Consider the following 65,450-nt stretch of genomic DNA (forward strand, 5'->3'; position numbering starts at 1 on the left):
AAAAAAAATGACGTGTACTTTATTTGTCATAGTGCAGTATCAAGACAATAAAGTCATTAGGGGGAAAAAAAGGGAGGTTAGGGGGACAACCGTGGAAAAATCATAGTATGTAGTTTCGGAAATTTTTTGTAAGCTGGCCTTTTGTCCATGTTCATGCACAATCCATGAAACCTGGTGTCGGAAGATCTCCTCCTCTTAGTTGTTCCCTAGTCCTCCTGACTTCCCAACTTTGCTAAAACAACTCCTCTGAATGTGTTCCAAGATTAACCCTCTCCAGTTCCAACCATTTTATTTATTGAATAACTTTATTTTATTTTTTTTTAAGATTTTATTTATTTATCTGACAGAGAGAGACACAGCAAGAGAGGGAACACAAGCAGGGGGAGTGGGAGAGGGAGAAGCAGGCCTCCCGATGCAGGGCTCGATCCCAGGACCCCGGGATCATGACCTGAGCCAAAGGCAGACGCTTAACAACTGAGCCACCCAGGCGCCCCTTATTGAATAACTTTAAATAACTCATGAATAATGCTACATGTATGTCAAGAGCCAGCTATGTAGCTTGAGAATTCCTTCCCCCCATGAGTGTAAAATATTTTCATATTATGAATTGTGTCAACCACAATCATTGGCATTGAAAATAGAAGCAGAGCTGGAAAGGATCTTAGCAATTATCTCTTTTCTAGTTCTCAAACTTGACTGCATATTTGGAATCACCAGGGGGGACTTTTTAAAATCCTAATATCCTGGGGCGCCTGGGTGACTCAGTCAGTTAAGCATCCAACTCTTGATTTCTGCTCAGGTCATGATCTCAGGATCATGAGATCAAGCCCCACATTGGGCTCCCTGCTGGGTGAGGAGCCTACTTAAGATTCTCTCTTTCCCTCTCCCTCTGCCCCTCCCCCCTTCTTGTTCTCTCACTCTCTCTCAAAAAGAAAAGAAAAATCCTGATGTCCAGAGCACACCCCAAAATGGTTGCATTAAAATCTCTGGGGGTAGGACTCAAAAAATTAGTGTTTTTAAATCTCTGCAGTACTGTAACCAAGATTTAGAACCATTGCTCTATTTTAGAAAATAGATGTTCTCGAGGTAGAGTGACTTCCTTAAGATGACATAGCTAAATAGTAGCAGAACCACCAGCACTGTGCTTTCTTTAGAGCTGGTACTAAAGGACTGAATTCTATGCTGGGTATGATCCAAAGCAGTGGTCCCAATCTTGGCTGCCTAATAGAGGCACATGGAAGCCTGCTAAAATATAAATTCCTGCCCCCAACCCCAACAGAGATTCTGATTTAAATTTTTATGAAGCTTGCCAGGGGATTCTAATGTGTAGCTAGGGTTGAGAACTACTACTGTAAAATTTTAGCATATAGCATATGCTATCTTTCTTAACCACAGACCACAAAGTAGGAGGATGTGTCTCCTTCATGTCTAAGGGGCTTTATGAGAATGAAGTCATACCAGTAACTTCTTAATGTCCAGAAGGAAAATGTAGAATAGACACAATACATTAAAACTACCCTAAAATTACAGGAATTCCTCTCTGAAGAATGAGATTACCAACAACATGCTTCATTGTTTAAAGCTTTAATACCAGAAGAAAATACAACATTGATCATGTGAAAATTAATCCAAGGCATAGCATAAGGGAATTTGTGAAACAAATATTATTTTAAATATGAGATGTTCAAAGGTAACGGTAAAAGACAGATATGTTCCTAGGAACCTTGAGTGATTCAGTGTGATGAGGACTTATTAAAGAGTGAGGATGTGGAGATGCCCAGACTGGGGTTCAACCAAGGGAAGGGTATTAGGTATCTATTGCCACATAACAAATTACCCTAAAAATTAGCAGTTTAAGACAACAAACATTTATTACCTTCCAGTTTCTGTGGGTAAGGAACTTGGGAGCAACTTAGGGGACTGGTTCTTTTTTTTTTTTTAAATTTTTTTATTGTTATGTTAATCCCCATACATTACATCATTAGTTTTCGATATAGTGTTCCATGATTCATTGTTTGTGCATAACACCCAGTGCTCCATGCAGAACGTGCCCTCCTCAATACCCATCACCAGGCTAACCCATCCTCCCAACCCCCTCCCCTCTAGAACCCTCAGTTTGTTTTTCAGAGTCCATTGTCTCTCATGGTTCTTCTAGGGGACTGGTTCTTATTCAGGGTCTTTCATGAGATTGAGGTCATGATGTTAGCTGGGCTACAGGCATCTGAAGGCTTGACTGAGGCTGAAGGATCTGTTTCCAAAAAGGCTTATACAGTGGACAAGTCGATGCTGGCGACTGGTCGGATGCCTCCGTTCCTTGCTAGATGAACTTCTTCAAAGGGCTTCTTGTATGCCCTTACAACATGACAGCTGCCTTGCTCCAGAGTGAGTGATCCAAGAGTGGGCAAGGAGGGAGCCTCATGCCATTTATTTATTTGTTTGTTTATTATTTTAATTCCAGAGTAGTTAACATACAGTGTTGTATTAGTTTCAAGTGTACAATATAGCAATTCAACAATTCCATATATTTCTCAGTGCTCATCATAAGTGTACTCTTTTTTTTTTCTTTAAAGTAAGCTCTACGGCCACTGTGGGTCTTAAACTCACAACCCCAAGATCAAGAGTCACATGCTCAGGGCGCCTGGCTGTCTCAGTCGGTAGAGCATGTGACTCTTGATCTCAGGATCGTGAGTTCATGCCCCACGTTGGAGGGTAGTTTACTTAAAAAAAAAAAAATACATGCTCTACCAACTGAGCCAGCTAGGTGTCCTGATAAGTGTATTCTTAATCCCTTCACCTATTTCACCCATCACCCCAACCACCTCCCCTCTGATAATGATCAGTTTGTTCTCTATAGGTAAGAGTCTCTTTTTTGGTTTCTCTTTTTTTCCTTTGTTCATTTGTTTTGTTTCTTAAATCTCACATATGAGTGAAATCATAAGGTATTTGTCCTTCTCTGACTGGTTTATTTCACTTAGCATAATACCCTCTAGATCCATCCATGTCATTGCAAATGACAAGATTTCATTCTCCTTTATGGCTGAAAAATATTCCATTGTATATATATATACCACCTCTTCTTCATCCATTCATCTATCAATGGATACTTGGGCTGCTTCCATAATTTGGCTATTGTAAATACTGTTGCTATAAACATAGGGCTGCATATATTCCTTCAAATTAGCTTTTGTATTCTTTGGGTAAATACCCAGGAGTGTGATTACTGGATCATAGGGTGGTTCTATTTTTAACTTTTTGAGAAACCTCCATACTGTCTTCCACAGTGGCTGCACCAGTTTGCATTCCCACCCGTAATGCACGAAGGTTCCTTCTCTACATCCTCGCCAATACTTGTTGTTTCTTGACCTTTTAATTTGAGCCATTCTGACAGGTGTGAGGTAATATCTCATTGTGGTTTTGATTTGCATTTCCCTGATGATGAGTGATATTGAGCATCTTTTAGCTACATGCCTTTAATGATGTAGTCTCAGAAGTCATGTATTATTACTTCCACCTGTATTTATTAGAAGGAAGACAGTCAAGGCCACACTCAAGGGGAGAAGAATTAGACTCCACTTATTGAAGAATGTGTCAAAGAGTTCGTGGACATATTTTAAATCATCACATAAGGCAAGGGAGAAAAGACAAAGACCTGAGAGTAGGCTTGTTGGTAGACCTAAGGTAAACTTCATTTCCTGTAAGAAGGTGATGATAAGCAACACAAACCCTTCATCCTTTGACAACCGCCAAGAGGTCCAGGAATAGGCCTTTGGAACCGGCTAGAACAGCCTCTGGCAGGAAACAACAACTTCTAGAATCCTACTTCCTCAGTTGCTACAGTTGTTTGTCCTTGCAACTGACTCTGTTGTGTGAGGGGCCTTTTTTGTGAGGCTTCTTGTTCACATACATATGTTAAGAACCAAATCATAATCCTCCTGTTGCTCCTGAAAGTAGTAAGGTTAATTACTAAATGTCAATAAATGTTTTTTGCTTTTTCTGATATCAGCTTTTCCACGCACAAAAATAATATGTGAACATAGCTTTGATATTAAAAACAATCAGTTTATTAAAGTTTCCGACTAAAAGACTAGTTCTCAGCTTTTTTTACATTCAACTTACTAATCATATTACTGTATTTATTAATTTACCAAATTTTAATAATCACTCTTGGGGGATCTTTAATGTTTCTTTCTTCCCATTGCCAATATACTTGATTAGACTCTCTTTAGTATGTGAAACAGCACTTAAAATTTTAATGTATTCTACTTTTTTTTACATGTTTCAATTGCATAACAAACCTTCCCAAGTACTTAAGTAATATTTACAAATCTAATAGATTAAATTTGTAAATATGTTGATAAACTTAAGTTTTCCTGAATTTTCTAATATTACTTATAAATTTCATAAGATTTCAAGCTACAATCATAAATTTAATAACTAAAAAACACACTTTGAATATGTATCACAGAACTGATAGGTTATTTTAATAGGCCAAATTCTCTTAAATGTAATAAACACTTAAAATACTGAATACATATAGGTTATTCTTTTTTTTTAAGATTTTTATTTATTTATTTGAGAAAGAGAGGGAGAGAACACAGAGAGAGAGTGAGAAGGAAAAGCCAACTCCCCGCTGAGCAGAGAGCCCGATGTAAGGCTCAATCCCAGAACCTTGGGATCATGCCCTGAGCTGAGGCAGATCCTTAGTCGACTGAGCCACCCAGGGGCCCCTGTATAGATTATTCCTAAACACAAAAATGTTAATGCTACAGTTTTGATTCTCTTAAGTTTTTTTCTAAACTCTAACTTTTCCTTGGATTAAAAGATGTTTACCCACTAAGGAACTATAACTGTTTCCTTAAGCACTCAGCACCTTGATGTTTTCATTCAAGTACTTATGACATCCCCCAAGAATGTTGGGTTACCTCCCCAGGTGATGTTTGGGCTTGTCTTCTAGTTCCCAGTGAAAAGGCCCATGCCTCAGCCCGCGATGCTTGTACACAACCCTCAAGGGACACAATGAGCTCTCTTTATAGCTGATACATTAATGCTCTCCGTACTGGGTGGTCTCACAGTTCAGCTCCTTGTAATCTGATTCTTGAGTCTGCCAGTGAAAACCCAGAACCCCTTCCCCAAATCTAAATGATTAGGTTTTGAATATATTTGGCTCCTGAAGACGCTGGATACTCTCTCCTCCAGCTCTAAACACTTGAGTGAACCCTGTAGTCTTTTTATATCCTTACTATCACTAAAAAACAACATTCAGCTGAGTAACTTTGAAGATCTAATTGGCTTTGTTAAGTGATTCATGAATCATGGCAGCATCCCATCTAGCAAGTAGAAGGGAGCTCTGAGGAGTTGAACAAAATGGAAGGTTTTTATAGGAAGGAAGATGAGGCAAGGAAGTTATTAACCAAAAAAAAAAAAAAAAGGATTGTTCCAGGCAAGGTCACCTTCCCTTAGGGGAAGAACAAGGGGTCTTATCATCTTATCATGCAGATGACCTCCTCTTCCTTTGGGAGATGAAAAGGGCCATGTGACAGATGACCTCCTTGGTGCTGCAATGAGGTTAGATATTAAGCCCTGATTCAGTGTCTGGGCTTAAGGGACTCCATTTGGGGGCTGTGGTTTTCTTTTTAACACTACCTAGTAAAGTCATAGTACTATAGGTTACTAAAATAACATGCTACTGCAGAAGGGATTGTGGGGGCAAAAATGGAAGCAGGAGGGAGAGTTAGGAAAGTTTTTCAGTGGCCCAGGCAAGACAGGACAGTGGCTGGGACCAGAGTGATACTGGTGGAAATGGACGTATGTGGACAGATCAGGATTATGTTCTAGAGGTAACACTGGCAGGACTTAGTGATGAATTGTAACTGTTGGGAAGAAAGAAAGGAATCAGGGAGAACATCTAGATATTTGCCTGAGCAACCAGGTGGTTGGTGCTACACCAAGCTAAAGAAGACTTGAGTGGGAAGTTTCAAGAGAAACTTCAATGATTTTCTTTTAGACATGTTAAGGTTGAAATGCTATTGATGTGGGAAACAAAGGCCAAAGAAAAATTTCCGTACTACTTACAGTCCATTGACAAGTCCCTGAAACAGGCAGAGTGACATTCCTCTAGGGACTCAACCACCTCGATGTTAATACTTTGCTAAGGGCAAAAGGCAATCTTAGCCTGACCCTGAGGGTCCTGTAGGTCTTCTTTAAGATATAAAAATTCCTTTGGAGGGGTGCCTGGGTGGCTCAGTCAGTGAAGCGTCTGCTTTCGGCTCAGATCATGATCCCAGGGTCCTGGGTTTGAGCCCCATGTCTGGCTCTCTGCTCAGCGGGAAGTCTGCTTCTCCCTCTCCCTCTGCCTGCCACTCCCCCTGCTTGTGCTCTCTCTGTCAAATAAATAAATAAAATCTTAAAAAAAAAAAGAATTATTAAAAAAAATTCCCTTTGGAAACTTCCGTTATCTCTACCCCCAAGATACATGTTGGCCATCATCCCCCAAGCATATGACCTACGGATATACATCTAAAGGGTCTCGTGACCGAGTTTTTACTAAACAGTAACAAATGACATTTTCCTAACAATAGCTAGTCTCCACTCCCTGCCCTTGTTTCCGAAATACCTTGGAGGCTTGTGCTCTCCCTAACTCCCACACAATTTGAAAGTATATAATCAGTCACCTGTCACAACCCCAGTGCAGCTCCTTCTGCCCACGGGTCCCGTCCCCGGGCTTTAATAAAACCACCTTTTTGCATGAAAGAAGTCTCAAGAATTCTTTCTTGGTCATCTCTTCCGGATCCCACTACTTCACACCACATCACTATGATACTGTGATTTATAATAAGATTTTTTTTTTTTTTTAAAGATTTTATTTATTTATTTGAGACAGAGAGAATGAGATAGAGAGAGCACATGAGAGGGGGGAGGGTCAGAGGGAGAAGCAGGCTCCCTGCCGAGCAGGGAGCCCGATGCGGGACTCGATCCAGGGACTCCAGGATCATGACCTGAGCCGAAGGCAGTCGCTTAACCAACTGAGCCACCCAGGCGCCCTATAATAAGATATTTATCTTTGGTCTTGTCCCTGTTTCAGGAAGAGCTCCTAAAACCCTGGGAATTTCCTAAGTGAGGAGCACGATTAAGGTGTCCTTCGTTAAGTTAATGAAGTGAATTTCAGACTGTACCTAAAGATGGGGGCTGGTTGCTAGTAGAGCCGACCTTGTAAAGGATTGGAACTTTGTGTCCCACCCACTGACCTCTGGGGAGGGGAGAGGGGAATGGCCAGTGATTTAATCAATCATGCCTATATAATAAAGCCTCTATAAAACCCCCCTCAAAAACGGATGGGGTTTGGAGAGCTTCCCTGTTGGTGAACCTGTGGCGATGTGGAGAGAGGGCATGGAAGCTGTATGTCCTTTCCTCTACCTGGCCCTGTGCATCTCTTCCATCTGGCTGTTCTTGAGTTAGTTCTTTCTTTTCAGGATAAACTGGTAATCTAGTAAGTAAAATGTTTTCTTGAGTTCTGGGAGCTGCTCTAGCAAATGAATGGAACTTGAAGAGGGGGTCATTGGAGCATCTATAGCAGGTATATCAGAAGTACAGATGAATGACAACAGGGACTCATGACTGTCTGGTCGGAAGTGGAGTGGGGGGCAGTTTCGTAGGACCGAGGCCTTACCCTGTGGAGTGACACTACCTACTTGGAGATAGTATCAGAATTCAGTTGAATTGAACGACACCGAGCTGGTGTTGGGGAATTGCTTAGTGATGTGGGGAAAACCCCTCCACACACACATGGGATTGGGTCCTAGAATCGTCAGGTGCCCTTTAGATAATCAGGGCTGGAAAAAAGTCTGGGCTGGAATTACAAATTTGCAAGTCATCAGCATATAGAGGGTAGCCTGAAACCGAGTGGATAAAGTCCCCTAGAAAGTGAGAGTTAAGAGCCCAGGAGGGAGCCATGCCGGCCTCCACCCATCCCATGGGGGCAGTATTATCTCGAGAAAGAATTTTTGTGAGCCAAGCATTGGTGGTTTCACAGACGGGATGGAGTTTGTGGAGCCGCGGGTTGGGGGAGGTGGGGGGAGAAGTGGGTGGGGAGTGAGCTCCAGAACCGAGACAGAACGCAGGGGTGTTTTTTTCATCAGACAGTCCAACACTTCGCCTTTATTTCCAGAAGAAAAGATAAGACTTGGGTTATCTACCACTAGGTATATTTGCTGCCTGGATCTAAGAGAAAGACCCATACTCCCCCTTTATCGTTTCTATAGAAACGAAGCCACAACTTTATGACTATGGTAGACATTATCTTCAAGTAAGCAGGAATAGGTCTTTTCATTATCAAAGCTTTGAATACATGCAATTCTTTATGCCAAGATTTGTGACAAATGGCATTGCCTTTAAAAAATTGGACTTTTTAAATAAAATATGTTGGTTCCAAATAAGCTAATAGTCAAATATCTGCTCACTCTTATTGTGATGGTTAAATTTTATGTGTCAACTTGTCTAGGCTACTGTTGGTTGGCTGACCAAACACTAGTTGAGTGAAGATATTTTGTAGATGTGATTAACATCTACAATCAGTTGTCTTTAAGTAAAGGAGATTACTCTCCATCATGTGTGTGGGTCTTAGCCAATCAGTTGAAGGCATTAAGACCAAACACTGAGCTTTCCTGGAGCAGGAATTCTGCCTTAAGACTATAACAGAGCAGTCTTGCCTGAGTTTCTAGCCTGCTAGCCTGCCCTACACGTTTAGGACTTAGGACTACAACATCAACTTCTGAGTTTCCAGCCTGCCCTACGGATTTCAGATTTGCCAAATCCTACGATTACATGGGCCAACTTCTTAAAATAAAAATTTTAAATGTATGTATGTATGTACATACACATACAGATAAGCATACACACATATACATACACATAGACCTTACTGGTTCTGTTTTTCTAGAGAACCCTGATCAATAGAGTTACTTATTCACATATTTCATGTAGGCAAAAATTAAGAAGAAAATTATATTTAACAAACAAGAAGTATCCTTGGTGCTCCTCTAAGTCCGTGTACTGCCCCCTGGTACATCACAGGTGCTTCATAAATCTTTGACAAATGGATGAAGGAGGAATAGAGGAAGGAATTTCCATCTGCAAACTGAACTTTCTGGAGTTTCTGCTTGGCAATAGGGAGGCAAGTCCTCTAGAGCCACTGGCCTTGCTGCTGGTAAAGATCATTCTCTGCACCTCTTGGAGGGTTCACCATGTGCCATTCAGAAAAGAAAAGGGCTGATGAGTTCTGCATAGAAACTGAGGGAAGAGATTTCCAAAACCGGAACTATTTCCAGAGACAATATGCCATTGGTAAGAAATTATTTCCAACTGCGAAATGCATCTGTGTAAAAGAAACGCATGTAAAAACCTGCATACTCTTTTGTTAGTAAAACTGAATTCAGCTAGATAGATAATCTTTCCCGTATTATTACAAAGCGAGTTTCACATTAATTAGCAAGCTCTCCCAACAGAATGAAAGGCAGCTGATTTTCTAAATCACTTGCTTACTAATACGTGATTGCAATTTAATAGACCACTATGAATAGCTTATTTTTAGGACATATGTTTTGCATGCCATTATTTTCACAAAGAACTGTTTTGTCATATAAATTGTTTTTCATGTCACTGACAGATTTGTATATAAGTAGTAAATAAGAAATACCTTCATAGAATCATAGGCCTAAATGTAAAAGCAAAAACCATAAAAGTTTTTGAAAAGTCATAGGAAAATATCTTCTTGACCTTGTAGTAAGCAAAGATTTCTTTAAACAGGACCCAAAAAGCATTAACCAGAAAGTGGTAAATTGCACTTCATCAAAATTAAATGCTTCTGCTCACCAAAAGACACTTTAAGAAAATGAAAAGGCAAGGGGGCTGTGAGTGGCTCAGTTGGTTAAGCGTCCAACTCTTGATCTCAGTTCAGGTCTTGCTCTCAGGATCCTTAGTTCAAGCCCCACGTTGGGCTCCACGCTGGGCATAGAGCCTACTTAGAAAAAAAAAAAAATGAAAAGGCAAACCACAAACTATGATTGGATTTGTCATATACCATGAATGACAAAGTACATGGATCTACAGGATAAAAAGAGCTACTACAAATCAATAACAAAATGACAGAAAACCTCATATTTTAAATGGGACTTGAAAAGACACTTCACAAAAGAAGATACAGATGGCCTTAAATAAGCACATGAAAAGATACTCTGCATCATCGGTCATCAGGAAATGCAAATTAAAAGCACAATGAGGGGTGCCTGGATGGCTCAGTCGGTTAAGCCGGTTAAGGGTTAAGCCGTTGCCTTTGGCTAAGGTCATGATCCGGGAGCTTCAGGAGGATGGAGCCCCACATCAGGCTCCCTACTCAGCAGGGAGTCTGCTTCTCCTTCTGCCCCTCCCCCCATCTCATGCTCTGTCTCTCCCTCTCTCTCTCTCAAATCTTTAAAAAAAATTTAAAAGCACAATAAGCTACTACTCTAAATCAATAACATGGTTTAAATGAAAAGATTAGCATTAATAATAGTGATAACTAGGATATGGAGCAACCGGAATTCTCATATTTCGTTAATGGGGGTGTAAAAGGGGGTGTGATACATTTGGAAAACCGTTTTGACACTTAGAAATTTTCCATACTCTTACTCCTAGATATTCCATTCCTGGGTAGACATTCAGCTGAAATGAAAACATAGGTTTACACAAAGACTTATATGGGACTTTATTCACAGCAGCCAAAAACTGGAAACTAACTTCCATCAACAAGTGAGTAGACAAATTGTGGTATATTCACACAATGTTACGTTACCCGGCAATAAAGAAGGAACAAACTAATGATACATGCGACAATGTGAATGAATCTCAAAATCAGTATGTTGAGTGAACAAAGCAGATGTGAACAAGTACGTATTGTATCGTTCTCTTGATAGCAAGTTCTAGGACAGACAAAACTTCTGTAGTGAAGAAATCAAATGGTGGGCAGCAGGGGCTGGAGGTGTAAGAGTTGGAGGTAGATCTCACTGGAAAGGGACATGAAGGAACTTTCTGGGGAGACAGAAACGTTCCAAATCTTGATTGAGGATATGGGTACATAGGTGTATTCTTTGGTCAAAACTCAACAGAACTGTGCACTTAAGATCTTTGCATTTAAAAAAAAAGACCTTTGCAGTTTACTGCCTGTACATTATGCCTCAGTAGAAATTTCTTCTTTATGGGTACCATACATTGTTGCTTCCATGTTTTCCCTACTCATAAGAACATTTCCAGAATCTTACAGTTAAGATTATAGAATGTAAGATTTTTTTTAAAAAGATTTTATTCATTTACTTGAGAGAGAGAGCAAGCGAGAGAGAGCCCAAGTGACGTGGGGAGTGGCAGGCAGAGGGAGAGCAGGGCCAAGCAGGGAGCCCAAAGCAGGGCTTGATCCCAGAACCTCTGGGATCATGACTCGAGCCAAAGGCAGATGCTTCACCGGCTGAGCCACGCAGGCACCCCTAGAATGTAAGATTTCTGTGGGCTGTACCAGCATGGAGAGTAGCAGGCACGAGGTCATAAGAGCAAACAGCATTCTTTGCAGTTCACCTCTACTCAAGGTGAGTCTCACCAGCCCCACACGTCATGACATCTTATGCCTGAGTTCTATCGTGACAACTGTGCAGCTCTCAATAATCTGCTGTGGGGCTCTGGGACCAGGTGGCCGTGGTCCCCTCTCAAAATGTTGTTGGCTCTGTGGCCCCCAAGCCTCTCCAGTGACCTCTCTACATCCCCCCTCCCTGGGCAATCCCAACACACCACCGGCAGTGCATGGGTGCCCTCCATTACTTAAGAAAAGACTCCTACTAGGATGCCTGGGTGGCTCAGTCGTGAAGCGTCTGCCTTCGGCTCAGGTCATGATCCCAGGGTCCTGGGATCGAGCCCCGCATCCGGCTCCCTGCTCGGCGGGAAGCCTGCTTCTCCTTCTCCCACTCCCCCTGCTTGTGTTCCCTCTCTCGCTGTGTCTCTCTCTGTCAAATAATAAATAAAATCTTAAAAAAAAAAAAAAGACTCCTACTTTCAGTCCCCTCTCCCTAGAACTGTGGTATTTATCATTTATGTCCATGAACTGGGATGGGTGGACAATTCAAGAGCATGCAAGAAGCTCTTCTTACAATGGTTTCTCTATCCTTACTGGGCTCTGAACTGTGATGTCTTCACCTATGCCCGATCCACTTTGAACTCTTTGGCCCTGCTGTCAGAGGGAAACTTCAAGGAGTTTGAACCTCAGCTGCTTCCGCCTTGGCTGGGACCTTAAATAAACCATCTGGCTCTCAGCATCCCGTGTTCTACCCCTGCAGATTCCAAACCCTGACCCAGGCAGGGGGCCATCACCCTGTTATCCCCCACCACTCTGGGTGGAAGTTGAGAAATGATGTGTACCAAGTAGGAATATGCTAATATTTGGGAACAGTGTAAAGTACTTGAAGTTTAGCAGGTTTATATTATCTCAAATTTATAAATCACTTTTTCATATTTTGTAAAAACAGTTGAAAAAATTCCCACCTTACATAACACTTTGGGAAGGCAGGCTCATACTGGATTTTTGATACACTGATCTTTTTTTCCTCAATTTGGTGTTTTGAGGTATATTTCTGAATGGAAATCGTCTTTAAACTGCTGTAATTCTACCTACTCAAGCTTATGGGATAAAAATGCATTTTCATAAATACCAGACCAAATCAGGAAGATGACAAATTCTTCTCTTATCTGAGAAAAGTATTTTCTTCCAGATACATTTATTGACCCTGAACCCACTTATTGTCTAAAAATAAAGAGGCCCGATTTTGGTCTTCTACCCATCTGAGTGCAGGAACTAACTTTAGTTTATAGCCAACCCCCAAGTAGCACATCTTCATTGACCGAAATCAAAAGAATGGTTTCTGCAAAATTAAGTATGCATCACACCTGAAAACACTGATGTCAAAGAGAAACTAAGACACTCTAAAGCAAGTCTTTTGTCCCAGGCTGAAATGCAACGGACCGAAGTTCAATTTAGAAGGCCGGAACTATAACGTATTATTTTTCACCCTCGCCACTGCGCCGTCGAAATGGAAGATGTGGCTAATCAGTTACGGCAGCTGAGGTGGGACACTGTGTAGCGTGTAATCTCTGAAGCTTAAAAGAAAATCCGTTTACAAAAATTCAGAGATACATCAAAATGACAGGGGGAATAAAAGTGCCTTCATTTTCAATTAACACCAGCCACACCAGCCAGAGTTTTAGAAAGCTGTAATATCCTCACTCCCCTTTTCTCTCCCTCTTCTAACATCTTCCAAGTTGATCATAAACATGTCGTGGTAACAGAATTGATGGGATATTTACAAAACAGATGTTTTCAAGGGATGCTAATAATATATTTAAGCCCAAGATCTACCTTTCCAAAGGGACATAAATTACAAGTGACAGAATACAAGGTACACAAGAATGCATTAACCTATGTAGCACAGAGCCGACAAAATCATGGGAGATGTCATCTAGTTGGTTGAATACCCACTGTATGATAGAAAGGTCCCAAATTTCTCCTGAAGAATTAGTATTCTTTCACTCTGTCAAATTATGGACTACCTGTATAGAAGATGACTCAAAAAGAGAAGCATAATACATCACCATGTTCAGAACCAACAGGGGAAGAAACGAGAATATTCAGGATACTATCTTCTTATGAATGACTAAATGAAAGCAGGATCAGAGATGTGTGTGTACAGGTGTGGGTGTGTGTGTGTGTGTGTGTGTGTGTGTACGCATACACACCCATCTTCATAACGACAAAGTGATTTTTCTTGACTTCATTACGAATGAAATATGCTTGCGTCTTCCAGCGTGGAGCGCCTTCACAAGGGAACTTTCTTTGCTTCTCTGCCTGGACATATGCTTCTCAGACCAAATACAGATTTTTGTCCTCTAACTTCACGCGGTGCATAATAGTAAGGCTATCCGCACCGCTCTGGGTAGCCTAGCCTCAGCTTTGCGACCACCGCTCCCTCAGCCAGTGAGTTCTCAGGCAGGGCTGACTCTGCACTGCTAGGGACATTTGGCAATGTCTGGAGATATTCTGGATTGACACAACCGGGGGATGGATGCTATTAGCATTTAGTTGTTAGAGGCTGTAGATGCTGCTAAATTTCCTCCGATGCATAGTCCCCGCCCCGCAACAAAGAATGATCCCGTCCAAAATGTCAACAGTGCTGAGATTGAGAAACCCTGCTCTAGAGTTGGTGTAACCAGTTGGGTATAACTCGGTCTACTGTGTGATGGGCTCACTGTGAAGCAGTTTTATTTTGGGATTTCAGATGCAGAGGGTTGAATTAATCAAATTCCCCAGTTTATGGCACATTTTAATCATTGAACTCTACAAGGCCTTCTTTTATTTATTTTCTATATCCATTCCCCCTTCTAATGTATTTGATGTGTATCTTTTTATTTGTATATGACCTTATATAGCATTTAGGAGTGTGTTTGTGTACATGTATTTTATGTTACACCTACGGCCTTGGGATCTAGACCCAGAACATTCTCTTTCTGACTTTTGTTTTCTCACAGCACTGTTTTTAAGATCTACCCATGTTGCTGTGTGCAAATCCAGTGTGTTCCTTCTGTTAACACATATTCCAGAATATACTCTCATCACAGTTTACTAATAACCGCCCGCCCACACCACCAGTGGTGGCATTTCCAATGCTCCACTACTGTAAGTATCATAATAAATATCCTTGAAAATGTTCCTCATGTATCTATGTGAGCATTTCCCAAAGACATATATCCAGGAGAGATTACTCAGTGCTATTTCAGATATTATCACAGTTGATCTTCCAAGAGATGATGTGAGACAGGCATCATTGTTTTCCATGGTACGGATGGGGAAACCAAAGCTTCAAGGGATTATATAATTTGCCCAAGGTTACCCAGCAGAGCTAGCATTCAAATGTCTATATTTTCTGAAGTTCACACCTTACTTTCTCCTTAGAAACTTCTAGATGCAAAAGAGAATGAAGCCCAGAACAGGCACTGACAGAAGGGAGACATGGAGGGATTTGTGTAAGTCTGCACTCACATTCTAGAGTCTTCTGCCTTTCCCCAGATGAAGTATCTTCCTCTCCAGCCTTTTATTATTCCCCAGGATTTTCAGTAGCAAATCTCAGAAGGGCAAGTGGACTGATCACAGGGAGGATAATGAGGACTGATGGTCTGAGGCTCAAACCCAAAGGAGACTTTACAGAGAAACTCCAAATTTTTCCTGGCATGTGAATGTCTTCACCATTCATTCTTCCATTCATTATCTTTTTTCTTTTCTTTTTTTTTTGTGGGGATGGGCAGAGGGAGAGAGAAAAATCTTCTTCTTCTTTTTTTTTTTTTTTAAGGGAGACAGAGCAGGGGGGATGGGCAGAGGGATAGGGAGAGCGAGAGAATCCCAAGCAGGCCCGTTGCCCAGCGCAGAGCCCGACATGGGGCTTGATCTCATGACCCTGAGATCATGCCCTGAGCCAAAATCAAGAGTTGGATGCTTAACCAACTAAGCCACCCAGGCGCCCCTCTTTCATTTTCAATATTAATTGATCAGCTACTATGTGCCAAGCAAAACCTATCATTTGGGGGACGGTGTTCTTATCTGTGACTCTCACATTACAACCAGAGAGTGCCCTTGCTTGGACTGCTGTCTGAGCCATCACATACATGGTCCTCAGGGAAATGCCAGACGGCCATGAAACACAGAGGGGAGGGTTGGCAGCAGGGCTGGGACTGGCTTCTGTCCATGAGACCCCACTGCACAGGAGCTTGTCAGAGACCTCCCCCAACCTCAGATGGTCAGACCTTGGTCCGTAGGGCCCCCTTGCAGCACCCCACACACACCAAGGACGGCAGGGTGGCTAGGGTTCCTCCACTCGACAGCATAACTGCCTGGTCCCAAAATAATACCTCAAGGGAATATGGAACTAAAGCTTAAAAAGTCATTGGAAGATGGAGGGAAGGTTGCTAACCATCATTATTTTCACATATCTTCCAGCTGAATCATGTTTAGAGGTTTTAAAATTGGATGTGACTGTGACTCTTTGGACCCAGGTAGGCATAGGTGGAGGAGAAGGCTAGTGGAAACAGCCCCAGCCTGGGGTCCAGATGCGCAGGCCTGGGTCCAAGTGTTATTGATCCTCTGAGCAACTGTGAGCAGCCTAGCTTCTCTGTGTCTCACCAACCTCCCCTGGGAAAGAGGTGAGGGTTAAGATTATGCTCTAGTGCGCCTTAAGGGTCAGTGAGAGTCCCTCAAGGGTCCCTTGGGATGAGAGGGTAGGTAATGGGAGCTCCAGCACCTGCCTGCTTTGTCCAGTTTTATACATTGACTTTGCATATAAGAATTCCTCTTTTCACAACAAAGAGGTGCAACACTAAAGAAAGATCTTGAAAATGATTGCTCATGATGACTTTAAAAAACTCTGCTCAGTGCTAGACATTCTCTGCTGCTGTGACTCATTTCACTTCCCTTGCCTCTAAAGCTCTGCCTTCCCGTAACTTTCCCTTCTCCTATAAAACAAAAAAATTGAAGGAGGAATCATGTTAGAGTAGACAGGACCAACTTCTCCACTAGGCACAATAAGTCCAGGTCCCACAATATGTTTAGAGGCCCATGAAAATTATTTTAATTTTAATTTCTTTTAAAGTCAGAAGAGGGAGCGCCTGGGTGGCTCAGTTGGTTGAGCGACTGCCTTCGGCTCAGGTCATGATCCTGGAGTCCCGGGATCAAGTCCCGCATCAGGCTCCCTGCTCAGTGGGGAGTCAGCTTCTCCCTCTGACCCTACCCCTCTCATGCACTCTCAATCTCTCTCTCTCTCAAATAAATAAATAAAATCTTAAAAAAAATAAAGTCAGAAGAGGGGCACCTGGCTGGCTCCGTCAGTAGAGCATGCGACTCTTGATCTCAGGGTTGTTGAGTTCAAGCCCCATGTTGGGCATGGAGCCCACTTAAAAAAAATCAGGGGTCACTGGGTGGCTCAGTCATTTAAGCGTCCAACTCTTGATTTCAGCTCAGGTCATGATCTCAGGGTGGTGAGATCGAGCCCCATGTCAGCCTCCATGCTGGGTGTGGAGCCTGCTTAAGATCCTGTCTCCCTTTCCCTCTGCCCAGCTCCCCTCAAAAAAAATTTTTTTTTAAAAACCAAAAATTAAAATTAAAAAAAATCGGAAGAAAAAATATAGTAATGTATATATAATAATTAATCCAGCCTGGATTATATTTGTCTTTGTGTCAAAATAGTGGTAAAATATAATTTTTAATATATTTTTGTGTGTGTGGAGGATGGGATCATCATCATCAGCCCTGGTACTAGGAAATACACAGTTGTTGGGAGACAGGCAGATCTGGTTCAGATTCCTGCTTTTTTCTTATTAACTGCATGTTATTCACGTCTGTGTCTCAGTCTCTTAGTCAGCTAAGTGGGACTACAGATCCCTCCAGGAGTTGCGGGAAGTGAGCATGTGAATGAAGCTGTGGCCCAGCTCATGCTAAACGATGGCGGCTCTCCTCCCCCACCCTCTCCACACAAGCTCCCAGCCAGATGGCATCAGCAGACATTCAGGGGACACTTTGTCCAGATTTGCAACTTGACCTTGCCTCTAAGTTTCTAAAAATCTCCTCCCTGCTTTGTTCTCTCTGTGCGAGGGATTAAACAGAAATCATATCATGGTCTTATAATTACCTGGAGCTTCTCTGTGGAAAAATCCCAATTTTGACTGAAATAAACTGAGGTAAATGAAGAAGTCACAGCCTGGACCTCACCCTTTCTCATTTTTATCCCCAAGAATGGAGAAGTAGCCAGACCTGACAACAGAAATAGAAAATAACAGAATGTATGGCTTGATTGACATAAAAGCTCTGTCCCTGGAAAGGTGCAAATCAATCCAGTTTTCATAGATTGAATCATGGTTACCTTTCAAAAACACAAAAACTTTTACACTTACAGATGATTATTTGCTGTTTGAATTAAAAAATAAGAATATAACACTAGCAAAACCATTCCAAGTTAAGAGCATACTAAAAATAAAGCAGAATTGATAGGATGCTTTAAAGCTCTGGAGATAGTATGAAGAACTGTGTCAGAAAGTGAACTAAATTCCTTTTAGAAACTGTGCAGTTTTGTGTGTGTGTGTGGAGAGAGAGAGAGAGAAATAAATAGACACACACACATGCGCACACACATAACCAGTTAAAAGGAAATTAGGGTACAGGAGTGACCCAGGAGCCCACCCCCATTTGGGTCACTTGGACTAAAACATGGTTGGGATCATGGTTTATGTAAAAAGGATGCTTCTACCCGTTCTCCCAGTGAAAGGGTCCTCAGCTGAACTCAGCTTCCCAGAGGCCCATTGAAGTTCCCATGGACTCCAAAAGCCTTGGGTCCTCGGTAGCTAGCACTTCCAGTTAAGTCCTGCAAAGATCTGGCAATCAAATCTAGACTTCCCAGTGCCAACCTTTGGATTACGCCACCCTTGACATGGTCGCTCTCACGCTCTCCTGTAAGAATGAAAACTCACAAGGGGCAGGGTAATTCTACTAGAACATGGACCTCTGATGCATATATACAGCAAAAAGCCCTGACTTGAACACTCCTTTCAGTGGAATATTAGGAGGATGGGGGGTCCATGCCTCTCATCTCTTGCCAACCCTGGTTTTATGTCTACCCTTTCCCTATAGGGCCTACTTCTTACTTCATACTATGTAACATATAATTTATCCCAAATCTTGATGGATGACCCATAGGCAGCCAAAGAAGCCACCTGTATGACAGATGAACATGTCTGGGTGGCAGGGCTGTGGGCAACGGCTATTTTCTTTCTACTATTCTGACTGCTAATTTTCTACCTTATCCTTAGAGTGGAGTCATGGAGGACAGTTATCTCCAAGGAACTTGAAACCACCCAAATGGTAGCCCCTCAAAAGAAACAAATCTACTTGGTGACTTGGTCTGGAATTAACCACCGCTTCCTTGAAGACGTAATCTATGCGATGCCGACTTTAAGGGAAATCTAATCTCACTTCTCAATTTATCACCTTAAATGTGGCCAAAAGAGAAGCTAGTCCATGTCTCTTTGCTTTAGGGGATGACAGTCTCTGTTACAAAGAGTCTTTCTTAGATAATGTCTCGTTGCATCTTTACAAGGTAGCTTTCCCTCCAGGACTTTCAGGGAAAGCTATTCTTGTGAGAAATAATAAATCAAGCTAAATAAAATATGGCCTAAAAACGGATTTACACTTCCATTTATGAGAATGGATGGTGGCAGTAGATGAATCAAAGTCACCTCATTTAATTCATTGTCGTAACAAGGATGGTTATCTAGCTTCCCAGCGTACAAGAAATAAAAGAAGCAAAATAGGAGATGGACGCAGAGACAAGGTTCAGAGATATAGACTGTTAGGCTGGCAGGGGTGAGCAGACAGAAAGAAATGCCTGCCGGGCCCAGAGAGGGTAAAAAAAAAAAAAAAAAGAGGTATCAAGAGATATTTTTAAAGTAGATATAACATTTTCAGAATATTGTGAGGTACTATTGGACCACACAAATTTAAAAAAGCTGAGTTTTTTCACTTTATGAAGAGCACCGCACACATAGTAGGCACATTACAGATGTTTGTTGTATGAATATTGAACGTATAAATAACACAGATCCCTGACAGGAATGCAGTGACCAGATTTGGTGACCAGATTTTGCTGTTGCCAGGAGAAATTATATTTTCTTTTTGGCAAGTAATTTAGAAAAATATATCAGGCCTTAAAAATGCTCATAATTTGGGGTTTAGCAATTATGGTCTTAGGAATCTGATCTAAAAAAATAGTCTTTTTTTTTTTTTTGAGATTTTATTTATTTGAGAGAGAAACAGATAGTGACAGAGACAGCAAGAGTGAGCAGAAGCGGGGAGGAGAGGGAGAAGCAGGCTCCTGCCGAGCAGGGAGCCGGATGTGGGGCTCGATCCCAGGACCCTGAGATCATGACCTGAGCCGAAGGCAGACGCTTAACCAACTAAGCCACCCAGGCGCTCCTAAAAAAATAGTCTTAAAGTCACAAAAAGCCTTAGTGTAAAAATATTTCCAGTTGATAGGCTATTAGCAGTAACATTGTAAAAAATCAAATTTCCAACAAAGAAGGATGGTTGAATAAACTCAATGGAATATTGCACAACCAGTAACATGATGTTCAGGACATCTAGTAAAAATATAAGAAAATGCTCTAAATTCTTTACATTTATCAATCTATCTATACACATACATATACATATGCATGTGCATGTATATATGTGTACAAAAGCATATATATGGCATGATTATAATTTGGAGTGAGAAGAATAACTGTTCTTTCCTATACCAACTGTACCACAGAGTAATCAAACAGTTGTTGAAATTAAGTTTCTCTTTATAGAAGTATTGCAGCTAAGGGGCACCTGGGAGGCTCAGTCGGTTAAGTGTCTGCCTTCCGCTCAGGTCATGATCCCAGGGTCCTGGGATCGAGTCCCACATCGGGCTCCCTGCTCAGCAGGGAGCTTGCTTCTCCCTCTCCCTCTCCCTCTCCCTCTGCCTCTCCCCCTGCTTGTGTTCCCTCTCTCGCTGTGTCTCTGTCTGTCAGATAAATAAATAAAATCTTAAAAAAAAAGAAGTATGCCATATAAGAAATGAAGATTGGATGAAAGAATTAGAATAAAACTGAATGAGCCATCTTTGTTGAATAACAAATTATCCCAGAACATGGAGGCTTAAAACAACACAGTTTCCGCAACTCAAGAATTCAGGAGAGGCTGAGCTAGGGGTTCTGGCTCAGGACTTTCCAGGGGGTAGAATCAAGATGCCAGCTGGGGCCACAGCCATCTGAAGACCTGACTTCCAAGCTCACTCATGGGGCTACTGGCAGAAGGCCTCAGTTCCTTTCCACATGGTCCACATGACATGGCGGCTGGCTTTGCTCAAAGTAAGTGACCCAAGGAAAAGGGGCATACCATTACTTCGCTCATGTTCTGTTGGTCATTCAGACCAACCTGATACAATGCAGAGGGACATCACACAGGGGCAGGGATGCAAGGAGGCAGGGAATGCTGGGGGCTGTTCTAGAGGCTGGCTACCACAGACATCATTTTCCAACTGCCACTGAATGAATGGATCTATACTATAACCATCAATGGCTGCTGCTGTCACAAGTGGGACAATCAGACCTGAAGTGCCACTCGATGTAAGTAACAATAGCAGCTATGAAGTAGTCTTGCCAAAAAATTTGAACTTGAATCTGATTAAGCCTCTGGTTGTCTCTACAAGTGTAAAGGAACTAGAGGGGACAAAGAACACGTTAAACAATACCATGCAAATGCAATTAGCAAAATCCAGCCTGTGAGCAATTTTACAAGACAAAGAACTAATTTCTTAAAAAAATAAATTGCAAGGGTGCCTGGGTGGCTCAGTTGGTTAAGGGACTGCCTTCGGCTCAGGTCATGATCCTGGAGTCCCTGGATCGAGTCCTGCATCGGGCTCCCTGCTCGGCAGGGAGTCTGCTTCTCCCTCTGACCCTCCCCCCTCTCATGTGCTCTCTCTCTCATTCTCTCTCTCTCAAATAAATAAATAAATAAATAAAATCTTTAAAAAAAGGAAAAAAATAAATTGCAAGAGGATAAAAAAAAGGAGGAAGAAAACCTACAGATTAAAGACTAAAGGACAGATCAACAATTACAATGCTTAAATATTATTTCTATTTTGATCTGAACAAATAAATTGTGAAAAAGAAGACTAAGTATATAAATATAAAGGAAAAACTTTAAAGTAGACAAATACAAAATACAACATTCTGAAATAATGCATTTTCAGGGGGAAGAGAATCATATACACCCAATATCTTAAGAAAACATTATAATAAAAACACTCATTTATCCATGCAGTTAACAAATGCTTATTGAGTACCTAACATGACCAAGGCATACATTAATTACCCTGGACCAAAATAAAAAAGGGTATATTATGCTTAATATCCAGTGTTCAAAAATGCAGAAAATGAAAATTGGTATAAGAAGATTGAGCCTAATAATCCGAAATTTGACTTGGGCAGAAGACATCAAATACATTCTCATATCTTCCTTTCACTGATTAATTTTATATCAGATTTTAAAAATTAAAAAAAATTTTTTTAAGTAAGCTCTACGCCCAACATGGGGCTTGAAACATGACCCCAAGATCAAGAGTCACATGCTCTACTGATTGAACCAGCCAGGTGCCCCTAATTTTATACCATATGTTTTATTTTTTGATATATATATTAAGATTTTATTCATTTATCTGACAGAGAGACAGCAAGAGAGGGAACACAAGCAGGGGGAGTGGGAGAGGGAGAAGCAGGCTTCCCACTGAGCAGGGGGCCCGATGCGGGACTCAATCCCAGGACCCCGGGATCATGACCTGAGCCGAAGGCAGACGCTTAACGACTGAGCCACCCAGGCGCCCCTATACCAGATGTTTTAAAACACTTCACCATTTTACAATAATGGTTAACAGGTCTGCCTTAACCATTAGAGCTTTTAGTGGCAAAGTGGTTCTATCTCCCTTCTTTTGGTGTGATTAGATATTCTTGTTCCCATAGCACTTTTTTTCATGGCAGTTTTTAGACCAAGATATGATTCACACATCATTGAATCCATCCATTTAAAGTGTACAACTTAGCAGTTCTGTGAGCGACCGTGGCTAAAATTTCAGTGATTGCGTAAATTCTTCTTATATACATATATAAATATGTACATACATAAAATAAATATCTGTTGACCAATTGGAATATTTCAGTTTGGCTCTCAAGTTATACCTAATTCATTATTTTGTACAAGTCTGGTTTTCTGCCATATGGTTGACATTTAAGTGCCAGACATCACTCCATTTCTTGAATTATTTAGACGTAATAGCTCTTATTACCTATTACCTGTTTATACTTTATTTTGTCCAACATTTAAAAAAAATTTATTTTAAAGATTTATTTATTTATTTAAGTAATCTCTACACCGAACATGGGGCTTGAACCCAAGACCCTGAGATCAAAAGTCGCATGCTCCACCAACTGAGACAGCCAGGCGCCCTGCCCAACATTTTTAAATGCTTCTATTTGTAAAGGTACTTTTACATATGATATCTGAATTTACTTCATAATAATTTCAGAGCTGTATAAGAAGTGGGGAAAAGTATGGATAAAACAAGATTGGCTATGAATCAATAATGGTTGAAGCTGATGAAGCATACCTGGGGGCTCAACATTCTACTGGGTCAACATTTGTATATGTTCAACATTTCCTGTAATAAAAAGTTTAAAAATAAACATATTGTATACATTCCTTTCATAAACTTAAGCCAATTTTTTTTAAAATGCCATATTTATAGATTTCATTTTGGAAAAAAAAATCATTACACCCTCCTTTCCTGTTATAAAACATGAAATACATTTCTTTGGACAAATTTTCTCTTTGTTTTTTGTTCAAGAGGTACCATAAAAAATATATGTATTTGTCTGTTTTACATTTTGGTTTTGGAGTCCATGTGGAAGGATCTCCCTATTGTGTCGATGCGAAGGAAAATTACAGAAGCATGTAGCAATGCCTAAGTTAAACCACTTAATTTAACACACCTTAGAGCAGACTCCATGTTGACAAATTGGCCACAGAAGAGCCAACTATGAAAAATGGTGCTGCAGTCCGAGGGGCCCAGGGATATATTGTTGGTCAACCTGGCCATCTTGCAGCCCGTTAGGAGCAATGGGCCCGGGGTGCATGTGATGGTTTCCAACCTGACTGGAGGCAAGTCTCCAGCAAAAGCACATGATTGATTGGGGCGCCTGGGTGGCTCAGTTGGTTAAGCGACTGCCTTCGGCTCAGGTCATGATCCTGGAGTCCTGGGATCGAGTTCCGCATCGGGCTCCCTGCTCAGCGGGGAGTCTGCTTCTCCCTCTGACCCTCCCCCCTCTCATGTGCTCTCTCTCTCATTCTCTCTCTCAAATAAATAAATAAAATCTTTAAAAAAAAAAAAAAAGCACATGATTGATTGCCACTGATTACTAGGTATTACCTGTGTAATGCTGTCTTAAAAAATTCCATATTTTAAGGTAACTAAAATATGCTCAGATGCTCTTTGGTTGACTTGATCGAAATACACAACTCAGTCATCCACATGAAAACATAATTTGTATCACATTGCTCTCTTTGCATATCCTGCTAGCAAGCTAATTTTGTAGTGCATCACAGAAAAAGACACTAGATTTGGTTCACTTAGAAAATCTGGGAAACAGGAAAATATCCTTGGGAAAAGAATATCCTTTTTTTAAAAAAAGATTTTACTTATTTATGAGAGAGAGAGAGAAATTGAGGGGGGAGGCGCAGAGGGAGAGGGAGACAGAATCTCAAGCAGACTCCCCACTGAGTGTGGAGCCCGATGAGGGGGCTTTATCTTATGACCCTGAGATCATGACCTGAGCCAAAACCAAGAATCAGGCACTTAACCGACTGTGCCACCCAGGTGCCCCAAAGAATATCCTTCTTAAGATTATTGCTTACAATGAGACATTGAAGATAAAATAATCAGTTTAGAAGGACTGAACACTCTACTGGAAGAATAATTTCTCAAAAATATATACTGTGAAGTGCCCAAGGAAAGCATACAGAAGTTTCTATGAAGGCAACTAGGCTGAAAAGTAAATGGCATGTTCTAAAGTGTTCTTTTTGCACCTGCCAAAGCCCGGATCTTTATGAGGTAGCAGTTTACACAGTAATCCAGGAAATCAAAATGAAATAACTGTCATTTCTAAGTCTTCAAAAAACTCATTACTGGCACTTTGAAACTACTGTGTGCCTTTCGGAAAATAGAGTAAAAAGAGGATTCTGTTTCAGAGTAGATCCCTGACTGCTCTCTCAAGCCTTAAATCTCCAACATTAGCCAGCAGCCTCACAAACATATTTAATGTCTCAATTTCGGTATCTCTAAAAAAGACATTTTAACAGATGGTGGAAAAGGAAATAGGGCAAGAATCAAAGGAGATGGCTCCAAAAGGAAGCTTAGAGAAACTAAGCTAATGCATGGAAACTTCGTACGTATTAAAAGAAGTGCTGGTCAGCCGGCCGGTGGATGAAACAGAATAAAGTGTGGGCATCACTGTGGATTGATTTTCCTTAAGTAAGCATAAAAGAAAAATGGCTCCTCCCAGAGACCCAGGCTTCTGCTGGGTTCTAGAAGCTGGTCCCATCAAGCTGAAGGGGAGGAGCCAGCCCTCAGGCCCAGTGCTCAGGGTTGAAGGGAAAACAATCAGAAAATGAAAAGATCTTACAAGGGAGGTATGGACTGGAAAGGCCTGAAGAGGAAGGCAAAGCCCACGGTCAAACCAAGGTGTTCGGAATCGATTCTATTGATTTTTATTTCCTGTCTGAGGCAGTTCCTGGAGAGACTCATGGTGGGCCGAGGAGCTGAGAGGAGGAACTTTCCATGGCAGGAGTAGGAGTAGGACCTCAGGCAACAACTACTATTCTAGTGATGTATACATTTTCAGGCTAAAGCACTTCACCCGTTGTCTGCGTCAGCCACCGAATGCCCAGTGCTATTTTAATCACACATGAGCTGCATGGACAAGGATACAGAGAGAAGCTAAACAAATCCCTTCACACTCACAAAACAGGCACTCAGGAAGTGCAACTCTGTAGGAAGTGTGGCTTTGCACTTTCCACTGTGCCTCAAGCCCCTTCCTCCACAGCCTGGGGCCCTGGCGGCGGGGGGGGGGGGGGGGCTGGTGGGGGGGGCAGAGATGGTGACAGCTGGGCTCAGGGGGGCAAGCTGGAAAATACGGCAACACAGCCACAAAAGATGGCATTTTCACATTAACTCTTACAGGCTGGCAGGGCCTGTCAGTCAATACCTGCGAAAAAGAAGTCCAAGGGGCAGCAAGGGCTTTTGTGTTCTGGTGTCTCATTTGCAGGCAGAAAATAAACTCTGCTCAGGGCGCCTGGCCAGCTCAGCCGGTGGAGCGTGGGGCGGACTCTTGATCTCGGGGGTCATGAGTTCGGGCCCCATGTTGGGTGTAGAGATTAGTAAAAAACAAAGAAACTTAAAAGAAAAGAAAAATGATGCTAAGAACAAAACTGCCATGTAGTATCTGAGAGTGGTAAAGGGCCATAATATTACTACGGTTTTGAAAAACATTTTACAATACTTGCTTTTTAATGTGTTGCATATTGCTTAGCTTCCCTATTTGAATTTCCCAAAGGAATACTTCTCCTTGGATTTAATGTAAGCCATATTGTAGCAAAGAAAAGAATGGCATATTTGATTTATATAATGCACATACATAAAAATGTATGAAAAGAAGTATCTTTGGTGTGAGGGTGGAAATCATTTTCCCTGGGATCTCTTGTACTTTTAAATATTTTATTTATTTATTTTTAAAGTAATCTCTACACCCAAGGTGGGGCTTGAACTCACGACCCCGAGATCAAGGGTCACATGCTCCACCGACTGAGCCCACCGGTCACCCCCTCTTGTATTTTTACATGGAATGCAGACTGATGAGAAACTCTCCGCAATTCCCACCCCCATATGGACATGTGTGGATATGAACAAAAACAAGAAACCATGACCTCATAAAGCACTAGTATGTCCTGGATAAAATAGGAGATGGTGAGGGTCTATTGCTGAGGGTCTACAGAAAAGGGCAGAAGTCAAAAAAAATCACTCCCTACAAAAATGGTCAAGAGGGTTTCGAAATCATGCCTTGCCTTTTGCTTCATTATAAAGAACCCAAGAACTCAAATATTCAGAGTCATGAGAACATAAAGCTAGTAAATGTATTTTGAAAATAGCAACTATCCCACTGTTTGCCTTTTGCTTACCAAACAGGATTTCACACTATCGAATATCCTCTCTCTGAGGATATTGAGGGATTTTATGGAATCTAAAAGGCAATGGTAATCAAGTAAGGAAAAAGGATGTGGTGCCGGGCATCGCTCTCAAGTAATAAATGGGTCCACACACAGCACTTAATGCTGTTAGCACGGGGTGATATTGATACCAAAACAGCAAGTACAAGCTCACTACATGTTGACCATTATATTAACTTTTGGTGGTTTCAGATAGTTTATGTGGGTATTATTAGAATCGGAAATCTCCTTCCTACATAATTACTTTTAAATTCCTTTAGAATGCAGGAAAAGCACTATTTCTCTAGAACCAGGGGCAGCAAAGTACAGCCCACAGGACAAATCCTACCCACCAACCCAGCCCTGCCTATTTTTTAATATATTGTCTATGGCAGCTTTCACACCATAATGGCAGAGGTTGGGTTGCAGCAGACTGCATGGCGCACAAAGCCTACATTATTTATTATCTGGCCCTTTACCAATCAGTGCACTAGACATTTAATTATTTATCCTCATTGTCCCTATGGCACAGTAAATAGCAGATAGGTACATTTTCAATATCTAGTGTGTTGTTTTCCTGAATGTAATTGATGCGATTTACATTAGGTTTTGGTAGGTTCTCCTCAAATATGGCTGCCAAAGAGTCTTCCCCTCACTGTGTTGTATTCTTCTCTCTCCATCAAGACACGGAGTTTGTTTTCTCCCCCCTTGAATATGGGGTAGCCCTGTGACTTGCTTCAATAGCACAGTATGACAAAAATGCCAGGAGGCTTTTGCTTTGCTCTCCATGCCCTAAGTCACCATGTTGAAAGTCTGTCTCCTCTGCTAAAGAGAGGGGCCCTGCCAGTCCCCGACACAGCAGGTGCTCCAGCCAAGGTGCCAGTCGTGAGTGCAGCCATCTTGGATGTTCCCACCCCAGATGAGCTCCCTGCTGAATGCAACCACAGGAGGGCTGCAGCCTCATGGAGCACAATTGCCTGGCTCAGCCTAGGCAACCAACAAGGCAGTAAGAAGGAATTGGCTTAAACTATCAAGCTTTGTCATTATGCAGCAATAAATGAACTCAACTTAAGGTTTTGATGTCCCATTTAGTATTTCAAAACTTTCTTTAAGATATTTAAAAACAGTTCTAAAACAAGCCAACCCCATCACCTTCTTTCATAACTTAACAGCAAGAAACACATTCTGTTCAGATGACAGTGTGAGCAGGCTGGATGAGAAACGCTTCTACTAAACTATAGGTAAGACATGGAGAATTGTTTAAGAAAGAGCAAAATCATCTGGCAACAGCATAAGACACAAAATACAATCATACTCTAAACCCTGGAAAGACCTTTTTAAATCTACCAACTCAGTGCCAGGGGTTTCAGAATCTCATCTTGGAAGAAAGCATTTCCCCCCCTTCTGCTTGTCTTATTAAACAGAACACAGGTCAGGAGAAAGAAAGACTTCATGGAAACAGAAAACATAGTTGTTGAATTCCCGTCTGCCGATGAGAGGTGATTGTGACTGACTGGTGGTAAAAAGATTCAAGTTGATCACGACTCCCAGAAAAAAAGGGAAGCCGGTTAAGGAGGGGAAGGAGTGAGAGAAGAAATGGATACGGACATGAAAATAAAAGTCCCCTTGGTGTCACAGAAACCTGGAGCAGGGGATTAGATTCCCCATGAGGGTGGAAAAGGGGCTCAGGCAAATTGAATTTAAATCTCAGAGGACAGAGTGGTTTCCACTAACCCTTGAAACACGTGTGCCTCAAAGAGGAGACGAGAAAAAAAACCACTCCAAAATGATTATGGCAAGCAGCTACGGTGGTGGGACAAGGGATGATTTTTCCCCCCCCTTTAATTGTGCTTTGACGTGTCGGTGCCTTTTAGTTTTTAACTCGGTGTTATTTAGGAGGTCGAACATGTTAGTATCCTGGTTTTAAAAGAAATGGAGGTGGGTTGGTTGAATAATACCTTAACATTTTTAGAAAATGATTTTTTAAGACTAAGTAATTAGAAAAAAATAAAACACAAAAGTAAATATATTAGAAAACAAAAATATATCATTATTTATAAATCCAAGAGCAAATTTCTTAAAAAGGCGTAGCAGTGATGACCTTTAACAATTATAATCAATAAAAAAGAAAATGCCTCCTAAAGACATTCTGAGTGTTAAAATGGACCTTAACAGCCACTGAAAAGTAACTCTGAAAATGTACAAACTAGGCAGACACAGTTGTCACATATTTGAAAATCCAGAGCAGGTGTGATCAAGTGGCAAACTTGATCTGTAAGGGAGCTGATAATACATAGTTTTTAGGCTTTGTGGGCCATACAGGCTCTGTTGTGACCACTCAATTTCTACTGGCCTGTGGGAACCACTGAATTCAAGAATTAAATGTAAAAATCAGGAAAAGACAATGAAGAGTTCCTTAATAACTGTGGGAGAGAGCTTTCTGGAAGTATTTTCACACATAACCAGTGAGAGTGTACATCACAGTAACTCGTCTGGGAAGCAATTTGCAAATGTATCAAGAACTTGAAACACGTTTATACATGTCGATACCTGTGCAGGAGGGAGCGCTTGCTGCCAGGCTGCTGCTGGGACCAGGGCTTTAGAGAAGGGCCTTCTGAGGCAGGGGCGCCTCCCAGGAGGCTGCTTCTGGAAAGACTGAGAGAAGGAATAGGCTGCCATAGCGTCCGGGACAGAAAAGCAAGCCAGTCAGGATGAAGTCCGGTCTCCCCTGTTCTCTAGCGCCCTCCCCTGGCAGAAACGGGAAGCCAGCCGGCACAGGAGATGAGGTTTGCCCCGTCGGAGTCCCATTTTCAGAAAAAGAGAGCCCAGCAGAGAGCTGTGGCCTTGGGGCTGCCAGATAATCAATGAAAAACTGGCAACACCTGAAACCTCCTTATAAAATTTCCCTCAAGTGCACAAAATACGCTGGCTATTTCCAAAACCAGAGCCTTGATTCCAAAAATCTTCAAGAACAGAACTAAAAAACCAGCATCAGATGTTCCCTTTATTATTTTATTATTATTTCTAAGTCAGCTCTATGGCTTACGTGGGGCTTGAACTCACAAACCCGAGATCAAGAGTCGCATGCTCTACGGACTGAGCCAGCTGGGCATTCCCAGATGTTCTTTTCATTTTTTTAAACTTATTTTTATTTTTTCCAGATGTTCTTTTTAGAGTGATTTCTGGGGGGGGGGGGGGGTGTGCCTGGGTGGCTCAGTCAGTTGGGCATCTGCCTTCGGCTCAGGTAATGATCCCAGAACCCTGGGATCGAGTCCCTCATCGTCAGGCTCTCTGCTCAGTGGGGAGCCTGCTTCTCCTCCCCTCTCCTCCCTGCTCAATCTCTCTCTCTCTCTTTCTCTCAAATAAATAAATAAAAATCTTTAGAGTGATTTCTGGGAGCATGCAGGAGTTTACTTCATTATTATTATCTTGTTACTCATTTTAATCATGATTTTGTGATCGGCCTGGTTTGGAAGTTTGAGGACAAAGATGTAGTTTTTCAATAGTTTTATTTCTCCTCATTTTTCTTTTCTTTAAGATTTTCTTTCTTTCTTTCTTTCTTTTTATTTATTTATTTATTTATTTGAGAGAGAGTGAGAGAGCACAAGCAGGGGGAGTGGCAGAGGGAGAGGGAGAAGCAGGTTCCTTGCTGAGCAGGGAGCCCAATGCGGGGCTCTCCTCACTTTTCTTTCTTTCTTTTTTTTTTTTTTTAAGATTTTATTTATTTATTTGACAGAGAGAGACACAGTGAGAGAGGGAACACAAGCAGGGGAAGTGGGAGAGGGAGAAGCAGGCTTCCCGCCGAGCAGGGAGCCCGATGGCAGGGCTCGATCCCAGGACCCTGGGACCACGACCTGAGCCGAAGGCAGACGCTTAAAGACTGAGCCACCCAGGCGCTCTCTCCTCATTTTTCTATACAAAACGCACGATAGGGTATTACTTCTGCTAACCAGCAATTCTTATCGGCAGTTATAAAAATTTTAAACTAAGAGCAGCTGCGTAACAGAGCACCTATAATGTAACCTGACATAAATCGAAAAACTTCAGGCAGCTCTCAGATATGGTTACACACTGAAAGCAATAGGGTGATGTTGACATCATCCTCTTATGATCAGCTGGTGTGGACTGAACCCAAAGGATAAAGGGCACACACAATTTGTTGAGAAGAACATTTATTATGAGGACGGGCTTCTTGTGTACTAATTCACTTTTGACAGGGGATGTGTAAAATCTAAGAACATTCATTTACTGCTTAAACAACAAGAATGATTTTCTCTCGTTTACAGAGACAATATTTTTTGACCTACCTTGATCCTGCCATGGTATGTTTACCATCTCATGTCTTGGCATGTTAACATGCAGGTTTTTAGACTTGACCTCGTAACTGAGAAAACCCAAAAGAGAACCGGCTTGCCTTATTGAATAATGAACCTGGGACCCCTCAGAAATTGTCTAATATGGTGCATTTGCCCTACTCAATACAATATTTGAAATATTCCTTGGGTGACCAATCAACTCCTTTCCACAGTGTCATTAATAGTTGCCCTGGAAATCAATCAGTGAAAGAGCAGCAGGCCATCACCTCCTACCCTGCTTTTTACCACTGTGAAGTTATTTATTTCTGATTTCTATGAGACCACCAAATAATCCCCAATAGTGCATAAAGACACAGGGCACGGGGAGAGTGGGCAATGTGAGATGAGGTAACACGGAGAATGTTGCAGAGATTTCAAGTTCTCATCCAATTTTTCTTCTTTCTAGCTCCCAGTGTTATAAATCTGTCCCACAAGACAACGGCCCTGAAACTGAATACCCAGGAACTCTTATAAAGCCAGCTCCCTGTCCAACAGGGTAACTCTAGACTCCAGAAAATGTGAAAAAGCATGTGTCTGACCACCCAGCAATTCTGGGTATATGACCTACAGAAAGACTGGCATTTGAATAAGGACCTATGTACAAGTGCTGTTCTTTGCAGCACTATTAGTAGAAGGGGAACTTGGAAGCAATCTGACTGTCCAACAATGGTAAAGAAATTAAAACAAGGTATTATTTCCACGTGGTAGTCTTATACAGCAGTTAATAAAATTAAACTAAATGTGTATATGTGTAAAAACACAAATTGATGTAGTTATATATATATGCATGTTTCTATTACACATACATGCGCATGTGTAAATATGCATCTCTATATATGTCAGGAACATGATGACGAGTACAAGAGCAAGAAATTCCATGTGCACAACATGAGTCCACACTACACCAGACTCAGGGTATTACCCCCTCTGGGAGAAGGGCTGGGGATTGAGATCCAGGTAATGATAAAGGGAATTTTAGCCAAATACAAAATGTTTTCTTTCTTTTTAAAACAGTGGCTGGAAACAAATCTTACCAAATAACAATAGTTGTTAATTTTATGATAAAAACATATTTTATATTCTCTTTAGTTTCTGCAAACTAAATTTCTTACAAAATAAAACCCATGTAGTATTAGCTGCAAAATCCCAAAGGTATGTTGCTGTCTCTACCCATTTTCTTCCTTGTTACCTGAACAGTAGCAGGAGCAGGTACAAGTTCCCTTGGTTAGCTGATGGCTTCTGAACATACCAGAATTTCAGCAATTTCGGCTAAGGCAATGAAGTTTGAGCTGTTCCATAGACAAGATGCAAAACATAAACACCACAAAGACATATTGTGATGTTAGCTGTTGCCGCGTAACAAACAACCCCAAAACACAGTGGCTTAAAACAATAAGCCTTCATTATTAATCAACAATATAGGGGCACCTGGGTGGCTCAGTCATTAAGCGTCTGCCTTCGGCTCAGGTCATGATCCCGGGGTCCTGGGATCGAGCCCCGCATCGGTCTCCCCGCTCAGCGGGAAGCCTGCTTCTCCCTCTCCCACTCCCCTTGCTTGTGTTCGCTCTCTCGCTGTGTCTCTTTCTTCAAATAAATAAATAAAATCTTTTAAAAAAAATTAATCTACAATATATGGGTCAACTGGGTGGTTCTAACCGAGGCTAAGTTTGGCAGATTGTGGCTCGCTTGTCTATGCATCTGTAGTGGGCTCGTAGGTAGGTGGGGGGTTGGCTGATCTGAAATGGTTTCATTCACATGTGGGGCAGTTGGCTGGTAGGTGGTTGGGTGATGAGAATAACTAGGTGACATGTCTCTTATCATCCAGCAGGTTAGCCTGGGGTTGGTTCACATCTCAGCAAGGTTCCAAGGGAGAGAAGGGAAGTGAAGCACTTCTGCCCTACTTTCTTGGCTAAATCAAGTCCCAAAGCCAGACTAATGTGGGTTTCATACTAAGCAGAGCAGTTCCCTTGCTGTGATCTATTGATAGTCAGCCCTCAGCACAAGAAAAATAAAAGCCAGACCAAAATCAAGGGGAAGGAAAATGGATCCTAACTCTTGAGAAGAGAAACTAAAAATTCACATTTGAACTTGATGTAATGAGCACTGGGTGTTACATGCAACTGATGAATCACTAAATTCTACCCCTGAAACTAATAATATACTATATGTTAACTAAATTGAATTTAAATAAAAATACTTAAAAAAATACACATTTGAAAGATTAGGGATAGGGACATGGGTGTGTGTATGTGTGTGTGTGTGTGTAAAGATTTAGAAGCATTTTCTGTGTAAAGATTTAGAAACATTTTTCAATCCATCTACACCATGGCTTCTTATGGACCACCCAATTAACAAAGGGTTTCAATGTTATGATTGGTTAATCTTTATGTGCTATAGAATATAAACGATAAGATGAACAATCATATATCAAAAGAAAATCTTACTAGGTTTCCCTCCATTTTTGGCTTTCAGACTTCGTATTATGTACTGCCCAAACACACTTAAATAGCCTTCCTCCTCTAACACTAATAGGTGTGTTTCTATACAGCTCACAAATCATCTCACCCAAAATCATTTTCTGGATAATAATAAACAACTAATAGATGCTGATGACCTGAAATTGTCTCAGAAGTCACCTTTACAACAGTGAAGATTGAGCAGTAAATAGAATCAGCAGGCTGCTGTAATTTACCTTTGTGCCAAAGCAGATCTCCAAAATGACTTACTAAATTATTCCACTGAAAGTTGTAAATCTGAGTGAGAAAAGTACAAATCAATAGAAAAACACAGTTGAACACTTTACTACATATGATTTTTCACGACCTTCTGGAAGAATAAAGTTTGATGTTGTAAAGAAATTCCAAAACATGAAAACTTGTAAACATGAACTGGCTATGGTTTGAATTATTCTTAATTCATGCTATTTTTGCTGTCACTAACTCCTTCTGTTTATTAACCTTTTTTTGCTTATATACTTATTCCTTATGCCCTGCCTTGCAGAATTTGGAAGTTAAGGAAGTTTGAAGATCTGTCAACTCCGTATTTGCTCATGAAGGAAATTGTATGAAGGCACAGCACTGTGTTTTCTGAACTTCAGGTGAAGTGTGAACTCAGTAGAAGTGGAGTGAGAAAAGGAACCTTGGCCTGCTTTGGCCAATGGTGCATTAAAGAAGCCATGTTGAGGGGCGCCTGGGTGGCTCAGTCAGTTAAGCATCTGCCTTCAGCTCAGGTCATTATCCTAGCGTCCTGGGATAGAGCCCCATGTCTGGCTCCCTGCTTAGCGGGGAACATGCTTCTCCCTCTCTGCCCCACTTGTGCTCTCTCTTGCTATCTCTCTCTCTCTCAAATAAATAAATAAAATCTTAAAAAAGAAGCCATGTTGAGGTGTTGGATCAAATAGCTTTTCAGTTCTCGGGGCGCCTGGGTGGCTCAGTCGTTAAGCATCTGCCTTCGGCTCAGGTCATGATTCCAGGTCCTGGGATCGAGCCCCGCATCAGGCTCCCTGCTCCGCGGGAAGCCTGCTTCTCCCTCTCACACTCCCCTTGCTTGTGTTCCCTCTCTTGCTGTGTCTCTCTCTGTCAAATAAATAAATAAACCTGAAAAAAAAATAGCTTTTCAGTTCTCAAAAATGCATTTTCATGGTGTATTTTTCTTGAGTTGTAGGCATAACCAATCCCTGGATCTCCTTCACATACTGTAAAATTCACCTTTTAAAAGCTTACAATTCAGTGGTTTTTAGTAAAATCACAGGGTGGCACATGATCAGTAATTCCAGAATATTCTACCACCCTAAGGAGACCTCAGACCTATTAGCAGCCAGTTCCAACTCCCTCCTCTCCTCATCCTCTAGTGACCATTAATCTATTTTCTGTCCCTATGGTTTATCTATTCTGGACATTTCATAGAAATGGAATCATAGAACATATAGCTTCTTGTGTCTGGCTTCTCCTGGAACCCTTTTGATGAGTGAGAAAGAACATATAAACCTGATGTTCCCAACCTCTGGGGTGCCCTTGCTCTTGCCCCACCTGCCTGGGGGCCAGTCTCAGCCTGGCAACCCATCTCCACAAAAGGTCAAAAGTACAAATCCATTTTCTCAAGCATTAAGTGAATGGTCGCCATTTTGGCAGAGTTATCTTATAGAGCTGAAGGGGAGGCTTAGTGCATATCACTCAGCAAAAGCATCCCAATCCTTCTCCATTTCTAAAGCAGACCTTTTGTTGCTTTTCTCTTCCTTCCTCCTCAGAAATCTCCACCCTCCCCTGAGTGCACAGCCGACTGTTCACCACCACATGAACACTTGCTCATTCACCCACTGATACTAATTGTAGTCCTTGGTGTGTGAGGACAGAGATAACATGTAGGCTTTCAATGCATGAGGCACATCGGCAACATGTATAATCTTGAGAAGATGGTCTGGGCTAGGGTCCCAATAGATGCTCCAGTCAATGTGCAGAGAGAGGAGCTGGCTAAGCACCTCATCCCAGGCCTTGTGGACATTCACAGGGGACTTACATTCTGCTCATCAATCAGAGGAAAAGCTAAAGCAAAGAAATGGCCATTTACAAATTCACTTTGAGTTTAGATGTATTCCAGGGAATAGAGAGGCAGAAAGCAGCATTATCTTTTTACTGGAACTAGGTAAAAACAACACAACTCAATTAACTTAAATATGCACTAATGATTTGTCCCAGAGGAGCATCAGGAAGAATTTGGCACAAGACAAACAGAATTAGAACAAAAGGGTGTCTCTCCAATTGCATTGCTTAAAAAAAGATTTAATTGGTTTATTGAGGAGTCTTTTTTTTTTTTTAAAGATTTTATTTATTTATTTGACAGAGACACAGCAAGAGAGGGAACACAAGCAGGGGGAGTGGGAGAGGAAGAAGCAGGCTTCCCGCTGCGCAGGGAGCCCAATGCGGGGCTCGATCCCAGGACCCTGGGATCATGACCTGAGCCGAAGGCAGACGTTTAACAACTGAGCCACCCAGGCGCCCCGGTTTATTGAGGAGTCTTATCTCATTTTGAAGTAAACACGATTTCCCCAAATTACTGCTTTTAATTTTAATCTGTTCAAACTCCCTTCCCCAATGGATATCGAGTCCCTTAAAATCTTGCCAGATTTTTCAACTAGCAAAAACTTAAACTTACCTAAACTGACATCCATGTATCAATTAACAGTAGAACTATCCCTTCTTTCTTGGACAACGGGAAGGTTAATTTTGGAAAATGTTGCCATTTATGATTACCTTATACTTTTTACAATTAAGAACTGGTTAAAATAACACAATTCCTTAATATAGAACTTAAGGAAGAATCAATCTTAAGTGCATTCCACACCAAGGATCATACCTTATTCATCCTTATCTTTCCAATACCTAGCAGTTTTTACACCACAGTAGGTGGTTGTTAATAAATGTTTAGATAAACTTACTGTTGACAAGCTAAATATTAAAGGGCAGAGGCCACTGAGTTATTAGAACAGTGGAAAAACAGGGTAACTGTACTTCCTCAAATTAGTTATTTAAGACAGACATTATTACAGAGTTAATAAAATCTAGTGACAGATGTCAACTCTCATAAATTGCTAGTTTAAATAATTAATTTTTTTAAAAGATTTTATTTATTTGACAGAGACAAAGCAAGAGCAGGAACACAAGCAGGGGGAGTGGGAGAGGGAGAAGCAGGCCTCCCGCCAAGCAGGGAGCCCGATGCAGGGCTCTATCCTAGGACTCTGGGATCATGACCAGAGCTGAAGGCAGACGCTCAACAACTGAGTCACCCAGGTACCCCCAAAATTTTTTTAAGTAGACTCTACACCCAACATGGGGCTTGAACTCACGACTTTTTTTTTTTAAATGTTATTTATTTATTTATTTATTTATTCATGAGAGTCAGAGAGAGAGAGAGAGGCAGAGGCAGAGGGAGAAGCAGGCTCCCCGCCTAGCAGGGAGCCCGATGCGGGACTCGATCCCAGGACCCCGGGATCATGACCTGAGCTGAAGGCAGATGCTTAACCATCTGAGCCACCCAGGCGCCCTTGAACTCACGACTCTTAAGAGTCGCATGCGCTATTGACTGAGCCAGCCAGGCACCTCAATAAATTTTTCTTTTGCTTTTTTTATGCACACTGTACTACGGAATGATTTTTTAAAAATTTTATTTATTTATTTGACAGAGAGAGACATAGCAAGAGGGAATACAGGCAGGGGGAGTAGGAGAGGGAGAAGCAGGCTTCCCGAGGAGCAGGGAGTCTGATGCAGGGCTCGATCCCAGGACCTGGGATCCTGACCCGAGCCGAAGGCAGACGCTTAACGACTGAGTCACCCAGGCACCCCGGTACTATGGAATGATTTATAAATCTACTTTTGTTCAGACAGAAGTGGTTTTTTTTGTTCTCAAATGTTGTTTTCAAAGTCCTAGTACAAGGACCTGATATACAAGTTACTGAAATATTATTTTCAATATACCTTTAAAGAACTTAAAAGGAAAACATTAACATGATAAATGTGACACTTAACAGCAAGGTTTGGCAGTGTAGGAAAATAACAATTTAAAAACTGACAAGAGGAAGATAACGTAGAATTTTTAGAAGAATGGTCTAGACATTTAAATCATATTTTTAACTGAGTATTTGAAAAATGATTAATGATATATAATAAAGGGATATTTTGAAGTTCTTTAAATCAACCTAAGCTGCAAATAATTAGCTTAAAGGAAGTTATGATTAGGAAATGCCTTGTCGGAAGAAAACTTTTCATTAGAAAATGAATGAATTGTAAACTCAAGGTATACAACTGTATAAATGTTCCCAGAGATGGTCTGTGTTCATTTCGCTGGAGACATTAAACAAGGAGATTCTTGTAAGGGAAATTTTTTTTTTTTCTTTTCCAGGCCATGAATAATTACTGATTAAACTTTTTCAGCAATTCAGAGCACACTGCAGGTGCACCAGATTTAATTAAAGAGGCACTGCATAAACCAAATGGAAATGAAACATAGTATGAACTCAGTGCTATTCCTGATTAGACACCCGAAACCTGAGTCCTACTTAGCTACTAACCACACTAAGATGATGTCTACTTTGATTTACAGGTTCTGAATCTCACTAGTCAGTATATGCAGAAGTCTCTTTGATGGAACCATTGAACCATTTTAGATTTTTAAAAAATCCCCTGTGGCCTTTGTCATTCATGACCAATGGCCTTTGGAAGTTAAGGTCAACTGAACTGAGCTACAAGAAAAGGCAGGTGCTATAGTCAAGGCTTGTACGATACTGGGATCCCTTTAATTGAGTTACAACTTTCTTAAATGTCTAGGCCATTTTCATAAAAATTACTATGTTATCCTCCTCTTGTCATTTTTCAAGCTGTTATTTTCCTAAACTGCCAAACCTTGCAGTTAAGTATCACATTCATCACGTTAATGTTTTCCTTTTAAGCATCCTGCGGGAGAGGGGAGCACATGAGAGACTAAAACGAGGATTAGAAGGGTGACTGCAGAGACCATCAGCTGGCAATGGTGGACGAGGATAAATGTGTTGGCCCCAGACCACCTCAGAGGGCAGCAGCAAGATAGCAAAAAACTGCACTGACTCCCAGTAGCCACCTTCTTCTGGTCAAGCCACCAAGTGGGCCAAAATCAAAGAAGGACAGAAAACAAAAGGCCTTAGCAAAAAAAGGCACAAAAGTAAAACAAAATAAAACAAAAAGTTATGTCAAGAGATTACCTCACTGTTCCTTTGCAACAAAGAGGACAAGGCCAGAGTGAAAACTCCTGGTTCTTTGCAACAAGATGGGCAACACTTTATTTAGATCACCAAAAATAAGGTTTTACAGAAAGGGAACCATAACATTACACAACAAAGTATAGCTGTAAAATCTCAAACAAGAGAGGCAACACTTTATTTAGATTACCAAAAATAAGGTTTTGGAGAAAAGGAACTGTAACAAGCAAATGTGTGACTGCAAATTTTCTTTTGCCATCGATATCAATTCCCTCTAAAATATTTTGGGACTACTTTGTGATTTCCAAGCAAAACTAAAATTTGTTGGACAGACTCGTTGAGCCTCATCACAAGAATGAAAACAGTTTGGAAAACAATTTTGCTTAATGCTAACAAATAACTAAAAAACGTGGTTATTGCTAACGAATTAATTCCAACAGCTACTGAAACAGCCTGACCTACACATGCTCTCATTAACGCTTCCCTGTGAACACAGCTGTTCTTTTCCTGCTGTCACAGATGACATGAACAGTGGCAAGGGTCTCATGCTGGAGGCTGGTCAGGCACCTAGGAAGTAAATCTTAACAGAAATAACTACAGTATGTAAGCAACTCAAACAAATGGGCCCACCTCTGCCAGAGCCCCCAGGGGGGTGGGTGTCGTGTCAGCTCTGTAAAGAAGGTCCCCCATCTCCCTAGATCTTCACTGGGAACCTAGAGCACAGAGCTAGACAGAGAAGCTGTTCTTCTAGAACCATCAAAACTTCAATAAATCGCCCTGGGGTTCTTGGTGCTATAGTGCGCCTCACAGGCAGCAACATAGGCCGACTCTGGAAAGAAGTCATCATGATATTCTGCCAAAAACCTGGGAAAAGAAGAAAATGGCCCTGATGATCTTTATAGTGAGGGCTCAACACAAGCAAGCAAAATTTTAACTTGCAACCATTCGAACATTTCACCTTTTTTTGGTATTCCAAAGGAAAAAAAATTGAATATAACCTTGATTTCTAGGTATATCTGGCTTCTACATTAATTACCATTTCATTGGGATCCTTTCACTATCAAGTGTACAAAGAGAATAGAACCTAAACTCCACTAGGTGGCAGGCTTCATTATACAAACACTGAAAAAAAAAAAAAACTGGCTCTGACGAGTACTGCATTTTCCTGTTATAAAACCGATATTGGGGTGCCTGGGTAGTTCAGTTGGTTAAGTGTCTGCCTTCAGCTCAGGTCATGATTCCAGGGTCCTGGGATCAAGCCCTACATCGGGCTCCCTGCTCTGGCGGAAAGCCTGCTTCTCCCTCTCCCTCTGCCTGTCATTCCCCCCGCTTGTGCATGCTCTCTGTCAAATAAATAAAGTATTAAAAAAATAAGACTATAAAAAACTATAAACTCGGGGCACCTGGGTGGCTCAGTCAGTTAAGCGTCTGCCTTTGGTTCAGGTCATGATCCATACAGTCCTGTGTCGGGCTCCCTGCTCGCGGGGAGCCTGCTTCTCCCTCTGCCCTTCCCCCTGCTCATGCTCACGCTCTCTCTCCAATAAATAAATAAAATCTTTTTTTTTAAAAAAAGCTATAAACTCAACAAATGTCACTTGAGAAATTCCCAATACTTTCTACAGGCTAAGCTAAACCAAAATTGAATAGTATAAATAGTAAAGAGTATCTGGGTCCTAATTTGCCATTCCAAAAGGTGTTACAGTTCCAGCTTATAGTAGCAAAACTCATAAACAAGGCTGACTTATGTCTGATGATGGACGTTATAATGAGGCCAGTCATTCAAAAGTTCACATTATGCAGATGTTATCTTGTATCTGAAGTGTCAAAGATTTCACCACAGTGGGGCTTAAACATTCTCACATGGGCCATATTAACCACAAAGCTAACTAGTTTCATGCTTGTTTCTCCAGCCTCTTTCCACCTGTTCAAATTCCTAAAAATGTAAGGATAAACCCAATACCTTCTTTAGTAAAAACGGAGTCAAAATTCATTAGATAGTTAACTCTTTCTTCTTTGGACCATGCCATTCTTAAGGTGATTATTGAGTCCACCGATTCTCTAGTTGACGTTTTGGATACATTTTCAAAACCAATTCCTATATTTGTAAATCTTTCTAAGTTAATTCTTAAAACCCTAATTTCTATTTTGTATTGGGCATACCTCAAAATCAGCAGGCTTTCCTATGCTATAACTTGCAGCTATTCTTCATATTTTATTGGCATTATTTGATTTTGGCCTACACAGTCTTTATGCCAAATAGAATTGTGTGTTTGAGGGGGAGGTTGGAAGGGAAGAGTATATTTTTCATAATTGTTTCTAATAACATGTAATAAAGTCTCATTTCACTCACGGACGCTTTACTCAAAATGTCTACATAAAAATATCCTTTAAAAACTCCGAAAACCTATTTCTCTGCCTGGAATACTTTCCACACTGATGAATCCTACCTGTTTAATTCTTGCAGGTTGGAGCCTGACAACAAGGAAGAGGTACCCCCTTACAGAAAAGAAATAAGATCAGGCAGATAGATGAGCTGGGTAAGGCAGTGTGATGAGCAGCCTTGAACACCAAGCAGAGGAACTGGTCAATAGACATCTGGGTGGGAGAGAGCTGGGCCACCGGCACAAGTGAGTCTGGGGCCCACAGCATGGTGCAAGGAGTAGGGGGCAGAGCCTCAGGGCAAATGATCCTAAGATATAATGACTGGCTCTGTCGGATGAAGGAAACAATACCTTTCTCTGAGTTTACAAACTGTCAGCATGTATTGGTCATTTATCTTAACTCTAAACACAAAAATTCAACCTGTAAATGCTAATATTTAGGTTAATTTATGTATATGCAACAAAGAAAAGTCTAATATAAGGTACTTCTAAATATAAAATTTAAACTAAATTATTATCAATCTCATCACTTCTACTGTAAAAAATTTTCTATTCACAGTTACCCAACTGGATTCTTCTAGTGACACAAAAAATTTTATCTCTACACAATAAATTTCAGAAAAAAGAAACAGCCAAAAACCCGATGTGATGATTATAGTTAGAATCAATCATACTTAGCTAATACTGTGACTATTTAAAATACCACAGAACTAGCTTCCACATCTATTATGGAGGAATTCAGGAAAGTCATATATAAGGCAGCAGAGATAAGTTTTTACAAACAAATTTAAATACCTAAGAAAGAGATCAAAGTGCTTCAGTAAAGCCTTCAGATTCTTCTCAGAAAAGGACATCTTTCCAAGGATTTCTGGAAGTTTCACTGCATTAAAAATAAAACCGGAACCATTTACAATTGGCAGACTCTGGCAATGAGCAGGACACACTGAGGGTCCTATTTATCCTATTTAAACTGAAATTAACATCTACATCATCAAAAAAACCCAAAAACTCTTATTGAACACAGTACAGTGGTACAAATGGTATAAACACAATTTTTATGGAATTTAAGATTCATTCAGTGCCTTTTTTTAAGAGGTCATTCTTCAATGATTTTTCTTAGACCCTCAAAATTACCACGAGATGTACATAAACTAACAAGGGTGTAAAAACCAAAGTGGAGGGGTGCCTGGTTGGCTCAGTCGGAAAAGCATGTGACTTTTGATCTCAGGGTCATAAGTTCAAGCCCCACACTGGGTGTAGAGATTACTAAAAAAAAAAATAGATTAAAAAAAACCCCAAAGTGGAGGGGAAAGGGTTGGGAAAGGCAGAAGAAAGCAGGGACCAGGATTTCTTACCAAACAATCGTAGCAAGTGTTGTGCCCCATAAATGTAAGAGGGTGGAGGCGGCTGGTCACCTGGGGGGTAACTGTCGGGTACAAGTTTCCAGGAGAGGACCTGAGAAAAGACATAATAACAAATCATTCAATTCATGCTTAACACTGTTATCAAGAGATCTCAAAATCTGGAATCCCAGCAGAAATACACATGCTTTGAGGTTCTCAACTCAAATTGAGTGTCACACTCTCACTCCCAAGCTTCCTGTCCTTCTAGCAACTTAGGAGTTGCTTCACAGCTGGGCCAGAAAATGGGAGTAAACAGTAACAACAAACCAATGTGGAATTTTGAAAGCCACCCCTCTAACTTTCCCATGAAGTTCTTTAAGGGCATGATCTTGGCATATAGGAGAGTATAATGCATTATGTTGAAAAGGATCAAGCTACAAAATAACGAAGTTCAATATGACTTGGAAAAAATACACAATATAATGTGTATAATTATTATGTAAATACACAAAAGAACTACCAAGAAGTATATACCAAAATGTTAAATGTCCATTTCTTATTGGTGAAATTATGATTTAGGCAGTTTGGGAGGATAAAGGTATGCATTTTCCATGTTGATTATATATTAGCATATATCTAATAGTTTCCTATAATTTTTTCAAAACATTTTTGCCTTTTAAATCACGTGAGGATCCACCTTCCTTGGCAACATGGAGATACTTCTCATCCCTTAAAAGTTGTAACACTAAATTGCATGTAGAGGAAAAAATATGGCTCTATGTCAAAATAAAAACAAGTTTATAAAAATAAAGTGTGGGGGCACCTGGGTGGCTCAGTCAGTTAAGCGTCTGCCTTAGGCTCAGGTCATGATCCCAAGGTCCTGGGATTGAGCCCCGCATCAAGCTCCCTGCTCAGCGGGAAGCCTGCTTCTCCCTCTCCCACTCCCCCTGCTTGTGTTCCCTCTCTCGCTGTTTCTCTGTCAAATAAATAAAATCTTAAAAAAATAAAATGTGTGTGTAGGGGGAAGGGAGACTAAAGTAAGATTAAGGAAATATTTGATTTTCCAATTCTCAACAGCTATTACCTATAAATTAGCTTAACTGTTTTGGTCATTTTGTACCTTTTCCTTTATAGGAAATCATACTATAATAGAGAATATATTAGTAAAAAGTAACCTAAACATGTTGTGAGTAATATTACCATTGTTTTAAGATTCCCTAATTTCCTCATATATTTGATTCACTTTGGAAACTAATCTGAACCATTGAATCAAGTGAAAATAGACCTCAACCTTGGTAACCGATTTCTTTTCCTTCTTTCTAAATTTCAGAACTGTGGGTGGATTTCAGGCTTTTGTTAAAGTCAGAGTTGTATTTAAAAGCTCTCTGATGAGCCTCCACAGAAATACTTCAGCAAATTATAAGACTATTTTACTGAGATGCTGCTTTGCCTTTTGGGATCAGTCAAGTTTAATCTGGAAATATAGTAGGGCCAAAGAAAATCCTCTGTAAGACAAGGCAGAAGGATGCCAAAACCACCCCAGAAAAGCTGATGTACTCAATTTAACACAATGAAATTGCAGAAGCGAGTAAGTCTCACCATGGTTCTGTATGCCTCCATGCTGGAAGTCCCAGCTTCAGCCCTGGCCTCACCTACCCCACCCATCTGTGGTATAGATTACTGAAGGCAGGGATTTGGTTTCAGCATCTTTATTCCACGCCCAGCACCTCAGCCTGTGGTGCACACAACTGAAGCTTGGCAACTGTTTTGACAGTAATACTTGAAGTTAACATAGGAGAATCTGCAATAATTGGACCATGACACACACAACGTTGCAAAAGCTGGTCATTTGGCTAGTTAGTAGGCCAGCCTACCTCACTTATTCAACTCTGCATTTCAATGCAGTATTATCACCTTCTATTTACCAAAGATAAATTTCATGGGGGAAAACAGGTTTCTAGCAGAGGGATTCTCAACTGGGGTATATAGACAACCACCTGTGAATCGTAATGTGTACACCTACCCTGATGCAGTGCTTTTGTTAAAACACAGAGACAGAGGCACTCACAAAGGTGGGAATTCCCTAAGGTCTCCTGTTTGGTTTGAGAGTCACTGTTGAGAGCCTGTCTTACTAGAAATCCAATTCTACTAGAGCTTGCAGCTGTGCAGCTGTACCTCTAACCACTAGATGGTGGCCTCGCACTGCCAACCTGAGTGGGAATGGCCTTGCCTGAATATTCATGTCCCTTTTAAAAGAAACAGGACTCCCCTTAATAACACCTGCAGGGCCTTGTCTGAAAAACAGGACCTTAGGGACTGCTGTAATAGGAATTTCCTAACTTTCCCTCATTGTCATTGTAAAACAAATTAAGTTTTCCAGCTTTTCTATCGGGGTCAGCCAACTAAGGCCTTCTGCCAAATCCAGCCCAACCCCCTTGTGCTGAAAATGATTGTCATATTTTTCAATGGTTAATAAAATCACATGAATAAATATTTCATGACATGAAAATCATATGAAATTCAATTACTAGTGTGCATGAATACATTTGGGGGGCATAGAGCCACACCCATCATTTATGAGTAGCTCTCATGCCAACAGCAGAGTTGGATAATCTCGAAAGAGACTGTATAGTACACAACCCTGAAAATATTTGCAATCTGACCCTTTACAGAAAAAGTTTGCCAACTCTCACCATTAAATGTTCTCTCTCCCTAGTAAAGCTAGTTCCCCTATGCACAGAAACAGGGAAATCCTACCTCCTAGGTGAGATTCATAGAATATCCCAGTAGACCAAGACATCTCCTGAGCCTCCAAAACTCTCACTACCTACACATCAATTAACTAGCCTTAAAAACAGAATTTTTTTTTAAAGACTTTATTTATCTGAGAGAGAGAGAGAGCAAGCACAAACAGGAGGAGCGGCAGGCAGAGGGAGAGGGAGAAGCAGGCTCCCCGCTGAGCAGAGAGCCCCACTCTGGGCTCAATCCCAGGACCCTGGGACCATGACCCGAGCCGAAGGCAGACGCTTTACGACTGAGCCACGTAGGCACCCCAAAAACAGAATTTTTATTTTTATTTATTTTAAAAGATTTTATTTATTTGACAGAGAGAGAGAGCACAAGCAGGGGGAGCAGGAGTGGGAGAGGGAGAAGCAGACTCCCCGCTGAGCAGGGAGCCCGATGTGGGGCTCCATCCCAGGACCCTGGGATCATGACCTGAGCTGAAGGCAGACGCTTAACTGAGCCACCCAGGTGCCCCCAAAACAGAATTTTTAAAATGAAAAGTTTCCCCACTTGTAAAATGGAAACCTGGTGGCAAGGTTGTTCTGGAAAATCTGAGGTGATTTAGGTCAAGTTCCTGGCACAATGCTGACATATAGCATGCCCTCAAAGGGATGGCTACTAGGACTACTATTAACAATGAATTTTCTATTTTTAAATAGTTGGGAAAACCCAAAAGAAGAACCATATTTCATAACACGAAAATTATGATATTCAAATTTCAGTGTCCATAAATAAAGTTTTATTGGAACACAGTATGCCCATTCATTTACATGGTGTCTATGGATGCTTTTGGAATTGGGTAGTCTTGAAGGAGACTGTTTGGCCCGCAAGGCTTAAAATATTTACTCTCTGGACCTCTGTAGAACAAGTGTGCATAAAATGCATAAAATGAAAATACTTACATATTTCAATACTTGTGCTTATTTAAAAGATGACCATAAGCACAGGGCTGGAATCCTAGCGACTTTCTTATTTTAGAAACCAAAACCAATATTAAACATCACCATATGAAGCATTTTGTTAATATCCACAGCAAGAGCAACAGAGTGTTTCTAAGGAAACTGGATTTCCGCTCACAGGACTTAAGCACCATAGAAGGAAGGACTCACTGGGGATGAACAGCAACAGTAATGCTTTACCTCATTTATTTCATTAGTTCTTCTGCCTTCAAAGCCCGCAAACACTGCACTCCCTTCCTTGCTAGGGGTCAGAGGAACTGGTGAGGATGATCTGCTATGCACAGGTGTCTCTTCAAAAGGAAAAGATGTTAATTATTCACTTGTAAATCACAGAGCAACTGAATTAGACTGCCGGATGACTGTTACAGTAAAGAAATTATTAATCTTTAACAATCATATATGGTATTTTCCTATCATAAAAAACAGTACCTGAATTATTTGGGGGAAAAAAACAGGAAACAAGTACTGATATATGCTACAACATGATGAACCTTGAAAACATTATGCTAAGTGAAAAAAGCCACAGACAAAAGGTCACTTACTGTGTAATTCGACTGACAGGAACTGATGCCTAGAAGAGGCAAAATCCATAGGGACAGGAAGTAACTAGTGGTTGCCTAGCAGGATAGATTAGGGCTGGGGGGAGGGAATGGGGAACTACTGCTACCAGACTCACGAGACACAGCTAAACCAGCCAAGCATCCAACTGCAGAGCTGAAGGTGTGGTGACTCCTCTCTCCATGCCATAGGCAAAGTGCCTTGTGAGCCTTGGTTAGAGCCAAACTCCTCAGTGGATTTCCCACAGCTGAGTGGGTGAATCTGGGTGTGACTGTGCATTCATCCCCATTCCTCTCCCAGCCTCTCTTGTTGGCTGGACTCCCGTCAGGAGAGCAGTTGACTGGCACAGGCCACGCACAGAGTGAATGGCTTTCCCACACCTGAGAATGGACCTACTTTTTTCCAGGTGCAGGAACAGCTTTGGCATGCTGGCAGACGTGTCCTGCTGCCGGCGCTTGGGCTGAGGCGAGGCACTGCTCTCAGACAGCCTGTCACAGTTGGCAGAGTGCCGTGTCGACCGCCTCAGAGACTGCAAGGCTTCCGGTTCAGCTTTGCGCCTTTTGGGGGTGGCTGGCTCACCTGTAGTGGGCTGACTCTCTGTGGACTGCGGTGTGGATGGATTCAGCAAAGGTGGGCTTGGAGAGAGCTCCTCTTGGTTCCTACGGAAGAAGAGGAGAGAGCATCTCTCTCTCTCTCTCTCTCTCTCACACACACACACACACACACACGCACACACCTGGCCCACAGAATCTCTGCAAAACCTGGAGCAGTTCTTAAATGTCCTCCTTCAGACAGAAGAGAAAACACTCTGGACTCCACTCCAGGAGAATTACAAACTTTTACTTTCGAATGTGGCAAAACAAGTGTTTTCTTAAAGAGTAACCAAACATATTCGATCATTTAAAATCCTCTTGATAACTCTGCAAGGCATGCTGGCATTAAAGATTGTGATGCCCCTTTTGTATTTGTCTTAGAGCAATGGTTCTCAATTGGGAGTCATTTTGCCCTACCAGGGACAGTGGCACTTATCTGGAGACCGTGCTGTTTTGCTTGTCACAACTGGCAAAGTGCTACTGGCATCTAGCGGGTAGAGGCCAGGGCTACTGCCCAACAACCTACAATGCCCAGGACCCTCCACCACAAAGAATGATCTCGTTCAAAATATCAATAGGGCTAAGGTTGAGAAACCCTGGTCAAGAGAATAGGATTACTATGGTAGCTGCACGTGTGGTGAGTAGCATAGCATAACATAGAGAATGCAATCACTGTGTCCTGCATCTGAAGGTAATGTAACATTGTGTCAACTATACTTCAATAAAAGTTTATTTTTTTAATAAAGAGAGTAAGAATACCATGTTATCTCACCACATTGTAACTACTCACAAGAATAGAAAGAAAAGCCACAAGCATCTGCCAAGCTTTGTGGAACATACAGTCCACCCTGGACACTGGCAACCTTGAGATTTGGAGTAGGGCAGAGGAACATCAACACAGGTCCCCAGTGAGTTGCACACGCCTCTCACATAGGGTGAAACCAATGGGAGAGGCAGGCAGGCAGGCTAAGAGATGATCATGAGGCAGACAGAGAACCAGGAGCAAGGAGCCATGAAGGGAAGGGAGAAGGGGATGGTGGGGAAAGATGGCCAAAGCAGAGCACGGTGTGTGACAAGTGGGAAGTTGTTAGTACCCTGTCTTGGGGAGCAGAGTTAGCAGGGGCAGTTGGGAGACAAAGGCAGAGCATAAAGTAAGCAAGAGCAGAAGAAGTGGAAATCACGAGAACAGGCCATTCTCAGGAAGAGAGGCACAGGAACATAGGGAAGCAGCTTATAGAGGTGAAGGTATTGACTTGAGGTTGGAATTTCTGCCCCTCCTCCCCCAACCAAACAATAGAGATTTGGGCATGCTTGGTGACTGAGGAAAGAAAGTAGTGACACAGCAGAGCAGGAAAGGAACTAATCTTTAGTTGAAGGCAAAAGGTTGCCAGCCCTTTGTGAACTTTCTCATTTAATGACTACCCAAGGAGGCAGCTGTTCTTTCCATTGTGCAGAGGCAAAAGGAAGAGGTTCAGAAGGTATCTCCTCAAGTCACACAACCAGTAAGTGAAGGAGCTAAATTCAAACGCACATCTTCTACCCTTCTCAGCCTGTGCCTTCTTCATTCCATTTGCCTTTGGAAAGACAGGCTAGCTGCTCAAAATCAAACCAAGTTCTCACACTGGAATCTTCACTCGGTAAAATCTTTTAGAGCCATTTGAAAGTGAATGATGACTTAGCTTACCCAGGGAAAAACTCCACTTTTCAATCTCCTCCTCCAAATCTGTTGGCCCCACAGCATTAGATGGAAATCTTCAAAGACAGAGTCAACTATTCGGTTGCTGACATCTGATAGTCAAACTGCAGACTGTCTAACTTACCTGTTAGTGTTTGTGGCACTTTCCTTAATTGGAAGAAAAAACTTGGACGAAGTCACCTTTTTATACTGAACTTGTTCATACGGATAGAGTAAAACCAGTGGGAGAGTGTAATCAAAGGTTATTCTTAATCCATCCACCATCTCCTTACAAAGGTCAACACTAGGAGAGTAAGAAGAGATTAGAGATGCAGTAAATATTTTCCGAAATGTCATAATGAAGTTACACGTTTTTAATAAGGCAGAGTTTTAAACTTAAACGCTATGTATTATACCTACACTTATAAAGAATACAATGAGTTTGTAGATGCTGCCAACAAAAAATTAAATGGAAACATTGATCTATAATATAAAGTGAAAAAAATACACCAGTAGTTTTAACTTACTGCACTGAACACGAGGAGCCCGAGCAGCCTGTGCTGCAGAAGGTGGACAGGCCCCAATTACTGGGAGCTTGAAGGGGGTAGACCTGATGAACTAATCCTAATACTTGTTTCAAATCAAACAATCTGCCTGTCTGACTCTAATCCAGCTGGGTCACATGCACAAGGCAGGCTATGAACACAATTATCCTGCCTGAATAAAAACCTATTTGTAAACAAGCTTTGATAAAATTTTCTTTGCCCATTCTGGTGCTTCTCAAGGACAAAAAGTTATCTCCCTATAACACTGAAAAAAACTGGTCTTGGTGTTGAGGCAGTGCATACTCAATATATCCAGACCAGATACCTAAATAGTTATTGAGCATTTTGAAAGAGGGACAGTATTTTGATATTAAATTTGTTATTAAATGAATTAGTAAGTTAATTGAGTGATATATTAAATGAACTCCAAATTACAGAAATAGAGTGTCACCTGTTCTAAATGGAAGTCACTTCTCTAATACACAAAGAGAGAGCCATTGAGGCATCAATCCCCCCCCCACTACTCACTTCTTTTCTGCTGGGATATAATGCACATTCATATTGGCATGTGGCATAGCATGATGGTGACGAGGCCTCTCATTGGCTGAAAAGGCTGCATTGATAGCAAAATGCTTCACGTAGGATTCCAAAATAGTTATGATGTTGGTCTGGCATGGAAGTTTCACTAACTGTTAATAAAAAAACAGACATCTGATGCATGCATCTCATTGTATAAACCATATATTCCAAGAAACAGTGCTCTTGTCTATATAAATTTTTTAACTCAAAAATAAAGCCAATTCTGTTTGAGAATCTTTTAAATAAATATTCCTTGAAGCTCTATGACTGCTTCTACTAATCATTACCCACAAAGATTACAGTATAAATTTTAAAAATATGTGTAAGCAGTGATTCACATCTTAATGATCAATTACAGCCACCTGGGGAGACTATGTCCGCAGTCAGCCTCCATGACAGCTCAATTATGTCTTAACCTCTCTTTAAAATATTTGAGATAGCATCCATGTGCATATGTAAGGTGGGAGCGGCAGAAGGAACAGAGGGAGAGGGAGTGAGAGAATCCAAAGCAGACTCCCCACTGAGTGCAGAACCCAATGTGGGTCTTGATCTCACGACCCCGAGATCAAGACCTGAGCTAAAACCCAAGAGTAGGACGCTTAACCGACTGAGCCACCCAGGTGCCCCGTGTCTTAACCTCCTGAATGAAGTCCAGGCATAAGGAGTTTGACAAAGCTTCCTAGAGGATTCTAATGGACAGCCAACGCTGGGAAAGACTGTGCATGCCTTAATTCAATCAGCAGCAGAGCAGTACCATCAGAGAACTTTAAAAACCTAACTCAGTACAAAACTTAAAATATGAATTTCATTCTTACAAGGTTCTTAATTGTTTGAGTCTGCGACTGTAAAATATGGCTAAATGAAAGCTCTATTACAAACCCATGTTTTATGTATTCTCCCTGCATACCCGTTTCCTCCTGTTGATATAGTAACAATCATCCTCAAGCTTCTTTTTCAGAACTTCAGGGATTTCTATAGTTATTGTTCTTTCTTCCATTTCCCTTTTTGTGTGCAGCTCCGGTTCTTCCTTCTGCAATATCACAATTTCATTTTTAACTACTCGTAACAGTAAGAGAGTTTATATCCAAAGGAAGACTAACAAAGGAGAGCCTACTATGAAACAAACCCCGTTAATCCTCAACATTCATACCAGAATGCCACATGTCCTAAAGAAAAGTACATTAAAGGCCAAAAGTTAATGTGTTTTAGGGCACTAACCTATGTTACCAATGCTAATTTTGCTTCTCCCCCTTTTAAGTTTGCCAGTGATACTTATGTTAACTTTGAAGGCAGGCAGAAGATGCCAAAGTCTGATACACAAGATTTAAAAACTAATCAACACTATAAAAATAAAGTTCATGGCCTCAATGGAAAGAAAAAGGTAACTATGATTTGTGAAAACACTTTATGGGTAAAAGGAGCTACCAAGAGGTTCATACAGTGACTATAAATATAAATAAGGATTATTTTCCCTTAAAGATCAAGTGCAACTTTACAATATCTCGTTAAAACAATGCATTTTTACAAAATGATCTGCAACTGAAGAATTCTATCACATAATTTTACCACTAAGTATATGCCAAAGACAGCATTTTTACAATAGAAACTTTATACCACTTCCGTCTTTTCTTCAATATCACTTTCTTCACTTATTTCTTCATCCTTTTCTTCACTACTGTCATCAGAGGAACTGCTTATTGCTAGGGAAAACAAAAACTATCAGGCAAACCGGCATCATATACTTCCCTTACCTTTACAATTATAATTCTTTAAGGTGGAGCGTGTGTCCTACTATTGGCAATAATTAACTGTAGTCCTGCATATATTTTAAATGCTGAACACAAATACTGTACCTTTCAGAATAGAAATTTATTTTGAGAAATATAACACCAATTTCAATGAAGGCAAAACCCACACAAGTTAATGATCTGAAAGTGTTTAGTCACCTAGGATTCTACGATTCTCTGTTGCATTCATAACTGGGGCCAAGGCTCAGGAAGTGCCAAGAAGAAAACATGAGGGGTTAGTACAAATAAAGACACTGGCTGAAAAGGCAGTGGCCATGAGCAAGACTGATGAGATATTATGGACTAACTGACCGCTACTTTAATTGTTAAAAACAAAAGGGGCACATGTTATATGTAATGAGCTTAAAATGTTTGCTTGTCTGTAATTGCAATGACTCCTACCCCTCAATCCTGTGGTATAAAAGGACTAGGTAAAAGTTCTTTTAGCCAGAGAAAATGAAGTCAAGCCACTCACAGTTTTCATCATTTTCATCTTTTTCTTCAACAGGGAGGCTTTTTAAGACAGAGTCAACACCAGGCAACCTGCAGCGCTTCTTCTTTCTTCCTGTGCTTCTCCTGAAAGAAAATAAACACAACTGAAATAAATTTTGATGCTGACTGATATGAGTCTTGAAGTACAAACAAGATATAACAACAGTGATTCTCTAAGGACCTAAAAATCATTAAATCCTAGAACATAAATGTTAATCTCCACTTCAGAAGATTATATAGTAACCTCACTGAAAACACAGCATTTAGAATACAAGAGCAATTCTTCACGAACACACTTTAAATATATATAATTATTAATAAACCAAGTTGGGCATATTTTTACTTTTACATTTTAAAAGTTCTAAACACTAAGAGAAAACACATTGAATAACATTTATGTCATGATTTTTGTATTCTTACAGGCGAGCTACAGCTTTTCTTGCCAATTTACGCTGTAATCTCCGATTTTCATCGGTGTCACGAAGGACATGATCTTCAGCTGCCCATCTATCCCAACTAATCAAACAAAAAAAGGAAAAGCATGTAAAATTCAGTGTTTTAGTTTGATACAAAACAACTACTAAAAGCACCTCACAGAAACAGAAGTGTCCCAGAAGTACTTATGTTTTAGAAAACTATTTAAACATTTTAAAATCACAAAAAGATGCAAATAAACTGAAAAAGGAACTCACACAGACACAGAAACAACTAGGGTTTCTACCAAATATAATTAACTTAAAGTAATCATTCTAAAGAATAGGCAAGATTTGATAAAAAAGCAGAAACAGGAAGTGAAGCTTTTCTACAAGTGTTTCTAAAACTTAAATAAGTTTGCAATGTTCTTGTGCAGCAAAGATGATCAATTTTCAATCCCGTTTAACAAGTACACTCACCTTCTGTTCCAACCATTAAAATGGATCAGATATTCTGGGATCTTTCTGCCTTTTTCGTCTTTCCCAACAATAACATCGACAATCTGAAACCAGGAAATATTGTCCGCAAATGACAGAACATACAGAATATTGGAAGCTAGATCAGGAAAACTAGATCATAGATCTCTTTTTAAAAGAAAAGAAAGCAGTCTCTCCTTTTTTAGACTGAAAGCTGGGTTGAAACATTTTTCCTTTCAATTCCATTTTTTTTCCTGAGTGGATGCCTCAAAATAGGAAACATCCCTCCAACCGCCTCGCGATTGGTCTCTGATACTGAGACTGGGTTCAGCTTCTTGAAGCCATTGGCCGACCGATTTGTCACTAACTAAAGAGTCCAGGCCAGACAAGAGAGCTGCAGCCCTGAGACCTCTGGGAGTTGTAGTCTCCCCTGCTCAGCCGCATCCAAAGCCAGGACGGCTGGCTGATTATGCCATCCCTCCCAGAAGGGTGCCTAGGGGGAACATCTGGGGCAAATGATGGGGCATGTCACCCCTAGGAAAGCTCAAGGCGGGGCGGGAGGTTGGATTGCAAACAGCCAGAGGCTGCGGGGGCGGAGCCCGAAAACACAACACGCAAAACCCAGAAGCCTTGGGAAATCCCCTTAAGGCCAGAGTCGCCCAGAAGCACCTGGGGCCCCAGGCCAGCCCCCAGCCCCGGACTGCGGTGCCCACGCCCACTCGTCATCCAAGCCCCAGGAGCTGCAGCTGTGGTTCAGTTCCCCCTACCTCCCCCCACTCCCCGAAACTTAGATAGACGGGCACAGGGCGCGACTCGGGGACTGAAAACCTAAATGCTGCAAGACACCAAGGGACGAAAGCTACCGGGTCAACACTGCCCTCGGGTGGGGGGTCGCGGCCTACGAGAGGGTTCGGGCCCAGACACGATTGGTGCTCCCGAGCAAAGACGTCGCGAGTCGACGGCCAGTGCTATGGCGCTACGGCTTAGGACCTGGCTCGGTCAGTCAGGGCGTCGCACGGGAGCCCAGGTAACGATGGGCCGCGCAGAATGCTGAGAGATTTAACAAAAAGGTGAAGACCGCCGGCAAGCGACCTCCTCGACGCTCAGCCCTCGCTGGCGTCGCGTGCGCAAACCGACGTCGCGGCCCCAACCTCGCGACACTGCACGCGCGAGGTTTCCGATAGCGCGTGCGCAGCCCCGCGCCGGGCGGAAGCGGAAGCGTCCGGGCCCCGACTCCCCCAAGCGGCGCCCCGAGAGCGCCCCCTGCTGCACGCACGGCGCCGCGCAAGCCGAGGAGGCGCCGGCATGGAGCGCCGGGCCCCGCCACTTCCCCTGCTCCGCGCCGCCGTCCGCACCCGCATCCGCCACCCGTCCCGGGGTCCCCGGCCCGCGCCTCCTCCCTGTCCCTCCGCGGCGGCACCTTGGCATCGTACAGCACTCGCGCCTTGGTGGGGTCAGGCTCGAAGCACAGCACTTTCTCCCCTGAGTGGAATTTAAATTTCATGCCCTCGCTCGCGCTCATTTGCTCATCGTGGCGGAGGGCGAGGCTCCGGGGCGGGCGGAGCGCGCGCGGTGGGGGAGGGGGGTGGGGGTGGGGGCGGGGAGGTGGTGCGCAGCGGCGGGGGTGGGGGGGGAGGGAGCGGGGAATGGCGGAGGCTGCGGCCGCCCCGCCCTCAGTCCCGCCTCGGCCCGCCCCGCGCCGTGGCCGGACCTGGGAGCCCCGGGGCGCGCGCGCTCCCGGCGGAGCGCGTCTCCGCGAGTCCCCTTGGGCTCGGGAAAGACTGCGGCCGGGAACGCTACCCGTGGCCGTGGTCTTCCGGCAGAACGGCCCCTCCCGCGCTCGTGGGAAAGGTGGCCGGCGCGGGCTGAGCCGGCGCGCCCCGGTCCGGGGGTGGGAGGCGCCCAGGAGAGAGTCTGTGTGGAGTGGGCGCTGGCGGCGGGGAGGCCAGCCGGCGGCCGCCCTCCAGCAGCCACTGGCCGCGCCGCGTGGGCCATCTTAGCAGAGCTGCGCGCCGCCGAGTGTGGCTCCGCGAGCAGGACGTCGGGCTGGAGTCGGGTCTAGATGGGCGAAGGGTGGGTGAGGGAGTGAAGAAAGCCCTGGGGCATACCTGGGCTGGGACAAGCAGGTGGCAGGCCTGGAGCCCTCCAGTGACAGCGGGTGAGCATTGGAAGTGAGGCTGAGAGGTCCTTAACCAGGTCGTTAACATCTTAAGTCTCGGCATGGTTTTTCAACCCCCAGCACTCAAGAGTTCTCCCTCAAGATCTGTTGCAACACGTTGAAAATTCCCCAAAGGGGGAAAGTACTGTGAAGTTGGTACTAGGAGGTACCTGCACCAACGAAGTGAGGTGCTCAGGAGATCTTGATGAACAAATGACAAGTGCTGGGAGACTCTTGAAGGGCAAGCCTCCAGAGACAGGAAAGAAGGTGCTGAATTTTTTGCTCTCTTTTGAGGGATGGAAAGTGTTTAGGTAGTGAGTGTAGTTACACTGGATTAAGACCGGCCTAGAGACCATCTTTGAGGCTCTGATGTCGTGGGCTATTCTTGCATCCAGAAATTTGCCCTTGCCCTCCCTTCACTGGGTTTCTTGGTATACATCCTTTACATTTCAGCTTGGACATTGCCAAGGGAAAAACCCTCAGGCTTCCCTACATGAATCACATACCCATCCAGTATTCCCTCCCAGCTTTCTGTTTATCTGTTTCTTGCATTTACTGTATCCTGCAGTAGAATGGGCTGTTCGTTTCCAAAATGCTCTCCATAAGATGCTCAGTTCCTTGAAGTTGGGAGGGCAGAGCTGCGGGGAGTCTCATCCAGTTCATCAGGGCATATTCCTGACACACAATAAATGTTTAGTGAATGAATGAACAGATTACAGATTTATGAAACAGAACCCCCAAAATTCGGTGACCAATTGGCCTTGACAGGGGAAAGGGAAGGAGAAATCTTGAGAGGCATCCAGATTTTCTGGCATAATGAGTTGGGTGAACGATAGATCCACTGGTCAAAATAAGGGCCATGAGAGGGATAGGTTGGGGGAAGATGGGCAGATAGTGAGTTGTGTCTATAATAATACAGTGGTGAAACCAGAACTGGAGCTGTGATCCTTCTTCAGGTTGTGGTTTATCAGGAATGAGCTCTTGATGGTGATGTTCCCCATAAATAGTAGGGGGAGCTCTAGGGCACAAGTAATTGCCTGCCGTGGCTAAACCACATCTGAATATTAGCATTTTTATTTTTCTTGTTGGAGAATGGAGATTTCCTTTCCAGACTCTAACCTTGCAGGGCAAGACTTCAGATGCTTTCTTTTGCTTCTCTCCATTTCCACCCCTTCTTCTGTCCTTGAGCAACACCTTTTCCTCTGTTCCCCCTCAACAGTCCAAGAATGCAAAAGCCTCCAGTGACAGTACCCCTTGCCGGCCTCCTCTAGATTAGGAACCACTAGAGAGGCCTCCGTCTTTAATGTGGGTGGAGCATCCTTTTCCCTCTTACGTGCAAAGATAGAGAACATGGAGGACTCTATGATCCAGTGCCACACTTGTCACTTCTAGTTTATGACCTTGGGCAAGTGATTAGTCTCTCTGTGATGCAGTTTCCTTACATTTAAAGATAAGAGTGGCTCCTACCTCCTTGGGTTGTTTTAGGAATAAATCTACTCAGTCTACATGTGTTTGTGTAGTGCCTGGCATATAGTAAGTGTTGGGTATATGCTTGTCATTAATATTAGGCATTTCTTGGTCATTTCTCCTTGACCTCATTCATTCATTGAACATATATATATATATATATATATATATTTTTTTTTTTTTTTTTGAGTAATCTCTATGCCCAACGTGGGGGCTTGAACTCACAACCCTGAGATCAAGAGTCACATGCTCTATCCACTGAGCCAGCCAGGCACCCCATTCAACAAGTATTTATTGAGCCTCCTGTGTACTGGATGCTAAACACATAAAGTAGAATACAGATACTACCCCTGGCCTTAAAGAAGACACATTTCAGGAGGGGCACAGCAGCAGGCAAGTAAGTGCAAGCATCATGCATGCTCTCTGATGGAGCAGTACTGGTGAGAGGTGCTTACATCTCCCTAGGAGGAGGGAGAGTGTCAGAAAAAGCTCCAGAGAGGAAATCTCTCTTGTTAAATAATAAGCTGAAGCATATTAAAAATCTTTAAGAATTTGAGCAAAAATCCACTGGAATCAGGTAGCGCCAAAGTGGAAGTGCTGAGTACTTCAGTATCAGGAGCCCAGAGAGAGATTTTTATAGAGAAAAGGCAGAAATAAAGAAGTTCTTGATTGGCAGTTGTGTAAAGACTAGTTTGGCTATTTGTGACTGGTTATCCTTAGTGTTTTATTTCATAACCTTGAGGAATTTAAAGGCTTAGGTTTTAGGCTGCCAAAGCGTTAGAGCTACGTCAGTCTAACAGCCTCCTTGTTGAATTAATTTAACAATTCGCCCCTTTTGGTTATCTTCTTATACATGAGAGAATGACCAACACTTCGGTATTTGTGCCACACTCAGTCACCATCAGAGTTAAGTTGCTCTTGTCTCATTGTGAAGCTCATAGGTTATGATGTCAGATCCGTGGAAGAAATGTTTTTGCTGTTCATCTTGTTTCTGTTTCCCCAAGTCTCTCCAGTGAGACCATCTGAGGTGCTGCTGAGGGCTGTGAACATGCACTTAAGACCTTTAAGAGAAAATAGCCTACCAGAGGACTAAAACGATGCCTTCGTATAAGGAGAATACCAAGAGACTGAGGTATACTCCTCAGCCAGGGCCCCGCACGAGCCGAAGCAGTTGGTATCAAATAAATCAAAGAAGGGACATCAACCTGTTGTAGCCAAGGGGCTGGGGGGTTAATGTAGCGCCTTTGCTGCGAGAGCGGACGTGTTGGTCCAGCTGCCGGCGGAGGTGTCCGCTACGGCACAGGCTCCTCCCCGCTCAGCCCGTAAGCGACCCGAAGCAGCTCTGGGATCTGAAACCGGACGTTCTTAGCAAGAACGTCTGGAGACCTTGCCGTGTGCCTATGGCCTTAGCAGTAGATTCAGCAATGGTTGCCCGAGCGAAGGAGCCTTATTTTCCTGTGCGTTACCAGCGAGAAGAGGCAAGTAGCGGAAAGGCAAAAGGAATAAAGGTCCGGATTGGAGATGACGATCTTGATCTGCGATCTTGGGGGAGCTGTCCACCTCAAGATGCCATCTGCTTCTGAGGAGGAGCCTCCCTAGTCAACTTGAATTTCACATCTCCAGCCGGTGTGCAGTTCCAAGAGTCTGGAGGAGCCCTTTTTAATTGGGAGAAGTGGCCCCAAGTTCAAGTCCCTGAAGTTGGGCTGTGGTCTTGGCAGTGAGAAGGACCGGGTATGGTTTCTTCCAGGGACGTTCAAGGGCAGCCTTTGTTCTTAGTGACTCCAAGTCAGAAGGCTGGGAGAAGATTGGAAACGTTGGCCTGGAGAGTTGTAGCCAGACATTTGCGGAAACTGGGAGAATTCAGGATCCAGTTCACGTTATAGATACACAGTAGTTTCCTTTCTTTCTTTTTTGTTTTTTGTATCAATTTTTTATTTACGTTGTAGTTAGTTAACATATAGTGTACTCTTGGTTTCGGGAGTATACAGTAGTTTCCTTTTACCCTTATTATTTCTAAGTAGGTTTTTTTAAGTTTTATTTATTCAAGGAATCTCTACACCCCGTGTGGGGCTTGAACTCACGACCCCCGAGATCAAGAGTCACATGCTTCTCTGACTGAGGCAGCCCAGCGCCCCTCCTGGGTTGTTTTAATTATATATGTTGATTAGAATTCTTAACCCTTAGAATCCTTTGTTCCTAGTGAAAACTAAGAAGTAAGCAATGTGGACTGGCGGTTACACTAGCGTTCTGTGGATTGGGAAATTTATAAATACATTTCACAATTTCTAGAAGTATATTCTTCCTCATAGTAAAATTTTCAGTGTGGCACAAAAGATGTTTACGAATAGAGCCAAATATCTTTAGTTCCTCTGTAAAAGAAAGCCAAAAGTGAATAAACCTGTGTTCAGTAATTAATGTTTTAGTATTTTATCATATTTGGAATGATTGAGATATTCAATGAATAGCCATCATTTAACTTAGGATAACTAGGGTTTCAAGTTCTCAAAAAAATTTGGGAAACTGTATTTAAGTAGACATACCATATAGAATATTTATTATTGAAAATATATAAACTTTTACTGACACTTATTTACTTGTTCTTAACACTTATGTTTAGGTTAGTCATGAAAATTTCATGAGACATTAAACAGCTAACCGTTCTTGCTGATACATCCTGTAACAGAGATAACATATGTTAGCTTATTTGACTTTTAGCAAACCTAGGTAGAATTCAAGTATTTTGTTTAATGCCGGTAATTCTTTTTTTAAAAAAATATTTTATTTATTTATTTGACAGAGAGAGACACAGCAAGAGAGGAAACACAAGCAGGGGGAGTGGGAGAGGGAGAAGCAGGACTCCCGCCGAGCAGGGAGCCCGATGTGGGGCTGGATCCCAGGACCCTGGGATCATGACCTGAGCCGAAGGCAGACGCTTAATGACTGAGCCACCCAGGCGGCCCTAATGCCGGTAATTCTAAAGACATGCTTGTTTTAATTAAACCAACACACTTAAACTAGCTTTTATTTACTGAAGATTATCCTACATCATGATGTGAACTTGAAAAACATTTGGGTTAGTTTCTATATTTCCTTTTTTTTTTTTAAAGATTTTATTTATTTATTTGAGAGAGAGAATGAGATAGAGCATGAGAGGGGGGAGGGTCAGACGGAGAAGCAGACTCCCTGCCGAGCAGGGAGCCCGATGCGGGACTCCATCCAGGGACTCCATCCAGGGACTCCAGGATCATGACCTGAGCCGAAGGCAGTCGCCCAACCAACTGAGCCACCACCCAGGTGCCCAGTTTCTATATTTCTGAGAGTATGTTTGACTTATATAAATACTTGTCTTTAAGCCTATTAAATAGAACTTTCTACAAATTAATTTTGGGAATATCATCTGGAGGTAGGAATTTATCACACATCTATAACAGACAGACACAAATACAAGACACAGAGATCTTACAGCTTTCCATTTTAAAATTTTAGCCATGAGACGGGTATGATAATGCAAAACTCATTAGTTTAAAAAAGAGTGGTTGTATCTAAATTGTGTTTCTGGCAGACAGAATAAGTTAAGGTTACCTGCTCAGATGGCTAAAGCTTTTACTAATAATATTTGTGGAAAAAACTTTTAAGGTTTTTCATTCACCTAGTTTCCAAATAGCTTCTTTTTTTTTTCTGATAAGAATTATCTCCCTGAAGTTTGCACTTCAAGAGATGGCTCTGGGTTCCTAGAGAAAACCGGATAGAACATTTGCATCTCAAAGCCACAGAGAAAGGTTGTTTCTCCAAGAAGAGCTTTTGTTTCCTAAATCCAGATCTTTTACAATATCTGAAAGCCTTTTGAGATGAAGAGGGGAGAGTTTGGAATTGGTAAAAAGGTTAGGTGGGCTCTGAATTGTTTCTAGAGCTGCATTTCTGTTCTTGAGAAGACTTGAATTGTAAGATAAATATAGTTGTTTTTAATTCCTCAAAGTATTGGGTTGCAATCTGAACGGTTTCTAGCCACTGACCCAGCCATCCAACAACATTATCCTCCATTTGCTTCTTTATATCAGGGAGAAGATCTGCAACTAAAATGGTTATCAAAAGATTTATCTGTTCTAGATTTAGAGCTGGGTTTCTTTATTTTCTTAATTTTTTAAAATTTAAATTCAAGTTAGTGAACATACAGTGTAGTATTGGTTTCTGGAGTAGAATTTAGTGATTCATCACTTACATATAACACCCAGTGCTCATCGCAACCAGTCCCTTCTTAATGCTCATCACCCACTTAGCGCATGCCCCCATCCTCCTCTCCTCCAGCAATCCTCAGTTTGTTCTCTATAGTTAAGAGTCGCTTATGGTCTGCCTCCTAGAGCTGGGTTTCTTTAGAACATTTTTATTTTAAAGATTTATTTTAGAGAGAGAACGAAATCGAGAGGGGGGGAGGGAGGGGCAAAGGGAGAGGGAGGAAGACTCTCAAGCAGACTCTGCCCTGAGGACGGAGCCCATCCAGGGGCTCGATCTCATGACCCTGAGAACAGGCCCTGAGCCGAAACAAGAGTTGGATGCTTAACCAACTGCGCCACCCAGGTGCCCTGTTTTTAGAACATTTTAGTAAATCCTTCCACAGTGGCTTCAGAATGCGTTTCTTTCCCTCTGGGTACATAGTTTCATTTTAGCTTAGGGGAGAAGTCCTAAAAAAAAAAGCAGGTTCTGGGCGCCTGGGTGGCTCAGTTGGTTAAGCGACTGCCTTCAGCTCAGGTCATGATCCTGGAGTCCCGGGATCGAGTCCCACATCAGGCTCCCTGCTCTGCGGGAAGTCTGCTTCTCCCTCTGACCCTCCCCCCCTCATGCTCTCTCTCTCTCTCAAATAAATAAATAAAATCTTAAAAAAAAAAAAAACAAAAGCAGGTTCTGAATACCAGCTTCCGATTTGGCCAATTTATGACTCTAGTGCTACTTAAAAAAATCCTTTTGAGTATCTTGTCAGGTTTCAGCTGAGACAAACAGTAAATATTCTTGGTAGTATTTGAACAACCCCATAGAGCCAAGAAGGGTTCTCAAAGAGGTGCAAAAGATACTACCTTCCCAAGATCCAGAGCCACTCCCAAAGATAACCAATAGAAAGAAGACTTGGACAATTTCCCTGAGAGCTGGTTTTACTGGGGGAATTTTTCCTCCTCTACGCTTTCTGGTGGCCAGGACAAGACCTGCTGGGACTCCCAACCCTCACCCCGCTCACTCTGGAGCATGCAGAAGGCATCCTGGAAAAACTGGCAGAGGCCAGCAAAGGGTAACAATTCTTATCAAATACTATCAGGTCTCACAGTTGGTAGGACCCTAGCTGCAAATGGAATGCAATCCACATTTCTGCCCAGGCTTATCTAGCCACGAATGGGGCGCAACACACATTTCTGTTCAGCTATCTTTTTGGGGCCCCCAGTCTGATGGTTGCCAAGCCAAATTCTCAGGATGCAAAATGAGACAAAAAAGAAGGCTATTGCTGTCCTTAGGAGAGAAAGGACGGTTAACCAGTTTTTTTCTGCCAATCCGAATTTGGAAAGGGAAAATGTGAAATTTACCTTCTCTCCACCAGGCAACAGACAGAGGTCTGGGAGAGCTGACTTTGGTAAGAATTGTTACCCTTTGCTGGCCTCTGCCAGTTTTCCCAGGATGCCTTCCTTCTGCATGCTCCAGAGTGAGCGGGGGTGTCCCAGCTCTTATCCTGGCCACCAGAGACTGTAGAGGAGGAAAAATAACTTTCTACCCTTTGTAGTCAGTGTCTGGCTGAGACCCCTCTTTCTCTAGGGCGCCTCATAAATTGATAAGGTTATCTAAGATGGTTAAAAGTTCTTCACCGTGGCCACCGAAGATTATCTTTAACACTTGTTCAGCCTTTAAGACAAAATCTTACTCACCTGAGGCCTCACACTGGACCCGGTCTGGTTTCTAAGTCGGACCCAGGCCATCCGCGGACCTGTTTCTAAGACGGAACCACTCGGTCCCGGAACCGGTCTGGTTTTTAAGTCGGACACAGCCCCAACTCCAGCCGCTTTCGGGACCCTGTCCGGGAAAAGAAATGCTCAAGTGACGTGAGAAAGCTCATAACGCAGAGAGTTGCAGAGAAAGCTCCGGAGCGAGAAGCCAGGATCTGAGAGGGACTTGTCCGCCATCCCCACGCACAGTGAGAAAGCAGCGAGCTCAAGGGGCTCAGCAGGTACTCGTGCTTGTTGCTCCGTGTTCCTGGGGGGCTGTTGGGGTCTCCCTCGGTTCCCTGTTCTGAGATGAGAACCGTTAAAAGATAAGCTGGGGCATATTAAAAACTTTTAAGTGTTTCTTTGAGCGGAAATCACTTTGAACCTGGCCGCACCGAACCGGAAGTGGTTAAGTGGGCTCCGCCTACAGGAGCTCAGGCGAGAGATTTTATAGAGAAAAGGCAGAAGCAAAGTAAGGAAATGATTGACTGGCTATCGCTTCAAGCCTCGTTGGCTCTTTGTGATTGGTTATTGTGTGTTTTGATTTCATAACCTTGAAGCATTTACAGGCTGATTTTGGTTTGCTTATGTAGGTCATCATGACATTATAACCATCTGTCTAATGGCTTTTATGTTTAACACCCTGAAGCTGAAGTTTATAAGGTATTTTCTTCATTTTCCAGTTTTTGCAGGGGTTAGGGATTAAGATAGCCATCAAATCTCTTACAACAAATCTTTTAAATTTGTCATTATAGGTCACCTACTGGGTGACCGGCCTGCAGAGATCCCCTTCTCTTAGCTATAGCAAGGTGTGTCTACATAGCAGATGTAGTTAGTTGCTCACCCACGGCCTTCGCTGTTGCCTGCCCCGTGGCTGCTGGCAGAGCCCCAAAGCCCATGCAGGAGTGAAACTTGATTAGGCTAATGCAGTAGGGCTAGCTGCTAAGTATACTCTTGGAACAGCTGGGGAACTTTTAAAACCTGTTGCTGAGAATTGGAATTCTGTCTTCAAAGCTCCGAGGCGATTCCAGTGTGCAGGTAGCACTGGGAACCTTTCCTCTTGCAGTGATTGGTTTCAGCATGGCCATGTGATACACTCCTGACCAATGAGAGAAGTTTTCATAGTGAGGGAAAGTTGGGAGGGGAGCACTTCTGACGAAGAACTTCCCCTCCCCCAAGAAGGGATCATTGTGGCATAAACTCTCTTCCTCACTGGGCTTTATTGTTTGTGTGGGGATGTGGTAAGTGCTGCAGCCATCCCTGATACTCTGACAATAATGGCAAAAAGCTAGGGGTGGGCTCGCTCACTTGGGTCCTTGATACTTTGTTGAGCCTCTGACTCACGGAATTAACCAACCCTGCTGCCTAACTCCAAGCTTCATGCTCTGCAGTCTAATAAAGCCTCGTGCAGCCCAAACTGTCCTGGTCACCCCTCTAATGCATTTGTAGGGAGCTAAGTTACTGGCACCAGCATGATTTATACTGCTACTTTGGGTGATATTGGTGAGATGGACCTCCCGCAGTGAGAATGCATTTTGCATTTTTACCTGGACAAGAAGGCATAAATAATGATGCATTTGAAGTAGTACTTCACGTGTATTCAGGATTATATAGGCTTTGGGGATTAACAGTAAACCTAATGACCATTTATGATACGGTTTTTTTTTTTTTTAATTTTATTTATTTATTTGAGAGAGAGAGCACATGAGACAGGGGAGGGTCAGAGGGAGAAGCAGACTACCTGCTGAGCAGGGAGCCTGATGCGGGACTCGATCCAGGGACTCCAGGATCATGACCTGAGCCGAAGGCAGTCGCTTAACCAACTGAGCCACCCAGGCGCCCCTATGATATGGTTTCAATTAGAAGGTCTGTGTTACAAACCTTAAGTGAATTTCTGGAACAACCCGTTTATAAATTAGAAACAACCTATGGCCTTAGAGCTAGACACTTTAGAAAAAACTTTAGTCTTGAGTAATATGCAGGCCCTGCATTCTAAGAATGTGTCTTGTGGTTAAGGAATATTCTGATAAAAAGTTGTAGTGACCCTTTTACAAAAGTTGCGGTGCTTTTTTTTTTTTTTAAGATTTTATTTTTAAGTAATATCTACACCCAATGTGGGGCTCAAACCCACAACCCCAAGATCAAGAGTCAAATGCTCTTCCCACTGAGCCAGCCAGGTGCTCCCCAGAGTTGCAGTGCTTCTGAATCCTTAATCTGTCTTGGTGTTTCTCAAGTTAAGTGGGGATGTCCTTTGCTCCCT

General features: G+C 42.2%; 1 protein-coding gene across 1 annotated transcript; it reads right to left on the reverse strand.

Moving 5' to 3' along the window:
• Positions 1–39,073: 39,073 nt before the first annotated feature.
• MSL3 (MSL complex subunit 3) lies at positions 39,074–55,177 on the reverse strand. Its single transcript, XM_078064729.1, has 13 exons — positions 55,026–55,177; positions 53,609–53,691; positions 53,136–53,231; positions 52,699–52,799; positions 52,051–52,136; positions 51,344–51,466; positions 50,386–50,546; positions 49,458–49,616; positions 47,441–47,703; positions 46,667–46,776; positions 42,756–42,855; positions 42,196–42,280; positions 39,074–39,883 (listed from the first exon to the last, which is right to left on the reverse strand). Exons 1-13 carry the CDS (start codon positions 55,125–55,127, stop codon positions 39,784–39,786), a joined length of 1,569 nt encoding a protein of 522 aa, XP_077920855.1. The 5' UTR covers positions 55,128–55,177; the 3' UTR covers positions 39,074–39,783.
• Positions 55,178–65,450: the final 10,273 nt, after the last annotated feature.

This window comes from Halichoerus grypus, chromosome X (genome assembly GCF_964656455.1).
Source record: "Halichoerus grypus chromosome X, mHalGry1.hap1.1, whole genome shotgun sequence".
Taxonomy (NCBI): domain Eukaryota; kingdom Metazoa; phylum Chordata; class Mammalia; order Carnivora; family Phocidae; genus Halichoerus; species Halichoerus grypus.

What these genes read in the sequence shown, in the direction of transcription:
- MSL3 (XM_078064729.1), bottom strand. Translation starts at nt 55,127, where the DNA reads ATGAGCGCGAGCGAGGGCATGAAATTTAAATTCCACTCAGGGGAGAAA. An exon ending in AGAAAAGCTGTAGCTCGCCT is followed by an intron (nt 52,800 to 53,135) that starts GTAAGAATACAA and finishes ATTTTCTTTCAG; the next exon opens with GAGAAGCACAGGAAGAAAGA. An exon ending in ACACTTGCTACGATTGTTTG is followed by an intron (nt 42,281 to 42,755) that starts GTAAGAAATCCT and finishes TTTTTAATGCAG; the next exon opens with TGAAACTTCCAGAAATCCTT.